This window comes from Citrus sinensis, chromosome 1, assembly GCF_022201045.2.
Source record: "Citrus sinensis cultivar Valencia sweet orange chromosome 1, DVS_A1.0, whole genome shotgun sequence".
NCBI classification, from domain to species: Eukaryota; Viridiplantae; Streptophyta; class Magnoliopsida; order Sapindales; family Rutaceae; genus Citrus; species Citrus sinensis.
The window spans coordinates 1,402,495-1,470,654 of record NC_068556.1 but is presented as its reverse complement, the minus strand read 5'-3'; the positions used below and the strand labels follow the sequence as shown (position 1 = coordinate 1,470,654).

General features: G+C 34.2%; 8 protein-coding genes and 1 long non-coding RNA gene across 19 annotated transcripts in view; 4 read left to right on the top strand and 5 right to left on the bottom strand.

The window, feature by feature from the left end:
* The first annotated feature begins 4,598 nt into the window (after positions 1-4,598).
* Positions 4,599-6,964, top strand: LOC102612990 (uncharacterized). The gene is made up of 3 exons (XM_006483359.4): positions 4,599-5,159; positions 6,275-6,333; positions 6,426-6,964. Exons 1-3 carry the CDS (start codon positions 5,025-5,027, stop codon positions 6,766-6,768), a joined length of 537 nt encoding a protein of 178 aa, XP_006483422.1. The 5' UTR covers positions 4,599-5,024; the 3' UTR covers positions 6,769-6,964.
* A 2,892-nt stretch (positions 6,965-9,856) lies between these two features.
* On the top strand, positions 9,857-23,583 carry LOC102613578 (uncharacterized). Of its 6 annotated transcripts, none has more exons than XM_006483362.4 (19): positions 9,861-10,241; positions 10,715-11,399; positions 11,498-11,586; positions 11,724-11,822; positions 12,813-13,452; positions 13,583-14,680; positions 14,793-14,913; positions 15,140-16,956; positions 17,593-17,731; positions 17,886-18,006; positions 18,784-18,867; positions 19,435-19,902; positions 20,667-20,762; positions 21,457-21,621; positions 21,743-21,922; positions 22,507-22,620; positions 22,701-22,883; positions 22,998-23,042; positions 23,171-23,583. In XM_006483362.4, exons 1-19 carry the CDS (start codon positions 10,161-10,163, stop codon positions 23,303-23,305), a joined length of 6,360 nt encoding a protein of 2,119 aa, XP_006483425.1. In that variant the 5' UTR covers positions 9,861-10,160; the 3' UTR covers positions 23,306-23,583. The 6 variants fall into 6 exon arrangements, with proteins under 6 accessions (XP_052295489.1, XP_006483425.1, XP_006483424.1 ...); XM_006483361.4 differs by having other exon boundaries at positions 13,580-14,680; XM_052439527.1 differs by having other exon boundaries at positions 10,631-11,399; positions 13,580-14,680.
* Positions 23,584-23,684: 101 nt separating this feature from the next.
* On the bottom strand, positions 23,685-26,868 carry LOC102613291 (hypothetical protein). Its single transcript, XM_006483360.4, has 8 exons — positions 26,218-26,868; positions 25,681-25,748; positions 25,391-25,592; positions 25,183-25,280; positions 25,014-25,083; positions 24,696-24,767; positions 24,402-24,515; positions 23,685-24,155 (listed from the first exon to the last, which is right to left on the bottom strand). Exons 1-8 carry the CDS (start codon positions 26,620-26,622, stop codon positions 24,096-24,098), a joined length of 1,089 nt encoding a protein of 362 aa, XP_006483423.1. The 5' UTR covers positions 26,623-26,868; the 3' UTR covers positions 23,685-24,095.
* Positions 26,869-27,511: 643 nt separating this feature from the next.
* Positions 27,512-34,131, bottom strand: LOC102614071 (uncharacterized). Of its 3 annotated transcripts, XM_006483363.4 has the most exons (18): positions 33,903-34,131; positions 33,620-33,827; positions 33,363-33,525; positions 33,134-33,270; positions 32,863-32,966; positions 32,689-32,784; positions 32,092-32,185; positions 31,186-31,306; positions 30,898-31,097; positions 30,508-30,599; positions 30,351-30,406; positions 29,643-29,732; positions 29,437-29,536; positions 29,012-29,116; positions 28,871-28,943; positions 28,340-28,503; positions 28,105-28,159; positions 27,512-27,928 (listed from the first exon to the last, which is right to left on the bottom strand). In XM_006483363.4, the coding sequence occupies exons 1-18, from the start codon at positions 33,903-33,905 to the stop codon at positions 27,873-27,875; spliced, it is 1,917 nt and encodes a 638-aa protein (XP_006483426.1). In that variant the 5' UTR covers positions 33,906-34,131; the 3' UTR covers positions 27,512-27,872. The 3 variants fall into 3 exon arrangements, with proteins under 3 accessions (XP_006483426.1, XP_024956813.1, XP_015387321.1); XM_025101045.2 differs by lacking the exon at positions 28,340-28,503; XM_015531835.3 differs by lacking the exons at positions 27,512-27,928; positions 28,105-28,159 and having other exon boundaries at positions 28,360-28,522.
* Positions 34,132-39,370: 5,239 nt separating this feature from the next.
* LOC102614356 (hypothetical protein) lies at positions 39,371-39,730 on the top strand. Its single transcript, XM_006483364.2, has one exon. It carries the CDS (start codon positions 39,371-39,373, stop codon positions 39,728-39,730), a length of 360 nt encoding a protein of 119 aa, XP_006483427.1.
* A 5,356-nt stretch (positions 39,731-45,086) lies between these two features.
* LOC127900997 (uncharacterized) lies at positions 45,087-45,854 on the bottom strand. Its single transcript, XR_008052977.1, has 3 exons — positions 45,475-45,854; positions 45,309-45,382; positions 45,087-45,212 (listed from the first exon to the last, which is right to left on the bottom strand). It is a non-coding gene; the product is annotated as an uncharacterized LOC127900997 (long non-coding RNA).
* Positions 45,855-46,175: 321 nt separating this feature from the next.
* Positions 46,176-47,098, top strand: LOC102614648 (hypothetical protein). The gene has a single exon (XM_006483365.3). The coding sequence runs from the start codon at positions 46,287-46,289 to the stop codon at positions 46,728-46,730; it is 444 nt and encodes a 147-aa protein (XP_006483428.1). The 5' UTR covers positions 46,176-46,286; the 3' UTR covers positions 46,731-47,098.
* Positions 47,099-47,110: 12 nt separating this feature from the next.
* LOC102614949 (homeobox protein knotted-1-like 3) lies at positions 47,111-51,561 on the bottom strand. Of its 3 annotated transcripts, none has more exons than XM_006483366.3 (6): positions 50,416-51,561; positions 49,175-49,295; positions 48,259-48,452; positions 48,044-48,175; positions 47,690-47,826; positions 47,111-47,618 (listed from the first exon to the last, which is right to left on the bottom strand). In XM_006483366.3, exons 1-6 carry the CDS (start codon positions 51,142-51,144, stop codon positions 47,579-47,581), a joined length of 1,353 nt encoding a protein of 450 aa, XP_006483429.1. In that variant the 5' UTR covers positions 51,145-51,561; the 3' UTR covers positions 47,111-47,578. The 3 variants fall into 3 exon arrangements, with proteins under 3 accessions (XP_006483429.1, XP_006483430.1, XP_006483431.1); XM_006483367.3 differs by having other exon boundaries at positions 47,111-47,615; XM_006483368.3 differs by having other exon boundaries at positions 47,111-47,607; positions 50,416-51,559.
* Positions 51,562-65,382: 13,821 nt separating this feature from the next.
* The window catches only part of LOC102615624 (trafficking protein particle complex II-specific subunit 120 homolog), a 6,752-nt gene continuing 3,974 nt past the window's right edge, over positions 65,383-68,160 (bottom strand). For both annotated transcript variants that reach the window (XM_006483369.4, XM_025100853.2), the window contains 3 exons: positions 67,316-68,160; positions 66,251-67,180; positions 65,383-65,958 (listed from right to left, as the gene is read on the bottom strand). The exon at positions 67,316-68,160 is cut by the window's right edge and continues 33 nt beyond it. In XM_006483369.4, the coding sequence (XP_006483432.1) occupies positions 65,738-65,958; positions 66,251-67,180; positions 67,316-68,160 (1,996 nt within the window). In that variant the 3' untranslated portion in view covers positions 65,383-65,737. The remainder of the gene's footprint in view (positions 65,959-66,250; positions 67,181-67,315) is intronic.

Sequence of the window (68,160 nt, the reverse complement as noted above, 5' to 3'; positions counted from 1 at the left end):
TTCGGTTCGGTTCGGTTTGATTTTATCCTATATATTCATTATTCAATAAAAAAATATAATATAATAATACACTATTAATACAACAATAATCTTGAGTCTATAAATTAGCAAACAATAAACAACATAATAAAATTTAACAATAGTAAATTAACATAATAAATTCCAAAAACAATCTAGAAATCCATAAATAATAACCAATATAATTAAATCTAACAATAATAAATTAAAATAATAAAGTTCAATAATAAAATAAAGTGTATGTTATGATATATATAATATCATGTATTAATTAACAAACAAAAATAAAAAAGATAAATTATGAACTATTTTTTAATTTTAATTTTTTCTTGAACCATTTGGTTCGGTTTTGAACCAAACCAAATAAAAAACCAAATGGTTCATAATTTTTGAACCATTTGGTTTTTTACTCCAAGCCAAATTGTCATAATATGGTTCGGTTCGGTTCGGTTCGGACTGAACCGAACCAAATGCCCACCCCTAAATTATTTAAATGAAAAATTTTAATTTCAAATCTCAAAAATACCGTTAAAAATTCATGTATTTCTAAGATTATCTATAAACCTAATATTTTTGTATTATTCTTATTTTTTTTAATTGCTTTAAATTTTTATTCACATGATAACATTAACTAAACTGAAATATTGAACAAATCAAATTATGTCCATTGTGATTAATAAAAAATAAAACAATAGTATTGACTTTATAATAAAATTTGATGTTATAATTACATCTTTTATTACAAAATTAAATTAAGATCAACAATGATAATATTTTTTATTTAATGCTACTAAACTAATCAACCTATAAAAATTATAAATTGTGAAAAATAAATATATGCACCACTTAAAAGATTATTTATGTCAAACTTCTAATTTTTAAGTTTTTTCTCTTCAGACGTAAAAAAAGAGAAAATAAATATGTTATTTAGATATTTTCATTCAAATTTATTTAAATTTCAGTAAAATTCAAATCTATTCAAATTTCAAATAAAAAAAAAATAAACGCAACCTTAGTTTTTGAATCATAATGGTTAATTAGTGATAGTTACTTCATACGTGATCCCAACCTCAACGAGGAGTGAGCCACACTCTTCTTTTGGAGCGTGTGGGAAAACTTTTCCACCAACAGGTGATTTGACGACAACGACCACCATCACGGGTAATGTACGAAAGCAAAAACATGTGGGGCCCACTACTGAAGGATCTCCATGGACGCGCCTTTGTGTTACGTTGCTTATAAGTTTTTTTTTTATTACATGAGATTATTACTCAAACTACAACTCATATTACATGATATTATAATTGATATTTACAAATCAGACTATTACTGGGACCAACTCACATCAATGCTAATGGAGCTCTGCCCAGATTTTAACCATATTCGAGGGATGTCTACTCCTCACTCTTGGATAAGGAAGAAGACTACTCACATTAATGCTAATGGAGCTCTGCCCAGATTTTAACCATATTCAAGGGATGTCTACTCCTCACTTTTGGATAAGGAAGAAGACTACTCACATTAATGCTAATGGAGCTCTGCCCAGATTTTAACCATATTCGAGGGATGTCTACTCCTCACTCTTAGATAAGAAAGAAGACTACATTCACTCAATTTTAATTGAGGAAGGAAATACCCCCACAATGCATTTGTGGGGATTCGAACTGCTGCCCTCCAAATTGGAGGGCAGCAGGCCTGACCACTCGGCCAAAGGCCGAGTGGCTACGTTGCTTAGAAGTTAGAAGATCTAAAAAGGGTTTGAATGCTTCACAAAATTACGACTGTGCCACGGAATTTCCAAGTGGAAACATTAGATTTTGTCCAGACAACATTCACCCGCGAGGGGTAGACGTGACTTTAATGTTGGAGTTACGCTCGGCGGTGGCACACTATATTATATTTTATTGGCCATATTACATTATTATATATCACATTAAAATGTATTAAACTTTAATACATTATCATGTTTAGAGTAATATGTATTATAGCATATGTAATAATATTTAATATCATTATTTATATTATTATTAATTATTATAATATAATTAAATAATGTAATATTATATTATATTTTAATTTTTATTTAGACGTTTATTATTAGTTATCTTAAATTGTCAAATAATAATCAATTTTTATAGATTAATTATTATAATATAATTAAATAATACATTATTCAGTTATACTTTTAATATAATTAAAATAATATACTATAATATTGTTGAGTAAGAAATTATAAATTTACTAATTTATATTAATAATTATAATGTGAACATAAAAATAAAAATAAATAATAATATTATATTAAACTAAAAATCTGTTTTTGTTTATTATTATAATAAACAAGTAAATTAAATAATTAAAAAAATTATTATGGTAAATTGTTGCCAGTTGGGTTTAACTAATGCAACAATTGCTTCAAGCAAAGATGGGGAATGCAGCCTCATGTTACGAGGGGTGCGGAAACTAACTAAAATTTTAATTAGTTACAATCTAATTTGGACTAACAAATGGCTTAATTATCGAGTTTTTCAAAATCTGGAATAATTAATTGATTAACTTTGAGTTGGATTTCCTTTTAATTATCTTTAGTTATAACTGGGTGTGAAAATTAATTTAAAAAATATTTCATTTGAACAGCCAATTTCATTTGAAATTATATCTTAGAGTTGATCAGAAACTTAGGGATAATACCAATTAAAAGTGAATTTTAAAAATATTGGTAACATTTATATTCTATAAAAACATTCCATTTTGAATCTAATAGTTAGTTTAGCTCGTTATAATTTCATTATTTTTTGGGTAATAAAAAGTAATTACTTAAATGTGCATTTAGGATTGAGGTTGAATTGCTGTAACTTAAAAGTTATAGCACTAAAGTGTTTGGTAAACACTAGTTGTTGTAGCTTTGAAACTATGTTGATGTGGTTTTTTTACTTGTATCATAGAAAATTTATTATATCTTTAATAATTTTATCAAAATTATTATTTAAAATTTATATTTACTACATATTACTAACTTTTGTTTCATAATTACAACTTTTTTTCCGCAGCAGCTGTATCTTAAAAGTTACAGCACCTCAATCTCAAATGCACCCTAAGTAAGATTCACATTTATAATTTGTATCGCAAACTTTTAAATTGAGTAACAGACTAACAGTTAAGCACATACATATTTAGTTTTTAAAAATGTAGTAAAACAACATTAATTTTTAGTAATTCATAATTTATTCATTGATATTTAGTTAGATACCTTGTATCTTGTTTGTAGTTCAGTATTTGAATGGGCACAAAAGAATTGGTGAAATTATGTAATAAAATTTTTGTTAAAAAGTGTTGCAGAAGAATTAAGATAATAAATAAAATGCCAAAAAAAAAAAAAGAGAAGTCAAGATGTGCTCAACACTGTCCTTAAAGACTATTTTTACCCCTCAAAATAATTTTTTGGTGCAAATAGGTTGTTAACAGATAGTCTCGTGAATACAATGACTGTAATTGTTGTAAGAGTGCACACTCAAATACAACAATTTAGAACAACAATAAATAAATATATAATATGATGATTTATGTGGTAGTGTTTGGAATGTGAAAAAAGTATATTTGAAGAAGTTAAGAAATAAGTTAATATCTTGTAGTAATCTATCGATTACTATTTATAGATTAATGGTGTCTATTTAAAATACATTTTCGAATAGCTACCATTTAATTTAAGTCTCTTTCAACTACCTCAACTTCCTTCAACATTAATTTCATAACTACCATAACTTCCTCATTAACATTTAAATTTGAACTCTTATAAGTTGATTCAAATTTACAGTGCACGATCCGGTATTTTGAAATAGCCTCACATTCACACAACAAAAGGTATAGGTGGGAATGAGAAACATTTCACTTAACAACAATTTGTATCTTATATTATTAGTCGAGCTTAGTAATTGTGAACGCCAAATGCATTTATGACCACCCGACCTGTTTTTAGAGAGCAAAAAAATATATGTATCCTTCTTTTTTATGAGGGAAAACATATTTCGTTAATAACTCAATTGATTAATTAAAAAATGTACTCAATTCACTTGTTTTAAAATTTTACTTAATTGATTATATATTGACTTGAAATCTTATAGGCTACGTTGATTTAACTCGCTCCATGCATTTGGGAGATCATTGACTTTAGGTGGCAATTACGTGCTGATAACGTGTTGTGTAATCTTACGTAAATGGAGTGTAATTATAAATAGAAATAAGTAAATTAAAAGGAAGGAATAAGAGAACCAATAAGTTATTTTATATTCCTCTTCATAATTCAAGCGTTCGATTACAATGCATGCATGCGTGACTATTTTATACAAGAATTTTCACCAGCTACATACAAACGGTGTGTGCACAAGGTTTCTATCGAGTCTTGGGTCAATTTTTTAATAAACCAAAACATCATGCATGTGATCTCGGAGATTTGAGTGGTTTTATGGATGGCCACAGCACCGTTTCACAATTGATATATATATATATATATATATTTGTCATTTTCATTTGATCTATGAACATCTCAATGGAGATAGATACTGTAGCAATTTCTTTGAATTACCCAATCCATCTAAAAATCAGTAATGTTTCTCTAAATTTTATTTAGGCTCATTAACTTTATTTAGCCCAATCAAATGAATTTAGTACCAAATTTAGATTTGGAAACAATTCATGTCCATATTGAGACACATCATGATCGGCATTGAACGACCCAGATCTTGCCTGTCACACTGATACCAATCACCAGTCGGTGACCCTCTATCTAATTTCGTACTCTTTCTAGATCCAGTGTGGTCGCCAACGTTGATAGCAAGTGTGTATATTTATGTATATCTTCAAAACCCTAACTAAAACCCCCAAATTCAAAACCCTAATTCCCATTCTCTCTCACTGTTACGTTGTAGCAATCAATTTTCCTTTCAATTGTTTCTCCCAATTAGGGTTTCTATCCTCTTTTTAAACTGCTTCGCTCTCTCAATTGGTCAATGTTAAGTATGGAAATACAGAGCCTCTGCTCAAGCGCCGTCGCTTTGGGGACGGCTCTTCGCTCTGCGATCGAAGCTGTGGTTGCTGAGACAGCCATTGTGGCCGCAAAGTCTATTTCCTTGTCCCTCTTGGTGGTAATATAATATTTCTCGTTATCTCTACTCTAATTACTCATTTATCTATTTTCTAGAAATTTTTTCCCATTACAATTAGGGTTGATTTTTCAGATATTGATTTTTCAGAAATTATGCTAATTCATTCGAAAACTGTGCTTTTTATTCACGTGGTTGTGTTTTTTGGTCCTGTTTATAGAGAGGAATGGATAAAATTAGAGAACTTTGCTGTGAATGGTAGTACATGTGAACTATAAATTAGGGTTTTGGATGAGCTGGGTTTTTGTTTAATTGTTAGATTGTTTAAAATCTAGTCAGCTACTTAAAGAAGAAGTTTGGTAAAGCAAGACATGACACTGCCCTTTTGTAGAAGATTTCAATGTCATAGTAATTCGCTGTTCTTTTTGGCATGTCTGCTTAGATTTAATGTCTTAATGGGGCGTTTTGGTTGTTCTAGGAGAAAGTTCATTGAAATAATATAAAGTTGTTTGTTTATAATCTGCTCCCTCTTGAATCAAGAGCCAATAGTGAGCATGCTTAGAGGAGAAACTTGAGAATTGAATGGAACGTTAGAGCGTTTGTCTTTCATTGAAGAATTTATATAGTGTGGCATTTTGTCATGTATGTTTCTCTTAATTTTCACCCATGGACTGACAGCTTCTGAAGAAAAGCTGATAGCTTAATTATGGGCATATAACAGTGAGTGAGAAGGGGGGAAAAAGCAGAGAGAGTGTTTTTTAGAATTTATATAAACTAGTGGTTAACACCCATCACTTATAGGCTAATACTAATGCTGGTTATCGTCATATCTCATCGTACTCCATGGTTATGGCTTAAAAGTTGGTTGGAATTAGGTTTGTATAGACCTGACATTCATGTATTTCTGAAAAAGGAAAAAGAATAGAGGAAGCTTTTTCCAAGTATGAACTTCTATTATAGCATGCTAGCTACCATCTAGGTGAGTGTAGAGCGAAGTGGGATGTTATGAGCTCGCGTGTCATTATTAATTGTGCTTTAATTTGTAGGATCTTTATAGTCTTCTGGAAGTACTCCTTGTATAATTGTGCCCTTTTCACAAATTACATACTTGTGAGAAAACATTCTTGTCTTAGCATTGGTTTGATTTTGTTTTCCAGATAGGGACCATGCCTCATGGAACAGATCTCCTTTGTAAAGAACCTAGCGCATTTGGAAGGTTTGTGAATTTTGACACGGTTTCTTTTGCCCTGTTTTAATTTCTGTCATGTTGTTCCAGAGGGGAGGATTCAAATAAGTTTTTACATGCAGGTTTCCATTTGGTGAGCTTTATGCAGTGAAAAAGCCTGGTCCTGAGAACAAGGATGGTAGTGACACTGAGGATGATGAAGAGGATGATGATGATGATGCTGCAGAGGATCCAGATGATGAAGAAGGTGAGGAGGAGGATGGTTCTGGTGAAGAAGGTGAGGATAATGGGGATCCAGAGGATGAGCCTGAGGCCAATGGTGATGGTGCAAGTGGAGATGATGACGATGAAGAAGAGGATGACGACGATGATGATGGGGAAGAAGAGGATGACGACGATGACGAAGAAGACGAAGATGAAGACGAGGACGAAATTCCTCAGCCACCGACTAAGAAGAGAAAATGAAACTAGAATAATTCCTATCTCCTGTTGTGTTTTTCACTTTTTGGCTTTTGGGGTTAGAAAGTCTGGATAGGTGCCTAAAGTGGGTGAGTTGAGGGTTTGCCTGTCAACATTTTAGAGTAGAAAAGATTGTGATGCTTTTGTGGATTAAAACTTTGTTTTAATCTTTCTAATATTACATCTCTATTGTCTTTATGAATTTGCCATTTTTGATCTTTCAATTGTTTCGGTATTTCAATTACAATTACAGTGTCTCGGAGGATTGAAAACTTGAATGGATCAATTGCTTCGCCTTGATCATGTAATAATGATTAAGCTCATGGACGGTCTTGAATCCCTAGCCGTTTAATCTCACATTCTATTGTGAACTGCGTATTTCCTTAGAGCTTAAGCAGAGAAACTCAAAACGCTCAAAAGCCATACTCAATCAAATGTTAGAGGATTGAGGATGAATAGGAAACTGAGAACCCAAAGCAAATTTAAAACTAATCTCAGTAATTGGAACCACAACAATTTTGCCATTTTTTGTACCAGTCGTGAGTCCCCATTATACTTCAATCATCCATATTACGCCCTTTTGAGAGTATTTGGCTACTTGCTTAATGGAGGGATACCTTTTTGCTTATTGTTTCTTGAGATTTAACGGAGGAATAATTGTTTTTCTATTGTGATTTTTCCAGCTTCCCTTGTGGCACAAAAAAATAGAAATTAGATTGATGATCACACAACTTTTTCTGAAAACCCACAATAAATACTGAGTAGAGCAGCCGCAATTTTGTCCAGAATCTTTGATTGCTCTTTTTCTTAAAATAATAATGTCTTCAACTTCCCCCGACTCAAGAGTCAGAGAGAGGATAGCAAAACTTGGATTTGGCATTTACTTGCCGGTGGTCGAAGACTCCCAAGTCCAAGATATGCATGTATCGAAGATCATGGCTCTAAAAGTTTATTCAAGCCAGATACACTCGGTCATCTCTTTTGTGAAAATGACACATAGTTTGCAAACAGTTACGTTCGAGTTTGATTTGGATTTTGTTCCATGTCTAAACTCTCCAACTCATTAGTCTTTTGAAGCTCATGCTCGTGCTGATGGTGCCCTACAAGATAGCTTAGCTTCTTAATTATCGTTGATTGACTGTAAGACACTTGTCAAATGGATGAGATAACAACAGATTTAATCCAACTTACAAGTTTTCAAGCACTAAGGGGTAGTGATTAAGGATTAAGAAAACCTACATGGCCACGAGTTTCGGCAGTGCATCATTTTTAACTTGAGCGCTGGTTGATTGTAGTTTTTGTCACTTAAAACCCCCGAGTATTCTTGTTAAAATGAAAAGAAGCACATGCACATCTATTCATTTGGTTTCCTCATGGTAGGAGATGTGTACAAAAAATGGTTTGTTATGTATGTCTAGATCCAAAAAGAAAAATCAAACATGCATAATTTATGTGTTTGTTTGTAAGCATTAACTTTTCTACTCTACACTGGTGACGTGCACCTTCAATTCGCTCGGTGATTAGGCCGATGCGGAATATAGAGACAGATTCAGCACCTTTCATAAACAGCCCAATCGGCCCAGCCCAATGAGTTTGAGAAATCAACTCAGCCGGTTGACAAAATAATTGCTCCATTAGTCCATTTCGAGATTTTTACAAATCAATTTTTGTTTTTAAAGTGACTTGTTTCACAATCATTTTAGAATTGAACTGAGAGCTCGCTGATTATTAAGTATATTTACAGTGAGATTGGGATTTCGGCATATTCATTTCTATGTTGAAATAATTATCGAAACCATCATTTGTTTAAATTTCAAAAGGTTAATAAAACTTAATTTGAGCTATGGTTGATATTGCAACCTCATAATTTTTTGTGAAATGGTTTAATGTTATGCACATTCTTATTTAGTTTCACTTGCCCCTTTTTCTTTTTGAGGGAAATGTTATAAGTTGGAACTCTTTAATTTAGTATGTTTCAAATTTAAATGGCTGTAAGTTCTTGTAAGATTATTTTACTGATAACCCAACACATTTTATTCCATTTTATTATCATGTCACCCATTTAGTAAATTTTCAATTTTTATTATAAAAAATATATTTTTAATATGTTTTTATTGCACTTTTCTAGAAAAGTTGTAGTGCTATCTTCTTAAAATCAAATTATTTTATATTGTGTTCGTGTGGATTTAATGAGTTGTGTCAAATATGTATAAGCATTGGCATCTTTATAGAAAATTGCATTAACAAAGAAGACTTAATTATGTTGTCTAAATCCACATGTTCGGACAATTGTGTACATGTCGGTGTCTTAAAATTTGTGCGTGCAAGATTATTTTTATATTTCTTCAACAAACTAGTTGTCCCAGACAAAAGGCAAAAAGATGCGAGTAATTAACCCTGTGGCAAATAGTTTTGCCCTATTTATGTATATACCTTTAATTATATGTCAATTAATTGCATTACGAAATCAAATATTTTTGTCCTATTTTTATATGAAGTCATCATTTTGACCAGTATTTTATTTTGATAATATTTTAATTAATTGCATTGCGAATAGGAGTTCATCTAAATTATAATACGGAATTAAACATATAATTTAAAATCACCCCGTGATTCAGATAAAAAAAAAAAATATATATATATATACTTTTCTTTAAAAACAGATGTAAGTTGAGCTAAGCTAGTAAGAGGGCTAGGATTTGCCTTGCTCCCAAGTGTGGGTGAAATGAGCATTTTTGTACTTGGCACGAGAATATGCTTCCTATCATCCAAGCACAGCCATTAAGCGGACCCCACTAGAAATTTCCCCACCTCTGCAACTCCCGCCAATGCCCTTATAACACGTCTCAGTAACCTCACCCTTTCGCGGGCGTGACCTAATTGTTTTGTTTTTTTTTCCTGGAACGGTACAGTGTCTATTCACTTTATTTTGCCTTGCGGAATAAATACCAGCTGTATTCACAATCAACGGCCCACACTCTTCCACCAATTTATGCCATCGCCAGAATCCCAGATCCAACCGTTCACATTTACTCAACACATTACACGCGTCAACTTGTCAGCGTCTAGTCAAATCCTGCCTCGAGGTGCTTCAATTTTGCAGATTCTTTAATCACACTCTCGCTCTCTCTGTAAAGTCTCTTTCATTTTTTCCTCAGTTTCTGCAACTCCTCTCTACCACTCCTTACAACTTTTATCGCTCTCTCACTTTTTTTGGCTGCAAAATTTAGGGTTTATTCGTTGCTTAACTTCAACAGTGTGTCAATTTGAAACTCTGGCCGGGCATTTTGGCTTGGCCTCTGATTTTAGTGATAATATTTTTGTTTTTTTTGAGATTTATTTTATTTTGTGTTTTTTATGGAGAAAGGTTAGGATTAGGGTTTTGAGAGTAGCGAGGGATGGAAAATTCATGGCAGATAAAATGTGGTTCATCGACGCAACCAATGGCCTCATCAACATCACTGGAAACCCGAAATCAGGTTTGACGATAATGCGCTGTCGTTTCATTGTTACTTACCTGTTGTTACTGTTATTGTTTAGGCAAGTTGGCCAATAGTGAGAACTTCTCTTCATGGACAAGAGTTTACATGAAACTATTTTTTTTTTTTTTTTTGTTTTACGATATTGTCACATATATGGCACTGAAATGTCTTACAGAAAGTAAAGTAGGAGAAACATAATTCACTGTAATAGAACGAAAGAAAGAAATTGGAGGAGTGTTTCGTTTTGTTTGTAATGTTCAAGTATTTGTGTCCTTTCCTTAAAATTTGTATTATTAGAAGTTATGATTTGTTTGAACTTTGTGTTATTCAATCAAATAGTAGTTTTTATTGACGGTAATGAACTGATTTCTCAGTGCGTGGAACAGTGCAGATATGTATGGATTGTTTCTGTTTACTACTTGGTTTGGCATCTCCTTGGACTTATGAATTTATTTTTCATTTCAATATAGAGGGAGATGGATTCTGGCTACTGCTCTTATCCTCATGGTACGCATGGTTTAAGATCTTCTGGGCGTGGAAAGGTGCAAGATTCCTCAGTTCCCAACATCCGGATTGGATCTTCCTGCAGGCAGGGCAATGCTGAACTGGGAAATTCATTTTTGGCTCTTCTTTCTGCACCCCCATCATTGTTGCAGTGTGATTTTAAGGAACAGTCAAATCTGAAATCTTTCAATGCCTCTTCTAGCAAACTCCCTTTTGATGGTGGAGTTGTAATCAGTACTTCTGTTGGAAGTGGTGTTCCACCAATTGCTAATGGGTTACTATCTGAATGCCAGAGTAACCAAAATGTCCAAAATGGGGCAAGCCCCATCTTCTCATCCAGAGTTGTGGCGAATTCCAATTGTAGTACCAAATATGGCTTGCATGATGGTCTTGAAACTGTGAACGTAAGTCTTCAGAGTTCAGACCTTGCTAAGGCAATTATTCATCAGTTGGTTTCTAGTAATGAGAGAGCAAAGGATTTTTCTTCCATAAAAGGAAAATGGCATAATACAAGTCTGGGACATGCAGCAAAGATTCCTAGCTCATGTATTCCAATATCACATAAAGAGCCCCTACAATCAAATTCTTCTTTGCCTTGTCTTCCATCTGCTTGTACCAGCGAATGCCCTCGTGTAATTTGCTTGGGCGCAAGTAAGTGCTTTAGTTCCTCTCATCAAATAAGTGACACTGTTGTAGATGATATATACTGACATTTTTTGTTCTTTTTTATTGAAAATCGATTCGAGAAGGCGGGAATCTGCTTCTTAGCAATACAGGACTCCTTGGTATTGTTTGCTCATGCCATCATTTTCACACATCTGTTGCCAAATTTTGTGAGGTAGATTTTGCTTCGTTTTGACTTGATTTTTGTGTTCTTTAAATTATGTACAGTCTTCATGTTTTTGGAAACAATTTGCATTGCATTTGGCACTGGTGTTGTGCTTGAAGATTTGTTGTAACTTCTTTATTTTGCAGCATTTAGGATTATATGATGTTAACCCTGGGGATGCTGTTCGTATGGAAAGTGGAGAGACCATTGCTCAGTGGCGAAAGCTCTACTTCCGGAAATTTGGGGTAAGGTTTATATGCTTTTAGCTGCATTTTTTTGCATAAATACTTGAGAGTGTGTCTATGTTATCTTGTAAATACATGCACATAAGTATGAAGGAAAGTTTGGGTATTAACTAAGAAGTATGTGGATAGATAATGTGAAGTGTGATAGTCTAGTTATGAACTAGTTTTTGTTTTAGGAGCCACCTCTCTCCCCCCCCCCCCCCCCCCCTTAGTGAGTTTTCTTATGCTTGAAACTTGCTCTTATCGTCAGCCACCTTTTTTTCCCCCTTCCTCCTTGAGTGAGTTTTCTTCCATTTTCTTATGCTTGAAACTTGCTCTTACTTTCAATGGTCCAACTTAGAGCTTTTACCATATTCCTTGAGGTAGAGACAACATGGCATTCTAACTAGCAATGAATTGGTGAATCTTCAATGCTTATGCATGTATGAAATTAAGCATTGTATTTAGTTGAAATTTTTTCCCCAAGTATTGCGTGAATGGAAATCAGATCCCCTTTCCACCCATGTGAGCAAGGTTTGAACTCTAGACCTATTGCACCACCTGCAAGATTTTACCAATTGGCTTTAGTATGATCTTATATCATTTATGCTCTTGGGTTTACTTTGTAAAAAATTTCTAACAACGGGTATTAATAGTTGTTTTCTAAAGCCAATCAATTAAGAATTTTCTAAGTTTTATGACTACTCATTGAGTTATTGTGTCTGTCTAGCTGATAGCATGCAAGGTGTCTTTGTTTATTTAACAAGAGAGTCGGCCTTATGACATAGAGTGGTGGTATTGGTTGTATTTATAGTTACATTCCATAGGCATGCTCACATATGTTATGTTATACTCATGTACAACAACTATTGAAAGTGAGTATTTCTTGGGACCTTATAGTTCTTTAGCTTCTCATTTTTCTTTATCTTTGGAATTGAGAGTTGTATTTCTTATTGGCATGTGTTTGAAGCAACGAGAACACTGGGTGGTGATGTTTTTATGATGCTTTAGATCAGGGTTCCAGATGATCAGACTGGATGGGATTGGCCTGAAGCGTTATCAGCACCGGCTGGTTTGGTGAAATCTAGCATGGCTGCATCCAACATGCCCAACTATTCTGACTTAGCTAAACTGGTCAGTTCATCTGGGGGTTTAATAAAGCGAGGACAGCCCTGGGACAGCATTGTTTATCCAAAGAACCCTTATACTGACAAGAATTCAGTGATTGATGCTTTTCGTGATAAAGATCACAGTAATAGTCGGGAAAGTACTAACCTAGTGATGGAGTGCCAAACGTCTAGGTGTTCAACATCTTCGAAGTTTGTGGATAGCGGACCAGATGGTGGCTTACAGTCCATACATGCTTACATTGATTCTTTTCTCAAGTCCAGAGACCCGTGCATCACCAACCCTGCACAAAATTCAAGAACTTATAATGAAAATTATGATGTCAGCAAAATAAAAAATGCATGTGATCCAGTTATTGCAGAGAGGGTTGCTACTTCATCGAACATAGAGTTGAGGCTTGGGCAACCATATCAACAAAGTCAATCTTCAGGAAATTCAGTTCCATTAGTCACCGAACCAAAGTTATTAGACACAGTTGTTGCTCAACCCAGGTCACTTTTCCTGGAGCAGATGACTAATAATGGTGCGTCATAAAACATTTTTACTTAGCATATTATTTATGGTATGTATCTTCTTTCAATATTAGCATGTTCATATGAATTGCTTTATGGATGAAAATTTGTTGAAGGATTAGTTTTTTAATTATGCAGCAGCTTATTGTGGGGAAAGAGTGGCACTCAGGCAAAAGTTCCAGTGCTCTGCCGGCCCTGCAAATTTATCTGCAAGAAATGTAAGCAATTTGAACATTGGTCGCCATGTATTTGGAATATCTAATGTCACAGATACCACCAAACTGGATAAATTTGATGGCAATGTAACCAAAACTTCTATGGTTCCATCATTAGCACATGTGAGTACAGCACCCGAGATGAATGCAAACTCTAAAGCTAATAATCACATGGTCAGTAGTGATCATATCATACCTAAGTCAGTTCATTGTGAGCCTTATTCTGCCAAGTCTAACCCAGTTCGTGTTCCCTGGACTGTTGTTGATGGTTCAGAAAGGCAATTGAATGTTTCTGAGTTGGGTTTCTTCAGAATTGAGGACAAGGGTAAGGGGGTAGGATGTACTGCAGATGGCTCTTATGCCAAAATAGATTCAGTTTCTAATATCGAAAAGCAGCAGGAGAGCCGGTGCACTTGCCCAGTAGCTATGGGTGGCAGCAAGGATCCTTGTTCTTCTGTTGTGCATGACAAGATCTATTATTCACATCAGTCATCTGGTGTGCCACCAGATGCATTTGATGCTCGAAACCTTTTTAACTATCCCGAGAAGGTACCTTCTCTTGGGAGCAGTAGACATACTGATCATCTTTTTCTCACATCGAAGGGTTCACCATGGGGTTCATCACAACTTCTGCAATCACAAGCAGTCTCGATGGCCTCTCCCCTTGCTACTTCAGCCTCTATGCAGGGGATGGCACCAGCTATCCCAACAGTAGAGGGAACTGGTGTAAGCCCTTATTTGCTTGATGATAATATGAGATTCCTTGCATTGAGGCAGATACTGGAGCTCTCCAAGCAGCAGCAAGCAATATCTTCCCTTGGGATGGACCAAGAGACTGGGAGAACAAGTAACTTTTCTAATGTCAACATACGCCCATTGGTTGGGCCATCAGCATTTGGAGAACAGACACCTGGACCTAATATTACCAGTCAACGAGATAGTTCTGCAGTTGCCATGCTATCACCCACATCTAGTGCTTATACTAAGCTGGGTGTAAATATTGAGAAATCAAGCCCTATAGCAGGCAAGAACTTTTACATTCTCTTCTTTGTTGTAAAATTTGAGTTATTACCTTCTTATGATCCATTTATTCCAGTTGTAGTATGAAGTTGTATGATAATTTTGTGGTTGTCCAGATTTGAACAACTCTTGTGAATTCTCAACTTGGATCTGTGGGAATCCATTGCTTTCTAGAGAAATTGACCTGCAGTGCCAATTTCCTCATGATCCTCCTTCGAATAAACAGCTTCCATTGAGGTTAGTTTGGAACTATCATATTCTTTTAGATCTTGAACCCATAATCACTGTCCATATTATTTCTTCGGGATGTAAGATTCATATGTATAACCTTTTTGATTCCCTTTGTTTTTTTGGATTTGTCAAGCTTATGACCTAGATTTATTTGTATTTTCAATACCGTGTCAGGCTATCCTCTTTAACCCTTTTAACATCAATTTTCAATATAATTTTTCAAACTTGGCAGAAGTGAACACATCAGTTCATCAATTGAAAATGCAAAATGCTATCCAGGAGTATCCTGTGCATATTTTCAGGGCCACTGTAGCTGTACAGCTTATAGTAAGTGTTTGGGTGGCAATTGTGAGTCAAGAATTGGAAATGCTCCAAATACCTTCAAGGACCAGGTGGGAAATGTCAATGGCGTAACCCCTACGTTAGTTGCTTCAGAGTTTGTGAAAGATGGCACTGATCTGAGGGAAAAAATAATTTCCTCAGATCAAAGGGCAAAAGTGACAGGGCAAGTACGTAAGAGTAATGTCTGTCATGCTTCTCAGTGGAAAGATGTGCCAAGCAAGTATAAAGGGGTTTCTACTGTGGCATGTTTAGACCTGTCAGCAGAAGATTTGTTAGATGGGAGAGGAAACATAGATGGACAGCTTGGAGATGCCACTTCTAAATGCTCTTATGGAACCATGAAGATACGTGACTCCTTGAAAGAGCAAGAAATGTCTAATATTTCGTCAGGATGTTCTGCTGCTGCTGTTACCCACACATCAGTTCAGGGCAACAATTTAGATTCTACTACTCCAGATGTTGGGAATGCCAGATATATAAACAAACATATAGTCGATGAAGGATCCGGAATTGACAAATGCTGGTCATCAGATGATGCACTTGAAAGTGAGAGAAGTGCTGAGTTCCTTGGCTCCAATTGTAAGACTAACTTGAGTAAGGAAGGATCTTCCAAAAATATTAACAATCTATCATCTCGTAGTCTTCTTGATGAGCTTAAGCTCCTAAATTCATTGACATGGAAAAAGAACAGGAAGCAAACCCATACCAGGCTTGCTGTTCATGGTAAGATCAATTTCAAAAAAATTGAGAGAGGCGTCAAAACTGGGAAGAAAAAGAGAGCAAGGAAAATCAAGATGCTGGTGCCACAGTGTCCAACTGGAGGCCCTTCTACTGTACCTTACAAATATCCTAAAGGTACGGACTCTTTGCCTTTCTCATCTGAAGATGTGGAAATGCATAACCCATCTTTTCAGGAAACATGTATATCTGGTGCTTGTTCACCTCAACCTATTTCTAAATGTGGAAGGTCATTGTCTTCATCCAAAGAACTTTTTCGTAAAAGAGATCTCCATATGATTTATGATGATAGAGATGGAAATGATTATCAGATAGAAGCTAATCCTTGCAAAATCCACGAGTTTTCTGGTATTAAGGAGTTTGGAAGGGCGTGGACTTCAGATTGTACTAGGAAGTCTCAGATGGCAGAACCAACGCATGTGCACACCAAAGATGGTGTGAGATGCAGGTCATTTGGTTGTATGAAGGCATTGTCTAGTGGTGAGGTAAATATTTGTTCAAGGAAGGTAAGGCCTGTTGTATGTGGTAAATATGGTGAAATATGTAATGAACTGATTGGAGATGTATCGCGGCCTGCGAAAATAGTTCCTCTAAGTAGGATTCTTAAAACTTCTAGAAGAGATACACTCCCAAATACTTGTGACTCTAAACAAACTTTCCCTGATGAGTTGAAGAAGGCTATCTTTTGCGGAAGTGATGCTGGTTACAATGGATTCTCTAACTTGAAAGAAGAAAAAAGTGCGATCCATCATTCTTCTATTTGTAATGAAATGAACGTTGACCTTTCTTTAGAAGAAGATGAGAAGATGTTCACCAATGGTGTTGATGAGGAGAACTCAATGTTGGAGAAAAAACTTGATCATAAAAGCAAGAAAAACTGCAGTAAGTTGAACAGAAAGGTTTTTACTAAATCAAAGCCCAAGAGCAAGGAAATACGGAAGCGCAGTCTTTGTGAGCTAACAGATAATGGTAGTTATACCAATATCATTTTTATGTTTTTTCTTTTGAGTATTGTTGATGCCATTAGTAAAAATTAGAATTCAAGTTGACTGATTCATTGCCAAGAGATTATGTAAATAAGTAAGACCTAACTATTATCACTAAATACTGCTTTATCTACAATAGTGAACATTTACAGTATAATTGCCTACCTAGGCAGTTCAAACAGTCACCTGCACATTCGATTGACTGAAGCTGCTAGTGCTTTTGATTACTACAGTCAGTTCAATGTGTTGATCTATGACCTTTGACCCATGTGGTCAGAAGGTTGATTGACAATTGGTATTTCTGCATGCATGTCATTAAACCTTTTTATTTTATTTATATTGCTAGCCTTAAGGGGATATCCTGCAGCCATCCTGACTTTCTGGTGACTGAACTTGCTAGTGCTTTTCAGAGTTCCAGTCTATTCCAGATGTTGATTTTTGCCCTTTAGTGCTTTCATGGAGTCAGTTAAGAAGAGTGGGTTTAGCTCATTTCACAAGTCAATATAACCTCGTGTCAATTGGTCTTATGTGACCAAACTTGTTTATTTTGCTACTTGGTTCATCCCATGGTTCCTTATTTAACACTTCATTTTACAGTACTAATACTTTTAATTACCAGGAAAAAAATCCACTTCCGAAAGCTTTTCCCTTGTGAAGATCTCAAAATGCATGCCTAAAATGGAAGCGGGGAAAGTTTCGAAAAATGCTGTGGGTAGCAAGCAAAACATTCGTGCATCGAGCGAAGTTAATTCTGAAAAGTAAGGAAGTTGATACTCAAAGATGTCTGATTAGATTATTTATACTGACAGAATTCCTATGAAATATAGTAATTGATATTCGTATGTAATTATGTATATCTATCATAGCTAGTTTAAGTATACTGATGGTTATTTTGATCTTATGGTAATACAGATTGAATCCAGAGCACAGATCTCTTTATGTTATGGATTCAGATGCATTCTGCTGTGTGTGTGGAGGCTCAAACAAAGATGAAATCAATTGCTTAATAGAATGCAGTCGATGTTTTATCAAAGTAAGTGGCAGTTCAGCACTATTTCAATTCTATTTCTTCTGAATCTCTCACTATTATTCCATTAGTAAAACCTTGATATATGAATGTTGGATAACTTAATAACCTTGATTAAATATTAAAATCTTCTGGTCTCTACTTGGGCCAATGTACTAAATTAATAATCTCACTAAATGCATGAGATAATTTTTTTTTTTTTCAAATCCTTTAGGGTCCAATGAAAATATAAATTAATAATTAGTCAAATACAAAAATACTAATAATAATTAACATATAAAATTCATAATATTAAAGGGCTTTTTTCTTGACAACTCTAATTTTCTCACTTCAACTCTTTTAAAAAATTCTAATGATTTGAGAGTAAACATAAAACTAGTGACCAATATATTTGTAGAGTTCATGTTCTATGTACTTTAAGCATCTATTCTAAAACACTTTATCTTCTAGGGTATTAAATTTGAGAAGTACGTACAACAATTTTATGTCTATGTACCATGTATTTACGTTAATTTTTGGGCTTCTATGTACATGTTCATAACATTTATTAATATATATATTTTTTATATACATGATAGCTTTTGAAATTCGTACATGAATCTAGGTCAAAGGAATAATACACATACCAAGATGACACAAGTAATTAAAATATAAAACTCTTAAATTAATAATTATTCATTTATCGATAAATAAAAAAACCCTGCTAAGATGATATTTTTTCTTAGTCCCAACAATATTATTTTATAGAGGTTTTATTGTACTAATTAGGGTCATGATATGTAGGTGCATCAGGCTTGCTACGGTGTTTCCAAAGTTCCTAAAGGCCACTGGTATTGCAGACCATGCAGAACCAATTCTAGAGATATAGTAAGACCTGGCTTTTACTTTAAATAATAAATGTTTTTTCATGCAGTTTTAGGCATTCTGTAATGAACTGCATTTCCTGTGCTGTGTCTTATACGGTGTTGTTGTATAATCTCTTGGTAAGATGCACATAACCCTGCTACCAATGTTTCCAACTAGAGTGTTTTGAGAGTAGTAGGGGTTATGTTTCTCACATCCATATAATGGATCACAACTTCATAGTTATGTAACTTTGGGTCCAAATTTGTTTCCTAGTTTTGAAATTACCATCTGATGTTTTTGAATTTGTTTGAAATTGAGGTGGGGAGAAAAGGGATAGATAGCTGCATTAAGTCCTCAGAGCATATTTGTTTAAGTGTGGGAACATTTTATGATTGATAACCTAATATTTATAATAAAATGTATAGATTTTGCTCGTTTACAAGATTATTCAATGTTTGTCAAACTGCTTTTGATCTGGTAATTTTGGTTTCTTTAGGGATGAGTTTGGCACATTTGAAGTCGCTAGATGCATATTTGATCTCATTTTGTTGCCTACTTACACTGAGTTTCTTTAATACTTCTCACTAGGTTTGTGTTCTTTGTGGTTATGGTGGTGGGGCAATGACTTGTGCGTTGCGAAGTCGCACAATTGTGAAAGGCCTTTTGAAAGCTTGGAATATTGAAACTGACAGTAGGCACAAGAATGCTGTCTCTTCAGCTCAAATCATGGAAGACGATCTCAATATGTTGCATTCCTCTGGGCCTATGCTTGAAAGCAGTATGCTTCCTGTTTCTAGACCTGTAAATACTGAGCCACTAAGTACTGCTGCTTGGAAAATGGATTTTCCAAATCAATTGGATGTTCTTCAGAAATCCTCGGGCAATGCTAATAACGTGAAGGTACATAACAGCATTACTGCTGGGGCATTTGATTCAACTGTTAAGCAGTGGGTTCATATGGTCTGTGGTCTCTGGACGCCTGGAACACGATGCCCAAATGTTGACACCATGAGTGCTTTTGATGTATCTGGAGCTTCCCATCCCAAAGCAAATGTGGTAAGTGTTGAACTTAATGAACTTTTTTGGTGGTAAGCTTTGAATTTAATAAACTCTAGGTGAATAGCATAAATTTGGCCTTAACTTTTAAACCATGGCTGAATTTAATTGTATGTGTAATCACACAGGCAGCTGTCATGGTAGTAAAACACGTTAGATATCTTCATCTTTAGAATAGTTTTTTTTTTTTTTTCACTTGTGCATTATCTGTATCTTCTGCCACATGATCGATGCATTTTTGCAAGTAAATGATAATATTCACTAATGTGCATTTGTCGTGACCTGACAAAAAGCCCATATTTTAGGTATATTGCTTCCTTTTTGTCATATGTAGTGAATTTTTGCTTAAGTTTTTTCAATCAAAGTTCCTGAAAGTCTCATAGGCTTTCTTTGCCATCTCAATAGCGCACAGAATGTCAAAATTTTCCCTCTATTCTTATATATTTTGCTTTTCTGTGAACATCTCTAGAGGCTTTGGATGAATAACCCCTGTAGGCCTAAGTTCAAAATTTTGGAATTTGAATAACATATTTGATTGGAAGCAGAATATTTAATGGATGTGAAGGAATAGCAAATAGGGCAGCCAGCTGCTTTATTTATGCAAAATTGCAAGCCATTCTGTCAAAAGTTTTGAGACTACAAGTGTAAAATAGGTTGTAAACACAGCCTTCAAATTGAGAATTTCTGAACTTCAAAATTTTGATAGTTGCTTGTCTCTCTTGTTCCTGTAATGAATTTCTAAATATGGTAACCTTCTTCCCCAGGTTTGCTCTATCTGTAATCGACCAGGCGGCTCATGCATCCAGTGCAGGGTGGTTAATTGTTCTGTGAAGTTTCATCCTTGGTGTGCTCACCAAAAGGTTTGGCTGATTATAATTCTTCTTGTACTCTGTGAAACTTTTGTCTGATTAATAATTATATTATAATCATGTCATTACTTCATTGTGGAGGTAAAGATTGGTACTTGGTATGCACGTATTTTCCTTTTTCATTGTTTTGCATAAATGCAATTATTCTTTCCAGTTTGAGGGTATTTTCTAGCAAGTTCTGTGTACCTGAATTTTTTTTCCCCTTTTTTTGAAGTCCAAACATAATCTGTATAGCCGTGTTTAGTTTGTTTTTGAGTCACGTATAGCTAATAACTTCATAGTTCCTTTCATACATACACGGTAGGGATTGTCTTTCCCTAGTCCTTAAAACTTGCTTTAGAAGGAAAATGTTGTGACATTTATGATAAATGAATGCTCCAGAAAAATAGCAAGATGTGATCTTTCTTGCTCTTTTTGAATCAAGATATCAGTTGTGGATCATGTATTCTGAATAGCACGAAGAGTAGAGCTGTACGCTTTCTCTGCCTGGAAACTATTACTAATGTTTTTAAAATTGTTCTGATGGTGTTATTCTTTCACTGTTGGCATTTCCAGTTATTTTTGTTTATCTTCTTTTTTACCTCTTTTCTAAAGCTGTTATGATTATAAAGTATAATAATCTTTTGAATGGTCATTTTTTTTCTTTGGCATGTGATTTTCAGTTTCTCTGTTGCACTGATTGCAGGGTCTTTTGCAAAGTGAGGTTGAAGGGGCTGAGAATGAAAGCGTTGGATTTTATGGAAGATGTGTGCTCCATGCCACTCACCCCTTGTGTGAGTCTGGTAGTGATCCCTTTGACATTGAGGTGGTTTGTTCAATAGAAAAGGAATTTACCTGTGCTCGTACTGAGGTATTAGTCCAGTGTTTGATTTTGTGGTTCCCACTCTATTCTAGGGTTTGGGGAGGAGACTAATATCTGACTGCCTGACTTATTATGACATCTTGTACTGATACTTTTGCTCTATGTGAAGGGTTACAAGGGTCGGAAGCGTGATGGATTTTGGCATAACCTTCATGGTCAATCAAGAGGAAAGAGTGCATGCCTTGTTCCCCAGGAGCAGTTAAATGCTTGGATTCACATTAATGGGCAGAAGTCATCCACGAATGGGCTTCCAAAGCTTACGGTGTCAGATGTCGAGTACGATTGTCGGGTATGTTGAAGTTCCTTTATACTGGATAATGGTTGCTTACTCATTTTTTTAACAACAATTGAATTGCATTATAGTTGAGTAAGCACCATTAATAATCGAAAATTCTGTCCTCATAAACGTTCTTTTCATGATGCAAGTGTAATGGTTACTTGAGACTTTTATGTGGTTGATGGAAACACTGACCAATATGGAAAACACGTGATCTTAACTTTATGGTTACATAAGGTGGATGAGATATTGTGGTCTTCAATTGTAATTACACAGCTCAAATTTTAATTTTTTACATTATATTATTTTGATATGATCCTTTTGAACTATAATCCTGTAGTTCTTACAATTAAAAGAATTTGCGGATTTGACCTTTGTTTCAGTACTTATAATGGCATCTTGAACTTTTTTATGATATTTTGTCTGCCAGAATAGTTAAAGGTACTGTCTGTTTTGCTTCCCCCAAAAATACCTATTTCAATTTTTGTTGCAACAGCTAATATTTGTTGCAGCATTTTTCTGTATTAAATTTTAGCAGATATGGTTCCATGATAAATATCCATGTTTGAAATTTTTGTCTTTCTAATTATTTGCAGAAGGAATATGCTCGCTACAAGCAAATGAAGGGTTGGAAACATTTGGTAGTTTACAAGTCTGGTATTCACGCCCTTGGTCTTTACACATCTCGGTTCATTTCCCGTGGTGAAATGGTTTGACCTGCTTGTCTCATGAAATGTAAAAAGTCGTTTTTTCCCTCTGGCTTGAAAGCATAATGCGCTGTTCCTTGTAGGTGGTTGAGTACGTTGGCGAGATTGTGGGGCTACGGGTGGCAGATAAAAGAGAAATTGAGTATCAGTCGGGTAGAAAACTTCAGTACAAGAGTGCCTGCTACTTCTTCAGGATTGATAAAGAGCACATTATTGATGCAACCTGCAAGGGGGGAATTGCTAGATTTGTCAACCATTCATGCCTGGTAATAAACCATTTTACCATTGTCCAAGTAGGTTATGAAACAAATTAACATTGGCCTATGAACTTCAAGTGTTTTAGTTTTCTGATTTAAATCTGATTTCTTTGTTTTGACCAGCCAAATTGTGTTGCCAAAGTGATTTCTGTGAGGAATGAAAAGAAGGTAATTCAGAACTCATATATTACTGTTAGTTGGTCATTGGTTTATTTATACAAATCTGTGAGTGATTCGAGGGCCGGTTTGATTGTATGGTTTGTCTGGATGCTTAAATACTGATATCTTGGTTGCAGGTCGTATTCTTTGCAGAACGAGACATTTATCCAGGCGAAGAGATAACTTATGATTACCATTTTAACCACGAAGATGAAGGTAAGAAGATCCCTTGTTTTTGCAATTCAAAAAATTGCAGGCGATATTTGAACTGATGAGATATCCAACCTTCCATGTAAATAGTCGTCCTTCATTTTTTGTATCACCGTCAATCCAAATGGGTTGTTGATTTTTGGCTTCTGCCTAAGGTAAAAGTATTATCCGAAGTACAAACATTCTGGTAATTTTGTTGATAAAAAAGGTGTACATATAGAAGAGCAGAAGCTACCAACTTTGGAAGAATTCTAATGTATATTGCCCTGCCAAGAAGAGTTCATTTTTATTTTTAAAATAATTGCCTCCGGAAGTGCATAAATGCTTCCGGTATCGACCATCTAAAGTTCGCTGAAAGTTGGAAGCAAACGCTAATTTCCCGTTGCGATGCGTTCGTTCTCCAGAGATACCATGGAATGGAAACAAAACTGGAACTAATAGTGAAGGCACAAAATGGCGAAATTTTAACAAAAAAATGGTTTGACTTTAAACAATCGTAACACTCTTGCTTGAGGAAAAATTGTTTATCGATGCTTGCTTCGGTTGCTGAGGCAATAAGGAAATAGATTACACTTGTTGACTACCATAATATAGCTACAAACTTTTTCACCTTTCCAGCATCAAGAGGGCACACGGCAACTAAATACATCGTTTATTCGTTTTCAAGGATTTCCCCAACTTACGCCCATCTGTGTGCTTAGTCAAACTAACAAGATAGACATGATATTAAAGATTTTTTCTCCCCCCTAATTACCTTTTTAACATTTGACATCCATGTGAATATGGAGTGCTTGCTTCTTCAACTGAAACTGCTTTGTTTCTACGCCACTTCCGAACATCAGTATTTCCACTTTATGAACCCCAGTTTGGAATGTTTGCTGTGGCTTCATTCACCATTTTCACCAAAGTCACCTGCCATTATATAAAACAAACAATACACACGACTCAGGTCACTTATATTCTCGTACCATCACTCTGAGCAAATAAACTCATCTAAAATATCAGTTGCATAAAGTAAAACCACTTCATTTAAAATTATGTATGGACATGTTTGAAATTTCAGTAATCCAAGGAAACAATAGCTCTCTTTTCTATATGCTCCTGTTACGGTACCGATTTAGGTAGGAAACTTAGATTAGACAACGAGATTAAACATACCACACTTTCAGGAACACCAGGTGGAGGAAGGGGAAGGTTTCTTGGGGGCGGAACACTATCATAAGATCTTTTGTCGAACCTCCATTCTCCAATCTTCCCATAAGTCAGATGACCCTGAAAATCAAAGCAGAAAACTCGACACTGTGAGTGGAACAACAGATATCCTTTTCTTGTATATCACAATGAGAACTCCCAACATATCAAAATGTTGGAGCAAATACAATACAAAATCATTTTCTATGGTAAGAAACAGAACAAAGAGAATACATGAGAGATCAGTCACAAACAAAATACCTTCATATCATAGTCACATCCATAAGTATAATGGATTATAAACTTGTTGCTAACTTCTGTATCCCAGGGAGGCTGATATATGTAACAGAAAAGAGGTTAAAGGTGCTTGGAGTGTATTGGAATCAGGAAAAAAATTCACCACAAAGAAGTTATTAGATGAGAAAGTTCAGCAAGATTTTCGAGAAACAAAGATCGTGCCGAGGACAAGCAGTTTTAGTTTTCATTTTTATTTATTTGTTTATGAGAGCGAAATGCATGTTCTAGAGGGAAAGTGGAGCATAAATTGCCATTTAGACAGTGAGTAGCGTCTCATCCAACCTGAATCATGAAGTCTTTGTATAAGATGTTGCCAACACCATTCAGAGCAGAGGCAACAGCATAGGCATACCTATATTCACAAAACAAAATGGGGAAAAAAAGTCAAGAAATTAATGCAGCATTGCAACATAAAAATAACACATTATTTACTTAACTGGTAAAGCCTCACATTTCAAGCACCCAGCCAAAAGCTTTATCTGTCTCAGGATCCTTCTTCATTGCCAGGGAAACATTCATCCAAACGGGAGCAATTTTCTTAAGAGAATCCTAAAAATATTCACGAAAACCATAAACTAATTTTAAAAATTAAACGAAGGAGAGTCCAAAAACCAAAAGAGAACTCTGTCATAATAACCATAACGATTTGCAAAACACACCCTCCCAACTACGACAGGGGAGTTCCCAATTGGGTCAATATTGGTTATTGGTCCCATATCCTTGGGAAAGTACTTCCGCAGGACTGACTCATACTTTTTTGGTTCAATATAAAAGAAAGGAAATGCAGCTCCAAGCCCATCTTTAGATAAGTTTGGTATTGGCTTGACAATGATATGATCTGGTTCTGCCATCAGGATGTACCTACATTTATTTTTAAAACAGCATTAGTAAGTCGAATGCACTAACCAATTAACTCATCACTGAAGATATGGAGCCACAGATTTCATACTCTTCTTTTATGTCAGCTTTTTCGAGCCATTGTACAAATGCCCAAGGTCTGTTCAGGACTATATAACCCTGTGATTACAACATGCATCAGACACAATCAAAAGAAGCTAAAATTCATTTAAGACCAGCAAAAACACAGAAACAAAAATGAAGAAAATCTTAAACTTCAAGCTCACATACTAGAAGAATTTTGACATTCAATCAGTACTCCTCTAAATCTTAAGCAGTACATTCTAAATACTAATCAGTTAGCTAAGTATCTGCAAAATAAGCTCCAACTGAATTACTCGAAAAGCCAAAGCATGATATTTTCTTCATAATAATTTTCTTCAATTGGTTGCAATGACAAGAGGAAATCTTGAACCCCATAAACATTTGAACTATAGCATATGAACCAACCGCCGCCTACAGAACCCAACAAACATTTGATGATAAAAAATTAAATTGCCTCGAAATTAATCAACCAGAGCACAAACTCAGCTAATTCTACACACCCCATTTAATTTTTTTCTTGAAAAAAAAAAAGATGAACGAATACCTGATCCATGCCAGCGGGCAGAGGCTGAGCAATGAAAGTAGGGATCTCATCCATGTACTTATCAGGCTTCCCAGAGTGCAGGATTCGAGTAAAACCACCCATCTCAGAATTGGGTCCATTCTGAAACTTCTTGAACCAGTAATACATCACTCTACACTGCCACGTGTTATAAACGGAATCCGACGCCGTCATGGCCGTGTGAAAGAGCCGTTTGTTTGCAGCAGCACCATGTCTTCTGGATCTCTCCAGTGGCATCTCGATGACGGGATCCACCGAAATTGACGATGATGACGGGTTTGGGAAATCTTGCTTGAGAGGAGCATTTGCTGAGATGATTATGTTGTACGTTATCAGAGCTACTGAAAAAGTTACCAGTGTGCTGTAGAACAAATGTCCACAGCCCATCTTTTGTCGCGTCTTTTCTCTAATTCTTTCCTTCTTTCTTTCTTTACACTCGTTGCTTCTTCTCTTCTTATTTGTGTTATTTATTCGTGCCTTGCTTTACATAAGATAATCAAAGTCAATGTGTTTGTAATGTTTATTGCGTGAAGAATATGTAGAGTGAGAGACAGATAGCATGATGATGACAAAGATGATGGCTTTCAGAAAGTCGTCGAATAGTTGGTGAACAGGTGATGCCACGAGGTGGCCAGCAGTTTCAGGGAACAATTACTGATAAAATGGCACGGAGAACTAATTCTTTTGAAAGCTGACACAAAATGCAAACTGATAAAAGTACCGGAATGCCCTCATGCGAATTGCATAGCTGTGTATTGATGCATAATTGCATATTTATACCTTTGAATAATCCATTAATTGAAAAGAGGAACTATTATTTCCAACTCGACAACTACGAGACAGGTTGTTTGTTAGTTGTTACTGCGAATTGTTTTGGGATGGGACACCAACTCAGTCCAATGCAAATGTTTGGAAAACATTTACAATTTCTAGTCTCATCGTCTGTTCTAGGGAATTCAAATAGAAAAATTTTAAGAAAACAGGAGCAAAGAATTTTTTTTTAAAAAAAATTTAGAAAATACCAGTTGACAATTAGAGCCATGAAATTCGGATCGGATATAATTGCGAGTACTTGTAATTTAATATACGTTGGGTCCAGGCTGTTAGGCCTAAGAATCTTTATAAAATCAGTGTGATTACCAATCACCAACCTTCACCAGTAAAGATGGAACGCGAAATGCCAATATAATCCTATAATACTAACACAATTACGAGTGACGAGAAAAATTGTAAAAAAAAAAAAAAAAAGGTGAAAAAATTTACAAATTCTAACCGATAACCAAGAGTTATGAAGTTCGGATTTGCTGTAGTTGCAAAGTAATTGTAATCACTGTCACTCTATACGTATAAAATTATGGGATCTGATCCCACATCACAAGTCCCCCAATAAAAGCTTAACCGCGCACACCTGATCACGTTCGATAAAATTATATGAATTCTGTCTTTTTCCTCTTAATAAATATATATTTACTACATTAAAGTATTATATACACACGAGAAAGAAGCAGCTGTTGCTGCTATTACAAGGTTTCAGGAAAGAACCAAAACTCCCTGCGTGATAGTGGCCTCCAAGAGTTTCCGAAGAATGAGAAAACCGTACAACACAGGAGCTTCTATGAAATGCATGGTAATCACGTTTATCTCTCAACTGCCTCCTTTATGTGAGGAAACCTATGAGCCCACCGTGAATATCCTGGACAACATTTTGAACTCAGTATCTCGATATGACATGCCACTTCCGAGAAATTTCTCAAGAATTGGATAAATAATAATAAGAAATTCCAAAAAATATTAATTAAAATGGCAATAAGTCATTTGGCTCCAAGTTAAATGATGATAGCAATGTATTGAAGCAGAAAAAAGACAAACCAGCAGTAACTATCTCAAGAAGATCCATATCCTCTTTCTTGCCGTATGGTGCACCCTGCAACAGTTCAAGATAGAACTTGTAAGCTGACAATTAAAGCAATACCACAAGAAGCATATCAATGAAAGCCATAGAATTTTAGCTGCCATTGATTAAAGTAAAACCGAAAATATCCATGGCCCCTTGACCTCACACCAAGCATGTCCATCATATATGTACACACCCAAACGTATTTACCTGCCCCCATGAAGCCAAACTTCTAGCAAAAAGCCGAGACAGACTATTAACTGAGTTACTGTCGAAGTAGGTGTTATTTACAAGAGCCTCCTCTGACGTTGAATCAAATAAGAGTGCACAAATGCATGAAGCCATCATAATTATAGTCGGGTCATTACTGTCCTCTGAAAACAGAATTTAATTCTAAAAAAATGTCAGGAACTTTTAATTGTTAAGCATAAAACTCTCTTCATGGTTACAGAATTTGCATGTATCAACCGCAAAGGAAAATTTCATTTTCAGATGAAGTTTAAAAGATATTATCCAGGCTGTTAGGTATAGCAGATCAAAAGCTATTAATGTTTAGAGACCCATCAAATAGCTACATGCTGCACAGAGAAACTAAAATCATGACTTTGACAGACTTTTACTGAATCAAATTTCTCTGGAAAGTTAAGCTTGGACTACCTAAACATACAAAAGCATGGGAACAATGTTATCCTATTTTATTTTTCCCAAATGATAATGAAAAAGCAATTAATGAAATGGCACCTGTCCAATACGCCAGTGCTTTCAAAAGGTGAATGGAAGTTGATTCATCCATTGGAAATCGCACTTGCTCTTTCTGTCAATAAAAAGAGGGAGGTGTTAGTATATTGCATGTTATATGTAATACGATAATGACAATACTACCTTCAAAAGAAGATTCAAGATCGTATCACATGCCAGGAAGATACAACCATCATCCTCGACCGTAACACGACCAGGCCCAATCAACTTGATTAGGCATTCGGCCACCTGCAAATTGAATGGAAGCAATGAAAAAGTGTAGTGACGATAAAAGAAAAATGTTAAGGTAGATCAAGACAATGGATCAAGCCATGCAAAAAAAAAAAAAAAAAAATTAATTGAATGCATAATGATCCCTTCGACATTTTCAAAATCAGTGTCTACTAAATATTCCAAATGCAGCTATAATACATAATAACCAAGTCAACAATACTGAAGCTGATGAAAATTTAATGTCGTAATATCGTAATCAATTAGTGGTAAAGATAAGGCATTAGGGATAAAGATCTAATGTAAGAGAATAGATTAATCAATAATTCAAAACTTACAGCTTTATACATTCCAGAGGACACTAAATCTTTACATCCTTCAATCTCCATTGTAGTTTGGCAAAGCATTGGAAGCAAAAAGAAAACGGAATAGAAAGGGCTGTCATTTTGGAATATATTGGACAATGTCATTATAGATACACAGTCAGCCAACAAGTCAATTGCTTATTGATCCATTCAGAAACAAGACTGAAAAATTTTCAAACCTTGGCTCATCTTCACCTTCAATCGAAAGCATATGCTGCAAAAGTTCTCTCACCTTCTCTTTGCAAGCATGGGGCGTTTCTGCAAGATAGCTGAGGCAACCAAAGGATCATGCCAGGCGCATAATAAAGTTTCATAAGTAATTTAGTATAAAACCCAACAGATATACACACTTTGTACAACTGACTTTAGCTTTTCATGGTAGCAGCCATTTTTATGGAAAAGAACTTTACTGTTGTTTATAAATCTAGCTTTATCTATAGAAATTTATTAAAAAAAAAATCACAGCAATTATAGAAACCCCAACTAATTTACTCAAGAAGGCCTACAAGAGAGTATTGTGAACTGTCCCATCAAGCAGCATGCACGTCATACAAAGTTCAACACCAGTCGGCAGTCAAGTATCATGTTTCCCAAATAAAAACTTCAATTAACATGTAACAAATCATGGAACAAATAAGCAGGTTTAATATATCTATAAAACTGAATCGGTGATATTGAATTAAAAAGTTTAAAATAAAATGTTAGGAATGTAGAATATTACAATACACCGCCTTGCACAGAAAAGAAGGCACAGATGATGAATTATTGATCATAGAGTTAGAACTTCATCAATCCAAAATGTAAGCAACATTTAATTTGTAATGGTATTCATTTTAATTCACTGAGAAACCACAAAGAAGAATCAGCAGAAGAAGAAATTAGCACACCTCCCAACAAGCCGCACTGAAGCAAGGAGGTCATTTCCTTTCTTCCGTTCATGTTCCTGTAGAATAAAACTATTAGAACAAGACAAGGACTGTTTTTTTTCTTTTTTTTTGGTTTGAGGGAAAGGACAGTGATATTTCAATGATATCAAATCATTACCTTTGCATCTTGCAGATACTCTAGAACTACACCAATTGTCTCGTTAAGCCCATTCATCACCTTCATGAAAGTATTATCATCAATAAGGCCTCCTGTGAACAATTCCCCATGAAAATAAATTCATTAAAGCAAAAGAGAGAAGGTAGGAAGCCTTGAGAAAATGGGTTCCATTCAAACAAATTTGGTGAGTGGTGATACGTCATTGAGTAATTACTTATTAATATACACATCAAATGCTGTGAAATTATGACAATACGGTATGCATGCAAAGTTAAAATTCTTCAACTAAACATAAATGATCGATTTCTGAACATTACTTTATATCCTTAAGCAGAAGGAGAGCATTCGTTATTATCTCAACTCAGTAATCTCTCTGAAAAGCACATATACCTTCGCTTTCAGCAATATTTGATATCAATCTGATGATCTTCTCCACTAACGAAAAGGCAATAGCCACATTACGCTGCTTTGAGAAAAAACTTTCAGCAGTTGATGAAGTATTCTTTGACGCTTCATATTTCAAATATGCCAGCTCATTCAGCAGAACAGCAATCTCAACCCTTGATGACTCTAGAACCAGCAATAGGCACCTGCAAAAAAGAATTGGCCTGAAACTGAAACCATTGACCAGCGAGTAATTGTTTTTGTTGAACAAACATATAAAAATGCAAAACTTACCTATCTGAAGGAATAGAATCTTGTATATCAGGTAAGTCAATCTTACCAATCAGCCACTCTTCACCCTTGATAGAAACAATAGATTCAGCCAAAATAAGGGCCTGAAGCTTTTCTGCAGGAGCTGTTTATTGGAATTTTTTTTTTTTTTTAGGGGGTAGGGGGGGGCCAAAAAAACATGAAAGAGGTTAACATGAAATTGAAAATTTGAGCTCCAAAAAATTGTGTAAGAAGACAAATAAAATTAAATGGCAATTTCATTTTGCTCGAAAATGATCAAATCTATTGAAGCAAAAAGAAAATGGGACTCTTCATCCACCTAATACATACAATATACTAGACAGAGTGCTCTCCCACCTTCACAAGCATTCATCCAAATTGCATTTGGACATTCTCAAATGTGCATCAATTGCAATAATTCAATACACAAGACATTAAGCATCAACGAAGCACTTTTTAAATGCCATATCACACCTTACATGTCCATTCTCAACAACAATTATGATAAACACAACAAACTGAATGGATGCAACCCTAAAGGAAAGGAAATCAGGACAAAACATATAGCTGGCAGCCCCGTAGATAATTAACAAACAACTAAGACAATCGACTTCAAACATGTGTCCTGACCAGGAAAGAGCTAACTAATAGCAGATGATACAACAGCCATTTCATGACACAAAACCTACGGGCTCAAGACTCTATATATATATATAGAGTAGTTTTCTGGTCATGGATTTTAAAGTACGGGAAAGTCCGGGAAAGCTTTAAAACCATGCGGTTTTAAAGGTTTCCCGCACTTTCCCGAACATTTCTCTATATATATATATGTGTGTGTGTGTGTGTGTGTGTGTATTTCACACAAAGAGAGAGAGAGTGCATGATATTAGATAAATTACATCAACATACCAACGCGGTTCTGTAAAATGGCCACAACACCAACACGCATATACATTGACCATTTGCTATCTGGCATTACTCGAAGAGCTTCATGAAGCAGTGCCTGAAAATAGACATGACCCCAACGAGTTCAAACAATGAAACAAGCAGTAAAAGGGAAAAATAAGAATATGCAGAAAAGTTTAAGAAACTTTTTGATCTCTTCATTAAAAAAAGAAGAAGCAAACCTATCACAGCATACAAAACTATCTTATAGAAAACATTAACTTTGAAGTAAGATCGGTCATAAAGATAGGAAATTCTCAGTTTAAGTCGCATATCCCTAAACTTAACAAAGTCATATCCGTGCTTTTTGGTATTTTAGTGACATACTCAATTTAGCAAAGTGAGTATGTATGTAGGTATGTATGTTTCACTTGTTACATGATCAACATATAATTTGTCGTATATTTTCAAAATTGGAACTGAAAAGGTTTCAATATTTTACCCTGTGAACTATAAAACAGACTGTTGAAAATTTGAGCAAGTTGAGCAAGCGGAGCTCTTAAATGAGTTTCTAACCCAAAAAATAAAAATAAAAGAGAGATAAGACAAATGAGAGCATACCGAGTAATTCGAAGAAAGAACAGCAGTGAGTAAATGAAGTGATTCAAACTTTAGCGCATTGTGCAACACAGCAAATTCCCTAGCTACTACAGTCACCTGAAACGAAAAAGAATGCTTTGAAATGTCCGATCACCACCAGAAATAATATACAGGTTACAGAAGAGATGTACTTACTATTGTTGAAAGCTCTGATAAATAGTCATTTGTGATGATTTCTAGAGACAGCTTACTTAACATCAATTGCAGAAGCCTAATAGCAAGTTCCATTAAACGAGAACCTATTTAACATGATACCGTGTTAATTCTCTTTTACCTTAGAAGAATGAAGAACTCCATAAAATTTATGTTGATATAAATTTTATAATATGGGATGCTGTAGAGGTGAAAATTAACGGAATCCTCATAAAAATGCAGTCAAAGTTTAGTAAACAGTAAAACAAATCACCATCTGCAAAAGTAGACATTTGGAAAGCCAGCACTTTCATGCCTCCAGACTCATACAATGTTGTGACTCCATCGCCAGTAGCATTGGTTACTAAATACAGAAATTCGTAGCATTCTTCAAGAATGGATGTGCCTGACCTGCATTTCAAGAAAGCAAATTATAGAGTTAAGGTAACCAACAAACAGTCTGAAATTCAAAAATCAATAGCTACAAAGTATGTGAAGCTTACTCCTTTAGCATTAATTCGAGTATCGGCGGAACCTTTGAAACCATGTCTTCTGAAGAAGCAATCTCAGGAACGCGGCAAAATGCAGCAAGAACTGTAACTGATAGCTGTAAATATGCATCGCGATTCTCGCTCGAATTGCCACTATTGATTCCTTTCCCCAATCCTGAAATAAAAATTACCATATTGCACTTTGAAGTGCAAATTAACGAATGATTCGGTTAAAACGGATAAGGAATAATAATAAGAGAGAAGATTACCGGTCCGCAAGAGCCGGTCGAGGAACCGCGGGCCGACGGCGTCATAGATTTTACGCAGCGAAACAGCGTCGTCGCCTTTGCAGAATTTGGTAACGACGAGCAGACCAGCAAGGCGCTGCTCATCTCTCTCGCCTTTCAATAGCTTCAAGCAATCGTCTAACGACGGAGAGGGAGCTGATTCTTCCGGCTGTGAGTGTGACCGATAGTCCTGCAAACAAATACAGAGAGAGAAAATTAAGAGATGAGATATTGGAGAAAGCTTGATGAGTGGCTCAGTGCTAACCATTGTTGATTAAAGCGAAGCTTGGTAAGTGGAGACGAGTAGCCGTCTATTGCAGGAAATTGTTTTGGAGAGTATTTTGATTCAGTTTTGTTTATGGAATTTGAATTTCATTGTAGAGGGTTCGAGAGGCGGCTGGCGGTTTGTTTTGTTTTGTTTTGTCTCCACTCCATAGTCTTGCCGGTGAACGATTCGAGTACAGTTACTCTGCCTATGGGTACTCAGGTTGGCCAATCAATTGATGCCAATTCTCGCTGCTTTTTCAACTTTCGGTTTGTGTCAAATGGGTTACGCCATCAAATCCTATGATGGGCCTGCCTCGTTTTCCGTCAAGTCCAGTCCATAAGTTGTCTTGACTACTTTTAATTTTGTGTTGAGGCTAGCAAATTTTGACTAGCAGCATTTTTCATTTTTAAAACTAAGAAAATTATCACTTGTATCTTTACTTTTTTATTAAATATATTACAACACTTTAAATGTTTATCACTTATCCACCTTAAGTAAGCTGAAGTATTTACCGACCATTAATCTGTTAGTTGTCGTTTAGTGATGACGTCATAAGAGTAATATGATATTATGATCTTTTAAGAGCATCTCCAAAAAACTCTTCAAATAAGATTCTACTTCTTATTTGAAGAGCTATATTAATATTAAACACTCCAAAAGACACGTTAATTTAGATTCTTCAAATAATATTTGTTTCTCACGCTTCAATATTGCCGAGTGAGTTTCTCCCTCTTCTATTAATATTTTATTATTATTTATTAAAAAGATAAGACTGCAATAATTATTATTTATGTTTCTTTTAAAAAATATAATAACAATTCAATTTAATAGTGGGAAATATTTGATTTATTCTTATTTGGTGAGTCTTTTGGAGGGAATTATATTTTTTTTATACACTTATTTGCCACATCAGTAAGCAAATTGAAATTTAAAGAGTAAAATTTAAAGACTCGTTTGGAGATGCTCTAAGGTAGAAGAAGTTTTGATTAAAAAAAAATGATTGCTTGGTAAAAAAAAAAAAAAAGACACATTGTCCAATTTACCTAATAAAAAATGACTTATCATCCCATTTACAGGACGACGACATCCAGTGAAAATAGAATAAGTTGATAAAGAAAAACATGTCGTACTGTTTACCTCATAAGAAAGGATATGTCGTCCCATTTATCGAATCATGACACCATCGATGTGAAATGGCATTATTTAACTGAAACTTTAAAAAAAAAAAAAAATTGCTCCTTTGCGACCAAATTTGTTCCTTCAAGCTTTAACCCGAATTTTTTAGGATTTGCTCCTCCAAGCTCCAACTTGAATTATTTACAGCATAATATGTATAATTATTAATAATATGTACCGTTAATAATTTTTATGATATAACATAGATAATTTCTTAAGGTATAATTGTTAATAATATGTATTATGATTAATGAAATAAAAAAAAATTGTGCATTGAAAATTTACCTTAATTTTGAAGACAATTCTGTCTTTTTACCTTAATTTAAGTCTCGGGGGCAAAATTATCAATTTGCTATAATTTTGTTAATATACAAACAATGACTAACGGTTTTGTGAACGGTAGACACGTTTTGACAACTTAGGATGTACGACTGATACACATTAAAAGTGTTATAATATGTTTGATAAAGGTGTTTTTCAAAATCTAATTTTGAGAATCGGTTCTATTATAAAAATGCATAACTATCTTTATTAATTAGAGAGTAAAATCATTAACTTTAAAAATATTATCATTATTACCAATTATATTGAGATAACAAAATAAAAAATAAAATTAATAGTATAAAATATTTATTTTAGTTATTAATTATTATTTATACACAATAAAAAAATTATATACATGTTTAATAATGTGTTAGTAAATTTTTTTCACGCTATATTCAATTCATTCATTTATATTCTTACAGCAATTTAACAATAAAATTTACTAAACATATACGACTGCTTCAAAAACCTGCAATACTTTTAAAAATAAATTGTGCCAAATATTTAATCGATTCTCTTAACAGTTGGTATTTCTACAGCACATCTAACAACGATTATTCTAAAAATTACAACATTACCAAATTAGCCCTTAATGAATTTGGAATATTGATCATATTGTCACATTCGCTATTGTGTGCGACATGCCACGTATCACTTAATTATTGGTTGGCATTCCGTCGCTCGACCAATGATCAAATGGTACGTGATTCTAATATGCACCAAGGCACGCACTTGATTGAATTTCATAAATCTATCAAGGAATTACAATGTACTGATGCCTAAGTTAGGTATTTTTCTTTGGAGCACATTAATGCAAGGTTAAGAATTAAAAACAATCATATTTTAATATATTTACCACCAATCAAGTTAATGTAATTTATTTTGAAGAAGTTAAAATCACGAGAGAATTTCAATCCATTAGTGCTATATTTTCACTTATTTAGTATTTGTCTTAGTATTTATCATAAGTATTTTAAATGTAATGAGTGAGTTTCTTATTTGAACACCATGAAAAAAGTTATATATGCCATGATTATTCTTTTAAGGAAAATGTCAAATTACTTGAGTTTAAGTTACCATAAAAGATAATGGTTAATGTTGAGTAAGTGAGATTTATATTCTCTCATTTAAACTTCTAAAAAGAAGAAAAAAAAAAGAAACTTTATTATTAAGGGCATTATGTGGTATGTTAGTTCATTAATATAAATACACACTTGAAATGAGTATCTCATTTTGATTAAGTGAGATGCAGAATAAAGTACCAATTGCCATGTCATTTTAATACGCATACAACCAATTTGGTCACGTATTCATTTTTTTAAAAAAATTAATAAATCATAATAGCGGATCCAATTGGGTTGTCTAATCAACATCCCTTGCTAATTCAAGAGATTAAACAAAGAAATCCAAAATCTTAGGATAAAATGCACCGAGCAAATAGAGCATCGATCGAATTTTTAACGTTACTATAACCATTAACAAAAATATAAATATCTAAGAGCCGAGCCGACGTTGGGAGGCAGGCATTGGTTAGCTGCTCGCATACGCTGCATCTCCCACGCTAACTTCAAAACACATGCCACGCGTCCCTTTTTAATCACTCGTTTTAGGAGACAAGGCACTATCAGCCAATTCGTATGCTTTTCGGCCGCGTTTGGACTTGCGTGTTGGTACTTAATTAGCTTTTACTTAACCGGCGGGATTAGAGAAATATAGTTACTACTACTCCACGTTGGACTTTGGACTCTTTTCAAAATAAGTAGAAAACCAGTCTCCTGTTTCCTAAACCAGAGCAGCAACCAAAGGCCTGAAAAGGCCCGCACTGCTGACTAGGTACTGACGAAGATTCTTTGTGGGCACAAGAGTAATATCGTAAGCAATACTTATCCGCAATATTAAGGTTTTTGGTTTTTATCATTTACGTCCTTATTGTTTGAGAAAAATAACTTAAAGACCCAAAGTTTTAAAAATATGACTTAAATCGCCTCTAATTGCATTTTGTGTCTGCTAGTATTTGAACAAACTTGACCTTTTGATTGAGTTCATGACTGTGAGAGTATTTCAGTTAAATGAAGATGGTAAGTTGTTTTAACCGATTGAAGATGATATCAGGGTATAAAAAACAGTAGTGATTTTCTTAAAACTTAAAATAAGAAAAAAAATTAATTTATTAATATGATGATTCCTTGAAAAATGACTCCCATACAGTGTCATGGACTGAAACAGCATTAATGGTGGTGACATCATTTACTTTTATATCCAATTTAATAACTTTTTGTAGATTTGATTTGGTTCAATTCTAATAACTACTTATATGGCTATATTTACTCATTTATTGATTTTTATAACTAATTTTAGCTTTACTGGGTGATAGTGGTGGTGGTGATGGTAGTAATAATAATAATATGATAATGAAGAACCTAAATAGTTTTTTTTTTTTTTGGGGGGGGGGGGGGGGGGGGGGGGGGGGCCAACATGAACTGGCTCTATTTACTGAGCAGACCTCTAATTTCTTCACCTACCAATCATAGAAAATGGTAGGACATGCTAGAGGGGATTCTGATGAAAACCCAGCGATACTTAAGTTAGCTATTTGATGTAGGAGAAAGATAAAATAAATTGACAAAACTAGATTTAAATTAAAGTTCTTCAATAGAGATTTGTGGTGCATCGTTGAATCGCGTGTGGAAAGGCGATTTAGTATAGTTTTTTGTAAAATCCAGTTGAACTGAATTAATTTACCTAAAAATTAAAATCAATTTGGACCGAATTGTGTTTCAATTCAATTTTTTAATCTTTTCCATTAAATCCTCCGTATTTTCCCCTCTTTTGGTTCTTGATTTTTTTTAGATTAAACCGATTGATTTGTTTAAATTTTAAAAACTAAATCGAAATTGTTAGTTTGGTTTGATTCTCATGTATTTTGTCCACCCTTGTAAAGAAGTAGAATGGTTTTTTCTCCTGTAAATTTTTTTTTTGGTTGATTTTACTAACCCTTTCTCTGATGCATTGTTTGGTTAAATACGTCTCTCTTAGTAGACAATTATCTCATGGGATTTAGGCCACCTTGACATTCAATCGTCAATTGTTTATGCATTTTATGGGTAATAATTATGTAGGATCATAGTTCATGTCTTAAGTACCTAAAAAAATAAGACACGTTTTGCACACATTTATCTTAGTGACTTGGACAAGTTGACCTTCAAGTCGAACAAGTAGATTCTCGAGTCATAAGAATTATAAGTCGGTTTATTTTGTTAATACAGTAGATTTTAAACGAGCTTGGCTCAACTATTTTCTTTGGTGACAAAAGAGAAATCCGTCAAAAACATTATGCATAAATGTTATTTTCAGGCTATTGTTAACTGGATCATGAGATATACCTATCAATCATGCTTGGTGAATTGTGATTGCCAAAAAAAAAAAAAAAAGAAGAATTTTAAGTAAATATTTTTAAAATCTCTAGTCTTTGAGTCTCTTTTGACAAGCAATAAGGACTCAAGTGATAAATATCTGATATTTTTTTCTTAAATAACATCGAAATTTAACTTTCACCGTCCAAAAAACGGCTCATATTCTCTGGATGCCGACTAAATTTTGACTTTCCAGCTACTTTACTAAAAAAACAAAAAAGAAAGATAATATTAGCCGTGAAATTGCATAATGAAATCCAAGAAAATTCTTTGCCGAAACTACCCTCGAGAAAGCAAAAAGGGCACGCGGATTTAACAGAAAACCACCATCCATCCACGCAAGCCCCACGGTTTCCATTTTGTCCACATTCATCGCCAATACTCGCTCGCGTCGCTATCCGTTACCGACCGTTAACTCCACCAAACTATTTATATCCCACGTGCCCACTCACCTCCCTTCCCGTCACCATTTTCACAGAACAAACAAACTCACACACACCAAGTTATTTATTTCCGATTTTCGATTCATTTTTCCTTGAAAAATTTGAGACAATGTACAGCGAATGTGTGTCTCCATCGTTTAAACACAGGATCAAATCATCCATTTGCTGTTTCGGTCGATCGCCTCACAGTAAGCTGAGGGCTCTCGACAGCGAAGACGACGACGTACTAAAGCAGCATCAGCCGAGGTCGCCGCGCTGGGGTATTTTCTCAATGATCGGTTCCAAGAATCGGAGGCGTCCGAATTCGGCCGATTTTAGGTACGACCCGTTGAGTTACTCGCTGAATTTCGAAGACGAGATGAGGAGAGACGACGCCGATGAGTTGCGTGTCAACTTCTCGTCGCGGCTGCCGGCATCGCCGTCGCAAGTGGCGCCAATTGTCTCTGGGGAGATTTTGGCTTGCTTGTAGTTGAAGAAGAGATTGTAAGTACATATATATCTGGAATTTGGAGTTGTGCAGATATAAATATAATAAATTATTATATTAATTAATGACGACTCTTCAAACTTCAATGATTGGATATTAATTGATGGGAGTCCCTATGTTACAATTAATGTAACATACACACTCAACAACAAACACATAAATGATGGACCCATACAATTTGTGTGGTTGTTATTGAGTGTGTATGTTACATTAATTGTAACATAGCATTTGCCTTAATTGATTATTATGGCGTTATGTGAGTTGTGTGCGATGATTAATCAGTCTTTTCACCGGTAAAATTTTTGTATAAGAACAAAAATAATCTTGCGAGTTGTAGCATAAGTCTAATAGAAAAGACCCAGGTATTTTTCTTGTAATGTGCCTTTTACTATGTGATGTGAGCCGATCTGAAATTAAAGAGTAAAGAATAAACAGTAAATACCTTCTTGGTTTCTTGCAGAAGTTATGAAAGTCAGGATTTGTTTTTCTGGGAATTTTGTGAGAGTTTGGTATTGAGGTGTTGGATCGATCAAGCTACAAATAATATTAAATATATATATATATATATATATATATATATATATATATATATATATAATTATGAAATAAAAATTAATGGTAGTATATGTTAAATATAATTTTTAAATAATAATTTTGATAAAAATATTATAATTTTTTTATCATAAAAGTAGTTAATTAAATCAATTTAACTTTCAAGTTACTACAGTTAATATTTATTAAATATTTTAATGTTATCTCAATACCAAACGGAGCGATAGAACAATGAGGTTTTTTGTTATATTTTCTAAGAACATTCATTGTTGATTTCACTATATGTGTTCAAATAACGAAAATCTAAACAGGATGACGAGATTTAATGTCGATATTTCCAAGAGGTGTTAAAATATGCCTTATACAAACACTATTAATATATACATTTATTATTATTATTATTACCACTACTACTACTAGTAATAGTACTATTTAGAGAGAATGCATGTTTGATTACATGTTTCATCCCTCCCTTAGGACTCCTAAGGGAGATAACATGTAAAGTTGATATTTTTGTTCATTTATTATTCTACTCTTTGGTAGAGGATTTTATGATATTTTTAAGTAGTTTGATGCCAAAATTCAAGAAAAGAAAAAAAAAAGATTAATTCTATGTAATAACGAAAAGAGCGCTTTCATTTTTTCATTTTCTTCTAATCTCAATAACCAAGTCAAATCTTAATTTAAATTGTAAAATATCACTTATTGAATGATTGTTTTATCCTTATGTTTACAATTAATTCTGCTATCTCTAAATAGGAGTGGTGAAACAAGTAATTAAAAATCTAGTAGGGATAGAAGTGATAAATATTATTTCTATCAAGGATGAAAAATGCATTCTCATCACTTTTCACCATGTGATGAGAATTTAAGACGAATGTTATAAGACCTGTGAGATTAAATGGTGAAAAGTTATTATTTCTACAATAATGTTAGAGATTCTAATATTTAGATCATGTGCCACTCATTTATTTAACGATGGATTTTATAACTTATAGAATTATTTAAACACCATTCAATGAATGAATATCACATAAATTGGGACTCAAATTAACACTTCAATGTTGAAACACTTAGCATTATATTTTCTTTCTACATCGATGTTATGGGAAGCGTTTCACCCCCCAACTGGTCTACTCATTTGTTAAAGACACTCAGATTTTCAATCTCTGTGTTCTCGATATCCACCGAGCTGTCATTTATGACCAAATTACTATAGAATTTGGGGTGTTTGTACCGAAAAGTTATTTGGGGTATGACAAAAAACTTCGAAGATTAAAAATAGGAAAGTTGAAAACTTATTAAGGTTTGTTAACAATGGTATGGATTTCTACAGCTACGTGTTTTAGGCTGCCGGTCTCTTTCACAACTAACGTGGAATAACTTTAACATTACGGCATAATTAATGAACTAAAAAAAAAAAAGATTTATGAGCAATGAGAATATAACGAGTAGATGACGATGAGAAAATGTTAAAACCTAAAAATGTGACGATAAAAGCGTAAAAAAGGACATGACACACATTAATTAGAAGTGGGTGAATGTGACAGAGAAATATCAAATGTTAATGAATATGTGTAAAGATTGTATCGTACAAAGTCATAAATTTCATAAACGATGTCTTGAAATAATCGATCCCACATGATGTATATCATCTGTTCGTTTTCTGTTTTTTGTCACTTTTTTTTAATATCCATTGTCAGCAGTAACCTGCTCAATGTTTATGCATTGAGTTGAAGCAAAACTGAGGTAGTAACACATAGTTTATGCATACATGTAGTTGTTCATTTAAGGCTAGTGCGTGGATTGAAGATCTAAGTTTCAAAATCCATACAAAAATTAAAAGAAGTTAATTAATTTGCTTGCTCACCCCCTAAGAAATCACATCATGAATTGAAGCCAACATCTAGTAGTTCCTTAAGAAAGAAGAACAATAATCATGATTCATCAATTATGCAAAAGGAAAATTTCGGTCTACCCTCTCGTGAAGTGACAGTTTTCAAATCATCCATTTGCTATTGAAAATATCAAGTTACCCTCCAAAACTTGTTATCTCTCTGTTGTTTTTAACGGTTAAAAGGATAAAATAGTATTTGCACATTTTCATAACAGTTAATTAACAAAAAAATGTCAAACCTAGGTAGATTAGTTTTCATGGATCTAAATCTTTCTAAATTTTTTAAAACACACATAAATATTTCAAATATTTATAGTGTACTCCCTAATACTTTAAAATATTTTTATTTTGGGCCTATATGACTAGTTTTTTTTGAACGAATTAAATTTAACCTTTTCCGTATTTAAAAAAATTATTTTAAAAAATAAATATAGAAATTAATTAAAAGCCACAAATGGAAAAAGAATAATATTTTACCTTTTTTCATATTTTTTATTATTATCATTATTATTCTTTTTTCATTTTGTAAAGGTACTTCAATAAAATATAGATATAAAAAAAAGAAAGGAAAATCAAAGAACAAAAGAAAAATGCTACTGGAGCTATATACATGAAAGAAAAGAAAAAATGAAGGAAAAAAATGAAAAAGGAGTAAGGATGAGAAAAATGAAATGAAAGAAAAAAAAATGTCACTGGAGTCGTGTACATGAAAGAAAAAGAAAAAAATGTAGAAAAAGACGAAGGAGTAAAGATGAGGCAAAAATAAATGAAAGGAAAAGATGAAGGAGTAAGGATGAGAAAAAAAAAAGATGAAGACAAATAAAAATGAAAAAAAAGACGAGATGGTGTGGTTTTTAATTTGAAAATTTGATCTTGATGACATTATCGTAATTTACGTATGATGGCATGTCTTGTAATTTGTTGAACTAACATGTCTAATTTTAGAAAACTATCAATTAATTTAGGTCCATTAAGTCATTTCAACACTTTATTTTTAATTTATTTTTCAATGACTAGTAATACATTAACTACTTTTTTTCATTTTCCAATGATTAGTTATACATTAACCATTTCTTTTTAACCTCACAATGTCGTTATAGGAATATTCTGTTAAGGTAGGGGTACTTTCGTACTTTTATGAGTCAACGACGGTCAATGATTAAAAATAATGAGTTTTAAGGATAACTTGATATTTTTAATAGTAAATGGGGCGATTTAAAGATTGTCACTTCACGAGAAGGGTAGACCGAAATTTTTCCTTATATAAGTTTGTCTCTGCTTTTTCTTTCCAAGTCTCCCTCTATTAGCTAGAATTAATCATCTTAACCAAGAATGGAAATTGATATCCTTAAGTTCCATTAGCTAGAATAATCTTAGTATCTTACCCAACAACACGAATTGATGTCCTCAAGTTGGGCCAATCTTGAAAATGTATAATAAAGCCACAAATGTTATGAGCAGACATGACAGATTTAGAGAAAACTCGCCAGATTGGTTCTCCTTGTCAGTGGCGGATCTAAAAAAATAATTTACCGGGGCTAAATTAGATAATAATAAAATATAAAAAATTAAAATTTTGAATATATAAAATATTTATAATTAGTCTCTACGCATTTTTATATTTTAAAAATGTTATGCAATAGACTCATTATCAATATTATTAAATTTATTGTTTCTTATATAGACAACCAAACTATCACTTATCCCATCCGATTCCAAAGATGATCCTTCATGAGTTTTATTACTGAAAATATTTGTTCTACTATTATTATATAAACTGGAAGAATTAACCATATTTTTTAGAATATAAAATATTTTGAATAGTGAGCTATCATTATTTTTAATTAAAATATATGTTTTTATATTTTTTAAAAGTCAAAGTTTAAATTTTATGGGTTTTACATTTTATAGTGACTATTTTAATAAATTCAATAGGGTAATTAAAAAATTAAAATATTTTTTCTTTTATTTTTAAAATTTTTTTTTGGCCAGTGGGGGCTCGAGCCCCCACTAGTCATGTGCTGCATCCGCCTCTGCTCCCTGTGCTGATGAGCACATGCCAATTGGCTTTTGTCTTTTTGGTTAAGCGCTTTAATTAATCTGATTAATTCTAAGTTTTGGTTTAAGTTGGCATTAAGCAACCCACCAGTGCAGCTGTACAATTGAAGTCCACTTTGTTACAATTAGCAATTACTTGCATCCACGAAGCAGAATGTGTCTCTTGGCTTCGTGGCTCGTGCCAGCTTCTTTCATTTTGTCTTTTTAAACATGAAACCTAATCTTTTTCTTTCGTAAATTATACATTCTATAACCCTTTTTTTCAATGGCAACCACGTTCTTATCTTGTGCAAATTAACATCTGAGCGTCTCCATTTGAACCAAATTGTCAGGTTAGAAATTAGAACCGATTCGGTTAAAATGCATGTCCCTTTGACTTTGCCGTAAATCTCTTCAAATTATTATGAATTGAACTTACTAGCATCACCCCACAAAATTCGGATAATGTTAAAACGTTAAAAGGAACCCTTTCATCCGATTATTTATGTTAGCTTCATAACTAACTTGAATATGCAAAAGCTGAAGACAAATCTAAAACAGGCTGTTCGGATCCTTTAACTGCCAATGAAGAGGCGCCACGTAAGCCACAGCTACTCTAAATTAGGGATGGCAATGGGGAGGGGAGGGGAGGGGAGGAGACCAATCTCCCCATACCCATCCCCGATATTTTGCATATGTCCCCGTCCCCTCTCCGTCTCCGTCAGAATTACTTGAGAAAATCTCCATTCCCTCCCCGAATAATAACAGAGGATCCCCAAGGGTCCCCGGTCCCCGAATAACTAATAGTCTAATATATTTTTTATTTTAAATTTTAAATTAATCATATTAAAATAAAAAATTCAAATAAAAATAAAGTTCAAAATATGTCTTACATTAATATTGATCCATTACAAAGTCACATTCAAAATATAAATTATTAAAATAATTATCTTTGTCAATGACTCAATCTTCATAATCCTACAATAAAAAGAAAAAAAAATATTTTTATATCGGCAATAAAATAAATGAAATAAATGTAGATACTTAATTAATATTTTTAATAAAACTATTTACCTCCTGCTCGTCCTGCTCCTCCTGTTCTTCCTCGAGAAATGTGGCAAATTGAGAGATAGCCTCAGATTTCAAACCTAAAATAATGAAAATGATATAAGTAAAGTAACTTATAAGTACAAATATTAATAACTATATAATATAATCACAATGTAAAATAAACTCATACTGTTATTGTAAGCTCGTAACCAACTTTGACAGCACATTAAGGCCTCCAATGTGCTTGGACGAAGTTTGTTACGGTGTGGGCTCACAACTCTACCACCGGTGCTAAAAGCTGATTCAGAAGCAACTGTTGTAATTGGAATTGCCAAAATATCTCTAGCAATTCGAGCTAATATAGGATACCTATTAGCATTTAATGATATAAATATTTTGATATTTATTGTTTTTAACAATTTTATAATTTTGTTATTTATTTATTAGTAATTTTAAAAATAAAAATAAAATTAAAAATTAAAATAGGGAAATTGGTAGGGGATGGGGATTCCACCTCATCCTCGTCCCCTCCCCGAATAAAAATTTGAGTAAAAAATTTTTCTTGTCCCCTTCCCGAATAAAAAATTAGATATAAAATTATTCCCGTACTCTCTCCGAATGAGAAAAATCTCCGATGATACCTGTCTCTGTGAGAATTTTTGCCATCCCTACTCTAAATTGCCTGGCAAATGCAGTCTTCGATTCCAAAGAGGTAGCCAACCAACTGACACCCACCTCGCCGCAATTTCCCATTCCAATCCAAAACCAACCCAATAAAAAAGGTCCCGCACATTTAAAAATCCACGTGTCATATAATGATTCGATCGTTGCTTCCGTTGCATAACTTTGCATGTCACCCTTCACAGGGTACACTGTTAGGTCCCGCTTCCTCTTGGGTTTCAGTAACATGTCATGTATATATATATACACACATATATAAAACCCTACATAATTCTTCGACATTAATAAGAATTAAAACCCAAAAACTCTAATAAGTTGGCAATGACAAACCCAGGAGAGAGAGCGGCGTCGGTGTCTGTTAGCGAAACGTCACCGTTAAACGATGAAATAGACCTTATCGAAGAATATGGAGACGGGGGCTGCTCCTGTTTCGGGGGACTTTGCTTAGATCGGCGGGGACAGGGGAGATATTTGTTGCAACAACAGGAAGATGAGGAGGTAATAAGAGAAATATGGTCAAGGGAAAGAGCGAAGAAAATTAAGGAGTTTTCGGAAGTGGTGGCAGAGCCAAAGTGGAAGAGTATTATTAAAAGGTTAAGTCTTAATAACAAGAAAATATCAGCATCAAAGATGCAGTTTCATTATGATCCTCAAAGTTATAAGCTTAATTTTGATGATGGGATTAATGGGGAGTTTGATGATGGGCATGTTGGCTTCTCGGCTAGATATGCTGGTCCTGTTGTGATCAATAACAATAATAATTAAGGATAACTGGGGATGTGATATTGAGTCTTTGTTTGTTCTCCTTTTGTTGTGTATTTCATTCATTATACATTCTACGTATATGTCGTTCAATTAGAGTCGGTGAGTGTAAACCCCCAAAATCAAAAGAGTTATTAAGGATTTCATTCCTTTTTCCTGTGAACAGGAATTATTCAGTCAACGCAGTTGTTATCTTTCTGCCCTCAATTTGCACAAGCGTTTTAACTCCATTATACACAGTGTTTTATTGTTTTTTTTTTTTCACTTCCCCACCTTTTTCTTAATATACTTCGAAGCAAATAGGAATCTCACTAATCATCAAGCAGTGAAATAACTAATCACTAAACAATACAATCGGCAAAAATTGAAAAACGGGCCGAGCATCAACTACTAACTATTGAACTTCTTATACCATAAATAATGTTTGCATATTTAATCTGCATTACAGTACCAAAAAGGCTATAAGGAACTAAACAAAAGATTATTGCACTGTACAACCTTGACCCTTCACTGTGCTTATTCACAGATATGATAAGCAAAAACAAAAATTATAAATCCACCACCAATATGCGACAATGGATTAACTCAGTTACAGTCATATAATTTCCCAAGTATTCATGTAGCTAATCATATGGCGTAGAATACGTGGCACCGTTTTACTTGCCTTTTAAGCATAACTGCAAAATGGTGTCAATTGCGTTCATAACAACCTCATCAGCCTCCTTGTTTGCCAGTTTTGTTTTTCCTAGTTTCCAAAGCCGTTTCTGAAGCCCTATCTGTCACAGTTTCTATGTAATATGAGTATGTTGAATTTTATCACCCTGGCATTGAAGCATTGGATAGTCTTGCATTTACATGTAACGATCACTGCTGTTTTCACCTGCATTACTTCTTTTTGAATAATGGTTGGTTCAAGGCTCAACAGAATTTATGGAGACAAGAAATAGGTTTATTTGGAATACCTCTTGCGTTTGCTTTTCAAGACTGTTGAAGTTGAAGGATTACTGTGCCAGTTCCTCTTCCGCTGATTGATGAACCAATTATTGATCTGTTTTAATTGCAAACCGGTTTCCTGAACCAATCTTGCCTTATCTTCCTCCTGAAATGTTGTTTGATGAGTAGAAAATAGAGATATGTGCTTTTGACTTGACTAAATTTAAACTAGAAAGCAGCTTTTCCACTGATTAATAAAACTATGGTCTTCCATTTCTGTTTCATTCTTCAATTTCTTCGGCTTAAACGTGGATAAGCATCATGGAATGTCTTAACGGCAAGGACTTGAATAAGAATCTCAGGAGCAATGTGACAGGACTTACAGTAGGGTATGGCCACTTGGAATGTGATTGCCACCAAGATTTGAGAACAGAGGTTGTGTCACCAGGAAGTTTTCCGGCCCTTCTCTTGCGCAGAATTTCCTCTCTTATGTCTACAATTTTCTCCTTGTAACCCTATAAGCAAGAGAAAATGAGTGATACATTGTAGATACAAGATAATTTCACAGCCATATTTGGTATTTCATTCAGTTCATTACCTGTTTCAGTTCATGTTTCAACTCTTGCCTCACGCGCTCCATCAAGGACCTCTCACTCTCTGTTGGGATAAGAGGACCGAATCCCATGGTGTCTGGCCCCTCCAAACTTCCATCAAACAAGTTGGCATCGCTGTCCACTTGGTCCTCATCATCATCAGACATTGTTGCGCCTGTACCTTCTCCGGGAGAAACTCCTGTATCATGATACAGTATGCATAATTATTGATCCCATGTTTTGCAGCTCAAATGATCATGGATACCATGAGGTAATCAGAACAAGGCTAGATTTTGACACATGCATGTCCTTTTCCCATGAAACAAAATAAATATAGTTCAACGATCTTGAAAATCTAATAGATAGTTATTTACAAACAATTTACCAACAATTATCCATTTGCGGTGCACCAAAACATTAACTGGGAGCATGGTGCCTAGTTCTTTTGATATCTACTATCATCTACTAGGTTAGTAGCCAGGCCAAGACTTTTCTACTGCCAAAAAATAAGTTCTTTGATATGAAGGCAAACCTAATTTGTTACATCAGATGTGAAAATAATTTGCTTCTCATTTCAGTTATCAGTCCTAAACAAATCAAATCGTGCCAGAAAATCAGTAATATATTCTGAAAAACTTTTAATAGCAGTAATTTCTCTCCAATTATTTGATACGATCTCACCGGTTTCAAGAATGCAAGGAAATAAAAGTAACAAATAGATTAAGAGAAACATCTGAGTGTTAATAGTCATGCCATGAATCCATGAATGATGAATTGTATGACCGCTAGTTGCCAACTGTGAAAATTCCAGCAAAGTGTGGAAGAAGATTCATGCTCCCATGAAAACATGATTCATATGCACATGAAATATTAGCTGGAACTTGAAATATTGAAATAGTAATAATGTATATCAGGGGTTACCTGTCAAGCTTTGCAAAGATTGCTCAATCTCCCAGCAAGCCATCACTGCTTCCATCGCATGGACCCGAACATGTTGCTGCAGTTGTTCTTTAAATGAACAAAGAAGCAGAACATAGTGTGTCTACAATGTCAAGAACAGGAAAAATTAGAATTTTGATTATATCATTGAACAAGCATCATTTTTTAAGATGATATTCAGGTTTATCTGTCAATTCTAAACTAGCAAATAAGACATTTAGTGAAATATACGAATACGGGAGCTGTTCTATCCAAAGGTATTTGTTTTTTGGTAATTTTTTAATATTACAAATCATATGATCCATATATAATCATGATTGACTAGATTGAAACTATACGAGAACAAACAAAATTATCATGCATGAATCATCAACTTCTGCGCTTCCTTTCCGTTTATATAAATCATATTCCTACCATGATCATTTTTCCCTCTTAACAATTTCATCCAGACATGTTGTTTCTTGTTCAAGTTCTTCCCTGAGTTAAGCATTTCTAGTATACAAAATTCGTAAGAAACTACGGTCATGGAGTTTCCAAAGGCACATAGAAGATATTAGCCCAAAATATATGGAAACTTGACTCAAACACAAAGAAAGAAAAATGGTTGATAATAAGTCTCCTGCTACTTCCTCTGTTTAATTTAATTTCTTGCTGTTGCCAACCATCACTAATTCAGCTTGCAAAGCAGTTGGTATCCAAAGCTGCCACCATCAGCACTTGAAGACACCATAGACCAAATCAACTTTCAATCAAGTATCTTATCATTTGCAATAAAAGGAAATGCTCTCTGACTTTGTAGCTTCCACCAAATTCTTTATATTTCCACTAGAATTACAACTTCTCACGTCTCAAAATCCTACCGTCCATTTCAAAATTTTGCCATCTCCAAACAAAACCCTTGCTCATTCTGCTTCAAATTTACAATTTAACTTGTACTCAAAGATTCAAAACTTATCATTGTAACCAATCATCTCGTCCTCAAGTAATCAACCATACCAGTAATACCCAAAAATCACCCAAATTGAGGGGGAAAAAACATTTTTTTTTTTTTCGGATATGTATAATGCCTCGAATTAGTCAATAGCAAGCGCAATAAATTCCTCTGTGAATTTAAAATTCAAGTTTCTAATAAGACAAGAAAGCAAGGCAAGTAAACAAAATGGAAAAGAAATTAAATTTAAAATCGATAACAACTTAATGGAAGTAGAATACACAGCACATACCATGAACTGATCGAGCTCTTTGTCATCAGTAACCAAGCCTTGACCGGCACCTAAAGCGGAGTACTTAGAGACGACGTGCTGCGACTGAGCAAGCTGAGCGTCAATCCTCGGCAGCTGATCCACCGGCGTGGCGATCCTCAAGCAAGCCACGTGTGCCGAGAGCAGCTGCTCGTACAGCGGATGCGACAATATCTCCGCCTTGTACCTCGCATTCTGCCAGTTGACAACTCCGTCGGCGCCGCTCTCGACCACCACCCCTTCGCTCTTGTTATTAGTACTGGCGTTGTTCATGTTCTCGCTGTTGGCGTTCTTCAAATCGGCGGATTCGACGGCCGCGATGATGGAGTCGTTGGCAGGCGTGACGTCGTCGATGACGTCACTGTGGTTGCGGTGGAGGAGAGAGGAGGACGTGCGGGAGAGCCATTGGTTCGGCGTCTGCGAAGCGTCGGAATCGGAGGCAGTGTTGTTGTTGTTGCTGTTGTTGTTGTTTGCTGTGGTGCGTAGGTTAAGGAAATTGGTGTCGGAGAAGTGAGCCGCCTGTTGCTGCGCCTGTTGTGAGCGAAGAAGCGCAGAGTTAAGCCAATTAGGCGCTGTCGTTTCGATGCTTTGTTGGTGTTGGTGGTGTTGTTGCTGTGGAGGTGACGGTGGTTGTTGTTGTTGCTGTTGTTGTTGGTCGGTGAAGTGATGAAGAGGAAGGTCTTGCGAGAGGTGATTGTGGTGAAACGCCATGTGCGTGCTGTTGCTGTTGACTTGCTGTCCTCGTTGCTGTTGCTGATGTGTGTGTGTGTATTTCTGTCTATCTATCTATCTATCTGTCTATAGCCGTCTATATCTGTCTAAGTATCTATAGGTGTCTATGCGTTGCCGTTTTGCAGGAGAGAGAGAGAGAGAGAGCTGGGGAGGTTGGGAAATTACGACGAGTTCGTACTGAAACAAGATTTATTTGCGAGGAAGAAGCGAGGAGGGCCACAGAGAGCTTGGTTTTGTTTTACACTGAAATGAAAAGAGAGAGAGAGAGAGAGAGAGAGAGTGTGTGTCCGGCTATCCGCAGAGAGATACAAGAGAGAGTGAGAGATAATATGGGTTACTATAAACGTACAGGAAGGGTAGGGAGAGAGGGTGGGGGGACCAAGAGGGGGAAGGTTTTCTCACAAGGAAACTAACTAGCTGTGCTGTATATATTATCAGAAGGCAGCTCAAAGTATTATAAATACGTTATATCCAATTAAACCAAAGTACTATATATATTACATTATGACTAATAAATAAATATCTGAGTGATTTTTAAACCAAATTTATTTAACCGCCCAGTTGGGGCTCGTGCCTTGAAAAGTAGGGACTAAAAAAATTAATTTGAATATTAGACTATAGATGTGGTAATTTTCTTTTTTGATATTATGGTTACTGAGTGATAATTTACTTCTATAGTAATGGTAACTTTCTTTTCTTGATATTACGGTTACTAATATGCAAAAAGTTGTTTGGATTTATGGCCAGTTCAGTAATTTTATAAATAATTGTTGTTGGTTGTATTGTAAAAATAATCAGCTATTAAGAAATCAGTCCAACGATTAGCAAAATTTTTTTTTTAAAGTATTATAAGTTTTAAAAATAATTGTGTGTGTTTAAAAATATTGATGTTAGACTATTGTAACAATATAAATGATTGAATTAAATATGTGTTGAATAAAATTTATTTATAAATTTATAAACATATATATATATATATATAATATTTTTAATTGCGTACATATAATAACTTAGAACTAAAATAAATATTTCATATTATTAATTTTGTATTTTTATTTTGTTATCTAAATATAATTAGTAGTACTAGTAATAATAATCTTTTTAAAGTTAATATTTTTATTTCCTAATTAATAAGGATAAATTTGAACTTTATAATATATATGAAATTATATTAAGTTTAAAAATAATTTTCAGAATTGAATTTTAAAAAGTTACCCATTCCTTACTTTTTAAAATTTATTATAAAATGTGGTAATTTTGATAAAAAGTAATTTTTAAAATTTTTTATCAAATATTAAAATTAATTTTTAATTTTTTTTAAAATTACTTTTGAATCTTTTAAAAGTAATTTCAATCAGACACTTAGAATGGAACGATACAGTTACTCAAGTCGATCAAAGTTACTTTTTAACTTTCACCAATGCTCACGGTAATTATAACCTCTGCCAATAAAAGTGAACATCAATTGATTTGGATAGCTGGTAAATGACTTTGCTCATCTTATTACGCACACAGAGATACACAATCGATGTAATAATATAACATCTTGCGAATGGAAATGATAAGACAACTACATGAGCACTTGAGCAGCAGTGTTCTTTTACTAAATTAAATTATTTGTTTTACTTTATAATGTTTAAAATAATATTTTTTTAATTAATTAATTGATTATGTGGGAGCCGAAAGTTTTGTCAACTGGCGTCGACCGTTGATGGGCCTTCGGTTGATGCTAAGTTGATTGAGGATGATCGGACGGCCGAGGATTGTAATCGTGGCAAATACTGTTGGCTTAATGTTGAGATATAGTTGGAGGAGATGGAAACGACTACTCTTGAGGTTATAATTGGACCAAGCGTACGTATACGTAAGGTGCCGTACTATTAAAGCATCAGTTATCCCACCTATATTTTGTGCGTGGATTTATTGATTTTCTGAATTTATTTTATTTTTTTAAAAAAAAAAAACACGTCTCCATTAGTCCCATTTTTTTCGATAATATTATTGTTTTAAAAAAAATTATTTTAAGCGTCGATCAGGAGTTTTAAAATATATATTTACGAATCTAGCAATTTGCCTTTAGCCTTTTACCGATTACAATCGCCTAATAATTTCTGGTTAAATGATATCATACGAGTTAGATTAGTTGAGTTTCTGACTTTGGTGTTAAGCAATTCCTGCCAAGCAAAGGGACGTGTAACTGTGAAGATCGATCAAGACTCAAAAGTTAATAAACTGTGATGCAAAAAGATCATTATAGGGTAAAGGGGAGCATCTAATTGAAGGAAATTCCGTACAATGCATGTTACATGTAAGCACTTTTGCGGAGAAAAAAGTACACAAATCACAATTATACTGTAAGTCTGTATAAATCTATTAACGTAGTATAGTACCTGGTAGTATAGTAGTAGTCCTCGAAGCTTGGAGCGTGCTTTCCACGTCATAAAACATAGCGTGGCAATTTGACAGTTTAAAAAAGTCCAACATCAAGACAAACGATCTCGATTGATCGATCAGATGGGAGGGGCAAAAAAGAGACCGGATACCGGCTACAACCGGTAGACACAGCGATAAAGAGAGAGGAGAAGGGGTAGGGGACCATAAATTACGTCGTTTCTCTCTCTCCGCTTCTCGCGGGAAAACGACCCCTTGACACGCGTCGAAGCATCCTCGCTTGGACCACAACTGGACCCAAAACGTAAGCATGCGCCCGAGAGGATACCATCAGAGCCGTCCACGTGGACTAGTAGAGCGGATGTAGGACCCGCTCAGAATTTTGACTTCTCTGACAGCCGCCGGCTTAATCAATGCAAACTGTAGCTGGTCCCCTAGGCCGAATGGAGCCCAAACTTGAGAAATTGAAAAACTAAAAAAATAATAATAATAATAAAATAAATAAATTGGTGGGCCCACTTTGAGAGAGTGTACTGTCTGGTGTTTATTGCGAGCTTGCATCTCCTTATTGGCCTAAATGGTCCCCTACCTACTTTGTTTTTTTTTTAAAAAAAAAATTTAAGTTTATTTTTTATATTAATTTGCATTATTTTTATTATTTCTCAAATTATGTGAGCTGCCGTCAGGATAACGGCAGAGGGGAAATATCAGATTCGGTGTCGTTTTTACACGGTCTTTTTGCGGTGGGGTTTATGTACTCCTTAATTTAAACTTCACTAATTTGGCTAGCCCGGTTGTATTTATTTGTACCCCTGTTTCTTAATATGCAAATATTTGACTTTTCTTTGCGATTTAACTAATTAGGTCTTTGTTTGACTTTAAATTACAAAAAATCGAACCCTATGTCAAGATCATTGTTTTGAATGGTACCTACTTAAATCAATTGTTATTTTTTTCATCATCTGAAAGTGAATTTCGTGTGACTTATCAATTTATTGAGAGACTTAAGTAGAAATTTGACAAACATATCCTATTAATCAGTCAAGATAAGAATTAAGATAAATAAAATACAAAAATTAGACGGTGACAGATATTGAACAAATTGTACATTCACAATAAATCTCGAGTATTGTTGAAAATTCTATACAATCATCTTTATTCTTAACAAATTGGACTTGTCGTAATTTATGTCCTAGAACATGTAATTTGTGTACTGAACTTTCATTAGTTGCTTCGGTTTTGAAATGGGAGATATCATCTTTAGTTCATGCAAAACATCTATATCATGGAGATTGAGTGCATAAAATCCGTACATAGAATTTAAATCAAATTTTTAGTTACTATCTCCCTCAAGAGTCGAATTCAGGTGGTTAAAAAAAAACTGTTTGAAAACTACTCGTTTAAGTTCTAAAGACAAGTTTAAAGCATCTTATAATATTCTCAAATCGAGAAAAAAAAAATTTAGTACATTTCATGTCGCATTCTTCTATTATCTAGATAATGACAGTACAGATATGAAGCAATATAACCTCTCCAAATTATCCCACCATTTACACACGTCATTATCGAAAACTAAACTCACCAAGATCATCCTTTACAAACATAATTATTTAGTGGGCAAACACTTTTTGGAGATTATAGCAAATAATCTTACCAAATTTTAGTATCCCTAATTTGTCTCATCTCGTTAATGTTCTCGGTGCGAGTTTAAAAAGAAATGTGAGCTTATGAATGGAAATAATAATATCATGCTTACAATGTTGAAAAATGGAAGTTTATATCATAATTGATGGAGCACTCACATTCACATACAATTTACCGTATGCGAGGTAAATTGTCAGTATGACAAGTTATGATAACGTCACACCGAAAGGCATGTGTAAATGTTAAATAATGTTTGACGACGTGCGGGTTAGAAATTTTTAATGCGTATTAATAATTTGGAGCACTAGATTGTCGCCGAATTTCTTAATTTCGGTCGGCACGGATTGAAGAGCTGGCAAAGTTTGACACCTAACCCAAGTGTCTGGTCCCGCAAAGCGTGAATGAACAGAACGAGCTGGACATTTTCGATTCATCGGGATTGGAAGTTAAACGTCTCTTGTCATCACTCAAATTTGTCAACCGCCCTTTCGCCATGCGTTTTTTTTTTTCCCACCAATTTCCAGGTTTTTTTTATTTAATTTAATTTTCAAAATTTGCTGTAACTTTTTTTTAATCAGTTCGTCCTTTCTAAAAAGAAATGCCAATCACGTGCCGCTTCGCAAGACAGGACGTGACCGATGCTTTGGCCTTATTATGCAAAGCCGATGATGCCATGCAAGAGCATTTGTAGGGATCACGCTGGGGATCACGCTACGGTGTAATTATGGTACTGTATTATAATTATATCTAATCGTTAGATGTAGTTAGATTAGTAGAGTCTATTGATATTCAATAGCTAGATGTAACTGTGGCACGGTGCCACAGTTGCACCTAAAGTTTGCCCCATTTGTAGATATATAATATATTTTTGATTACGATATTAACAACAAAAAGAGAAATTGGAAATATAATAAAAAAACAAACAAAAAGAGAAATTGGAGGTATAATAAAAAACTAGAGACTTTTAACGAAAGATTAGTAGGTTATATTCAATAGCGATGAATTGTAGAAATACTCTTATAAAAGATTACACAGTTCACACGCACACACAAACAAAGATAGCTACATTATTGAGGATAGTTTATCTAGTATCAAAATAATTTAAAAAATAATAATAACGTAAAACATGTGGTGTTCGTGAGGTTAGGCATTAGATGAGTGTTAAAGATAAATTATTTTGTAGAATTCCTCTGTGAGAATTATATTACAAACTTGTAGAATTAAGATTCCATTGAAACCAATCATGGTAAGTGGAGTGGCATGAAAAAAGAACTACTTCGCAATCCCTTTTCTTTTCTTTTTCTTTTTTATAATTTATGTGCTAATTTTCGTACTTTTTTCCCACTACAAATTTAATTCATTATTCCCTAATCAATTTTTAGTTCCTACCTCTTGTAGGATTTGCCTAAAAATCACTTGAGTATGTCTCTATTCTTTTTATTTAATTGATTTTTACAAAAGGTAGAGGAGTGGACAAAAGTCCAAATTAATTTTGTAACCCCTACCTCCCTAAAATATGTTGTTTAAGATCTCTTAAACAACTTCCTCGTGATCTTTATTTTAACCATTTATAACAAATTTACCATGCTTCTTTTATTTAAAAAAAAAAATATGGGGTGTCAATTGTTTAAAACACATCGGATTCTTCATAACAATTGCTTTTTTAGGTCCTGTTTGGTGTTGAGTTACTATAATTTTTAAATTATGGTTGTTGTGAAAAAAATATTTATAAAATAAAAGTTAATAATATGGTAATAAATATGATCTTTTAAATAATAATTTAAAAAAAGTAAAGATATTATAAAATTATCATTAAATTAATGATAAATTAAATCAATTTTAACTTATAAGCTACAATATTTAGTATTTACTAAATATTTTAGTATTGTTCTTATTAAGTTACAATTAGGTTATGTTTGGAAGTTAGGATTAAGTGTGGGATTAGATTAGCTTTGGGATTACATATTCTATCCTATGTTTGGCAACTTTGCTTGGATTGGATTACGGCGGACTAAATTTAAATTTAGTTCTTAAATCATGAGATTAACAATCCTAATTTATAAGTGCGTTTAGGTTGAATTAGAATAAGAGAAACAATTTATTCATTTGCAATATTCCTTTCATATAAAAAACTATTTTTTATTTATCACTTAAAATTTAATTAATTAATTATTTTATTCATGATTTAGTTGAAATTTATTTTTTATTTTGCTTCTATAGTCTAATTAAATTGGTACTTTTACTCCAATAAAATTAACTATTTAATAATTTATTACAATAATTGATTGTATTAAATTTAATATTACTAATGTACTATTAAACATAATCATGAAAATTAATAATACAAGTAATTAATTGATTTTATATATATTATTTGCTAATTTTTTTATTAAAAAATCTAAAATATCTGATAAAAATTAATTAAATAACTAAATAGCTTTATTAATGTATATTATTTTATTATAATTATGACTATCCAATAATTAATTTACTATATATTTAATGTTCTAATTAATTACCTTTAAATTAATTTTATTATCACTCTTAAACATTTATAAATATTTTTTATATTTAAATATGATTTAATATTGTTCAATCCGATATTGTACTAAACATAACATAATATTATATAAATATCATCTATTTGAGAGAGTGTAATTCAAGCGATTCGAAGAAGATAATAGGAGCGTGAACTCCGAAAGAACAATCTAAGAGAACAGTTAGTAGTATATGGTTAACTAATGGACACGTGGCCAACCAAAAACCTGAGAAATCGGTGAGACCGGGTCTAGTTTACGTAGGGCATCCGCCATCTATTTATCCGAAACGTGCAATACGCGGAGGTGTCCCCATCGCCCAATGAGGTCGCGCCATTCAATCACTTTCGGACAAAAGCCGAGTGGGGCCAACGCGTTTTACACGAAGCAGCAATACGAACCGCAATGGTGTCCTAATCGATAACCCACCAATTTATAATAAAATATAAATTAAGTTTTGATTAGTTTTGTCTTAAGTTGGGTAGTAGGTTGATTAAAATCATTATAATAATAAAAAAATGATATTTGTGGTGGGTTGGGATTAATTGCTTATTAATGCAAGTCGGACCCACATCATAATAATATGCAAATACAAAGCGATATGGAAAAGGTCATGGGTGAGGTTTTGTTTTGTCTGTGTCTTTGTCTTTAGCTTTAGGTAGCAAGCTGATAATGTAATTTAACATATAATATTAAAGAAATTATTATATTATGTTACATTTTTCACCTTTGGATTGTGAGTGACATTTGCTTCACAAAAGTTGTTTGTTCTCCTTTGTTGAAGCATTCACTAATGCGCCCATCTGTGACCATCTTTTCCTTTCAAGAAAATTATGTGCCAGCTTATGTTTCTGCATACCTGGTACTAAAAATCTCTTGTACCCATAAATAAAGAATTAAGAAAAACAAATTTTGGGGGGGAGAGAGAAAGAGAAAGAGTGCTCATGCAATAAACAATGACCTTTATAAGCTTGATAAGGAAGCTTGTTTGGTGTAATCTCACCTTTTTTTTTAGCTGAATTTTTCAATAGTCCCCACTAGTACTGAGTCACTGTCAAGAACTTTCTACCCATGGTTGTTTTTTTTTTTTTTGGGTCTTTTTGTTTAGTTAAAAAAAACAAAAAAAAAATCTTTTTAAATTGAAGAAATTCAATATTCAGAAATGATGTGTTGAGTAATTATGCACGTAACGCGATATTAGATATTGTCGCTCACACGGTACGAATTAGGCAGTCCTCTGAATAATCATAAATTTCTCATGCTTTTCTCTCAATAATTAAGCTAACATATTCAAACACACAAGGGGAGAGAAAAGAAGCATGGGTCCACACTCACACGTTATAAATGTTGGTAAGTATAAAAATTTTCTACCATATAAAAGGTACATTTGGAATCTTGATCCTTGAAAAAGCAAACACTGAGTATCACAATTTAATTATAGTATACTGTATCAAGCACTAGTTTTAAATAGTGTGATAAAGAGTTGTTAAAATGAGTCAACGGGTCGTATTTGTATTTATATTTGTGTTGTGTTAATTTCATATCGTGTTAAATTTAAATCGATCCAAACATTATTTAAAGTTTAAATTTTTTATATATATATATATATATATATATATATATATCTATATCGATATCATCAATATACATGTGTATCAATATTTTACACATATATACTATTAAAGTTTTAAATTTATTTAAAATTATATAAATAAAATATTGTGCATATGTCCGTCTTCCCAAAAAAATAAAAAAAGTAATTATGTCTAATATTTGTATTTTAATAATAAGAATCTAAAAAAATAATTTAAAATAGAAAATATAATTATTGTGCCATGTTCGGGTAAATGGATTAAGAACTTTAATCATAACCTAACACGAAAAAAAAATCGTGTCAACCCGAATCCAATTCATTTAATAATCGTGTCAAATTTGACTATCCATATCTATTTATTTGTGTAGTGTTCGTGTCGCGTAATCAGATCGTGTTAAATTTTATCAGGTCTAGTGTAATAGTGGGCGTCCATCTAATTAAAATAATAAAATTTTTCATGTTGAAAATAAAAGATTTAAGATTTAAAATCTGCTCAAATCAATCGAAAAGGGGTTAAATGTGTGACAGAACTTTTAATAACGTGAACAATACGATCACATGCAGCCTAAATCGTGAAGAATGAATAGAGTACTATCCATCCAAGACAAGATTTGATGGACGGTGAATTTCTCTGTGGCTATATTTCTCAATATGACAACATAATCTATTATAGATTAGAGATCTTTTCAACTCTTGCATCTGTTGCAATGGGGGCGTGGGGCAGGCAGCATTGCCTGTTTTGTTTGCGAGTGAGTGCTGTCTAAAAGGCTTAAGGTAGCAATTAGGATAAGTTGGATAGTTATACGGTGGAGCATCGATGATGACCGTTAGATCATATCAGTAAATGCAGATTTAATATTTATTTCTATAATTGTAGCTGGTGTGCCGTAGCTTAAAACTATCATAGAAAAATATTTGCCAGCACTGGGGTTAAAACTGTTCAGAAAGTCTCATATTTATACTTAGCTGCCAGTGATGTCGATTTTTAAGGTCGAAAAATGATTACAACACTATGCTCTCATCCTTAGTTGTATTGAAAAATCACAAGCTTTTAAAGTTGAGAAAGGGCTACTATACCGGCGAAGAGCGTCACATTGTCGACACCCCCTAAAGAAAGTGTCATACCAATTGGCGCGACTGCGTTGCTGCGGATACACCCTCGAAGAAAAAGGATGGATTAAAAGCAACGACAGATAGATAGATACACGCACCAATCGATTATTACATTGTTTGTGGAGTTTTGACTGCTGAAAATGAAAGTGGCATTCTATTGGGTTTAACTAAATGCAAACCAACCCAATTGACCAAAATTTTCCTAAAACTCCTCTGAACCACAATTGTAGCGTGGAATTGACACAAGCGACTCTTATTTTCAAAATTATTGTCTTTGAAAATTTAAGCCTTAGCCTCAAGAATCAAACTCGTTGAGAGAAATGTGGTACTTTTTAGGCTCATTCTAAAGCTTGACTAGTCTATGGCTCTAGATCTCAAAATTTTCCAAGCCATGGGGCCTAAGATAAAACGAGGCAGCAAAGGCAAATGGCCTTTTCACAACTTTATTAGGCAAAAGAGTGTTGCGTGTGTGACACTGATCAGTCGACAAACTGTACAAATCACAAGCTTTTGTTAGGCCAAATAAATTTTACTCGGAATTGGAACTTTCAGCTGTCAAAGAACTCGGACTGTGCGTGCATACGCGTGAAGGAAAAAAAAAAAAAAAAAAAAAAAAGAGACTGAAAACATGACTCAGACCCACAACGCGACGATGGTGGTGATGATGTGATTCTTCTTATCCAGTAACGATGAAACGTTTATGTATCTTATTGAAGACCTTTACTTTGTACTGGTTCCATATTCATATCGCATTGCTGCTTTTTTCATGGCGCTTGTCGTTTGGTTAAAATGCTTGTGGCTAAGAAAGCGAAAATGGGTATCAATTTCGGACAATCATAGAGGGAATTTTGGTTAAAAGTTTGTTCCACAGAATGCTGTAGAGTATAATCAAGGGAGGATATGCAGCCTGTTTTGATCATATGCTTCTAGGGGGAAAATTCATGGAGATAGCCAATTTTTAGGAGCTGTTTGTAACATTAGCAAAGTTTTCGGCAGCCAAAAATAATAATACCACTAGTGAACAAAAACGCCATTAAATTTTATGCGCATTATTACAAATATCAAGTGCTTTTTAATCTCATTATTCTTCTTTTTGTTCATATTCGTTGTTAAAATATCACTTTACTGACTTGATTAAGAGTTGGGATGAGGCAAAGATGTTAAGAGATTAAGGAAGTTGGCTAAAATTATAAATGACCCCTAGAATCTGACTATAATTGTAAACTTACCCCAACTGTTGTGGGGTTGCATCAAAATTATATGAGGGGATTGATAAGATCAACCGAGCATCATATGATTTTGATTAGATATGAACGTACTGAAAAAGAAAACAACATTATTTCCATCTTCATGGACCACAAAAGCACTTTGAAGCAAATAAGCAAACACATTTGCCATGGACCACATTGCCACTTGCCACTTGCTATTTTTTCCCAAAAAAAGAAAACCCATTATCTATATTAGTGATATTATTGCTGTAGACAAAGACTCTGCATAGTAACTTTTCCCCATCATCATTATTATTATTATTATTATTATTACCTTTTTTTTTTTTTTTTTCCCTTGTTAGTTGTGAGAAAAACACTTTGCAGGAAAGGGGATATGCCCACAGGCTATAAGAAGAAAAAGGGTATCAAAAGTTGTAAATTTTTTAACATGATTTGATTATGTTTTGTTCTTATATGATGTCACACTCACCCCATTTGCTTGCTTGAGTAAAACTGAAAACTTGAACTGACATATGTTGGCATACACTTGACTAGAGAGCATGCATTTGCAGGCTTTTGCTAATTATTTGCTATTAAATGGATGTTGATGGATCAAAAGTATGGAAAGAGAGGAGAGATTTTTCTTCTCTTTCAATTGATATCATATAACATTGTACGAACAATTCCAAATTCGAATAACATAATGCAGAAGTCTGCCAAGCAAAATGCTCACGCGATATTGAGGTCTTCTTTATGGTTAAAAAATTAGTAAATTTGAACTGATGATTTTCTCCATGACAGAAGGAAGAGTTTTCACTACTCTGCCAATGGCTAAGTGGTGAAGAGAGATGTATGTTATTTGTTATTTCAAGACAAATTTGTCTATCAAACTCAAGGAAAAATGACATTGTGTCCTGAAAAATTAAAAACTAGGGGCCCTCTGAGAAGATACAGACAAATTTGTTACCTGAGGATTGGGACATTTGAGAAGGTTTTAGACAATTTTGGGAAGAGGAGACAATGAAGGAATATTGGATCTCTTTTGCATGAAATTAAATGAAGTTTTGAGAGTAAAAAAACTGTATGCTAGAGAGGTGAAGGAATATTGAAATATTGATATAGGGTTAGGCCATGCAAAGAAAGTGAGGAATATTGCGAGAGAGGGAAAAAAAGAAAAAAACTTTTGTGTGAAAACATATTGAGAAAGATCATTGCTTTGGAAAGTTTTCAAGTGCAACTATTGATTAATAACCAGCAAAATATTGCAAGAAAAATAATGTATGATTGTGAAAGGACGATAGCATGTTTTAAGCAATAGAGGAGACATGTATTAATGAGACTATGAGAAGTACATACATAAACATTAAAGGAGAGTAAATGTGACACTGATTATTCCAAAAATTTTAGGTCATTTTTATGGTTTTCATTATCCAGACAAGCAGTCCAAGTTTTCATTTCCATGGTAACTTGTCTGTGAGCCCAATTCCAACTACCATAAGCCCCACCATCAAGGTGACACCTCTCCATTGTCTTTAAGCAACAATCCCAACCTCCAAAGAAAGACAAAATAAATCAAACAAAAGGAAAATTGAATGCATGTAGGTTTTCCCTTTCAATGTGGGGGCATTAGGGCAACACTTCCTGCTAAGTACCAAATCCTTTAGGCCCCTGCCTCTCTCTCTTTTTTTTTTTTTTTTTTTTTAAAATAATCAAAACGATACACAAGAAGTTCTGAAACAAATTACAATAACACTCTCTGGTCAGTGATTCAAATCTTATAAGTTGCTAAAGTTTAGGATTAATGGAGTAGCATCTTTGCTGAAAAGAGAGCTTGATTTTCACAATGACTTATATAATCCGTACAAAGGCACATTTTCTAGATTGTAGAAAAATTGAACCGCGTAGGGATGACAGGTGTCCTCTTAACAACGAATGCTTGGAAATTTACTCTTTAATCTCCCTAGCTGTTCCAGTTTACTCGTATTCTTTCCAAGTACCCCTCACTTAAAATGAAGCAACATTTGTAACCATCAAATATATATATGGGGATTCTTAAATTTTGCTTGCATGTAAAGAAGAAGAGCTAAAGTGACAAGATATTGAAAGGCGGTCCAATTCTAGTTGGTCATTTCCAAATGATGGTGTCTCTTTATTCTTTCACCAACGTTGCAATTAGATCACTACTTGTTTCGGTCTTTGGACCAAGATTTTTCTACAATGGTTTTGGGTTTGATAGAAATTGAGAGGATGGAATATTTCTAAATCACCTCATCGCCCAAAAAATTTGTTTCCATTAAAGCATACCATCTTTCAAGCTGAAATAATAATGATAATTCAATCCCTTGCAAATTTCTCAAACCACCAAATTTTTACTAAACGTAATCATCAGAAATTTTTACATTCATCCTCCAGCTGTTGGGTTTCTGGTTTTTACGCCCTTTTCATCTTTTGTCAATTCTCACAAAATTCGAAATGCTTTTTATTGGTTTACACCAGAAGAGATACTAATGCATGTTGAAAGAATGCAGCTTTTAACACTCCTCCAAGGTTCTTATAACGGCCCTTTTTTTTTAATACTCGCAATTGAATTGATAAAATATAAATATAAATTAACATCTTGCCGTAAAGCCTCACCCTAAAATAACATTTCTTCTAAGTTTTTGTTTATAAAATTCATATAAATCATAAGAACTTAAATTATTTTATTTTTATTAAATAATTTTTATCTCCATAACTTTGAACTTTTATAAATTTCTCAAAAAAAAAAAATCGAAATGACATTTAAAAAATAACTATAAATTTTGAAATGGGATGAGTTTAAAAATTTTGTTAAAAATTATCAAGTGTTAGATTGAATTTCCTTTGAAAATAAAGAATAAATTAATTTATCTTTAATTATCTAGGTAATTTCAATTAAATAAGAGTTGGATGAGAAATTTAAAGGGGCGTCAAAAGGCCCACTCATATTGAAAATCAAATGAGTCGGAAGCAGCCCAGTCTTTGGCTTAATGGACTAAAATCATTGAGTAGGTCATTTGACACCTCTCAAAGTTTCTAATTGAGATTATTGTCTAAAGAACCAAAGATAAATTAATTTATTTCTTATTTTAGATAGAATTTTAATTAAACGATTAAAATAAATTATTTTTAATAATTTGTTTACACCCGTCCCATTTCTAATTTATATTTATATTTAATTGAAAAATATTTTTTAAAGAAAATTATAAGAATTTAGATAAAGATTATATAATAAAAAGAAAATAATTGAAGAATTTACGATTTATATGTAGTTCATAAATAAAAATTGAATGAAATACTTTTTTATGATAAAATTTTATGAGAAGAGGATTATTTTAATATATGAGTTTGTATTTTATAAATTAAATTGGAGTATTTAGAAAACAAAGTTCGAAACGGTGTCAATAAGAATTTGATGCTGAGTTAAATTTTTAATGTGCACTAAATCAATTATTAGAATTATTTTAGATTTTTATTTTTTTTTTCATTTTCCTTACTTAAACCACCATTAATGCAGACGCAAAACAAGCAGAAAAAGCTAACTCGAGAACATTTTGAGTGCTGTCCTTTTCTAAAATGAAATTTTGTACGCTGGACAGGTGTCACTTTCTTAAGGCGTCAAATTGGTTTCAGAGCTCAAATATATCCATACTACGGTATCGACGATGCTCCATGGTGAATGATTAGATCGTTACAGCATTGAACGTAGAAATAAAACACAAAGTGGAAGCCTACTTCTGATGAGTAGGTATTTCACAGTAACACAAACATTGCAGAAAGAATCACAAATCTCCGATGAGTATCCATTTCACAACAATTGACACGCACTTAGGCACCCTAAATATGCAGCATGGCATGCTAATCCGCAAACAGAATGATTTGGATTTTGGGTAAGTACAACGATACAGAGGAGAAATCCATACTGTCGGCAATGCGAGTTTAAAGAAGAGAATTCCATAAGGTCGGCAATGCATGTTTAATTGATGCTACCACCAAAAACTCTGGTCAGCATCCGTCGTGATGTAATATATATAATCCATCCAGCTGGTAGAAAATTAAAAAAAAACTCATGCAGTGCCAGAAACACGTACATGAAATGGAGGCCCACGACAGAAGATCGGTTCATCAGGAGAATCAGTCCTTGCTCGAGCTCTAAGGATGTTATTAGCATCATCAATCACAGCAGCAGCTACTAGAGTATATTCACCAGGGACAAGGAAGTATAAAGAGAAACAATGCTTGGATTCTTGAAGCGGGGGAACCTCCATGGTTATTTCATTAAGAACACCTGAAAAATATTCACAAAAACTATTATATACGAGTATACGACCACTAGTACCGTTAACATTGTTTTATTCATATTGATACAAAAAAATTTCGAAATCAAACATAGAAATGTGGGACCTAGACTTAACTAATTACCCAATGATTTAAGTGTCCTATGTATTATATTAAAATCTAACAAAGAATTTTCTTTTTCCTTTTGCCAAATTGGTGGTGATTAAAAAACACCAGCGCATTCTTGTGCAGGTAATAAATGATATTACCAATCAACAATATTATACGAAAAAAATCCTTACCGGACCATAAGACTGTTGGCTTGGTACCCTCGATGCAATTCTCGCCAGCTACATCTCTACATGTAATACTAAGACTCATCTTGATCATTTCTTTAGTGTTATTGCGAACCAGAACTTCCATAGGAGTCATGTCATGTGCTAGGACAGAACCCTTAGGCCCAGAAGAATCATTAGGTAAATCAAGTTCTGCATCCTGTTCAGATCCCTTTTTAACTAGCCTGAAGCCAAATGTCAAAGGATCTGGCAGCAGTACATCCATAACAGATGACTGAAGTGCAGCCTGTACAGCATCCTTGATATTTAATTCTCCAGAGCTGTTGCGGCCAGATTGCCACCTGACCTTTATTCTTGAAATGAGGTTCCTGATGGAAGCATTCAACTCAGCCTTGGTATTCTTTTCTGAGAAACTGGAACTTCTGCTGCCACTAGTGCCATTAGACTGCATGTCTTTTACGAAAAATGAACCATCAAGAATAGGTAGCTTAAAATGCTCCAGTGGTATTAATACCCTTGCAGAGTAATCCCTGTCGATTCTTGTTTTAGGATATCCATATTCAGTAGCATCATGATCAGCAGAATGGCTATCCTCATTGCCAGAATTTTCCAGCTTGACAGTAACACTAATTTCAAACACAACATCGGTTGGATTAGACAATTCAAGCTCAAGAAAACGTAGACCCCAACTTCCTCTGAAAGGATCAATCTTCATCAATTTGTCCATCCGATTTCCGGAACCAACCAATCCTTTACAGGAGGTAGTCTCCACATGAACTGCTCTCGGAAGGTTTTCACTGACGTGTGCAGGAATCTCCATTGAAAGCAAACGAGCTTTTACAAAAGATAAACCTTGCAAAACACAGATTTGCAGGGGAAGAACCAGGCGTCTACCAGGGGGTGCAGCAGATTGATCTTCGGAATTTGCAAGCAGCCCTGAGAAACAAAAAGAAAGGAATAAGCATTAATCTTCCATGAAGAAAAAATCTATTAAAATCCCTAAAGTGAATAGTGTAATATAGAGAAGTGGAAGGAGTGAAAATCACAATACATTTACTTTCTGAAAGTTACCTGCATAATGGATCAACAATGAAGGGCTGCTTACATCCTTTACATGCCTCCCAATGCTTCCAGAGGCAATCTTACCGGCCACAGTTTCGGGATCCACTGGGCCATGCTGCCAGGCCTTCAAGGTCACAGGTATAATGACCTCAGCTCCAGGCTTCAAAGGAAGAGCAGATTTTAAGGTCTCAGATGCAATTGAGATAATAGAATCTTGGTTTTTTCCCGATAATGAAATATGTGCTTGCTCAACTGGAACTGTACCTGCATTAGCCAGACTAATCCATACATCACGTATTTCACCTTCATACAAAATGATGGCACCATCACCACCGACAACATTTGATACTAGCAGTGGCAGTGGTGGTACCACAGAAATATTTGGAACTGACACATTTTTCAACTTTGCAGACCCACAACATCGGAAAGGGTCAGAAAGCACAAGTCCTTGTGCTGCCCCTAGAAGAAGGTTATCTACATCCCTGAATATGTGTTCAGTTATCACACCAAAACAGTGAACAGTGCATCCCGGAATTGTCACAGGCCCCACTGAAGTTGGGATTCCTGATAAGGTGATCACTTTTGAAGAATTAGGTGGGAGCTCTACGCTAATTGGAAAAGCATCAAAATTTCCTGAATGCACAGAGAGATAGATACTGTCAACCCTTAAATCAAATCCACATGGATTTGCCAACTCCACCAAGACCTGCACTGGTTCTCCAACAACCCAAATAAGCTCCTGCTTACTACTATCATTTGGCTCTCCTTTGCTGAATGGAGTATAGATAAAAGGACCTGAAGGAGCAGATCCTGCCCACCAATCTTCCCTACCTGGATTGCGCTTCACAATGTCC

What these genes read in the sequence shown, in the direction of transcription:
- LOC102612990 (XM_006483359.4), top strand. Translation starts at nt 5,025, where the DNA reads ATGTTAAGTATGGAAATACAGAGCCTCTGCTCAAGCGCCGTCGCTTTG. An exon ending in TTTCCTTGTCCCTCTTGGTG is followed by an intron (nt 5,160 to 6,274) that starts GTAATATAATAT and finishes TTTGTTTTCCAG; the next exon opens with ATAGGGACCATGCCTCATGG. An exon ending in GAACCTAGCGCATTTGGAAG is followed by an intron (nt 6,334 to 6,425) that starts GTTTGTGAATTT and finishes TTTTACATGCAG; the next exon opens with GTTTCCATTTGGTGAGCTTT.
- LOC102613578 (XM_006483361.4), top strand. Translation starts at nt 10,161, where the DNA reads ATGGAAAATTCATGGCAGATAAAATGTGGTTCATCGACGCAACCAATG. An exon ending in CCCATCCCAAAGCAAATGTG is followed by an intron (nt 19,903 to 20,666) that starts GTAAGTGTTGAA and finishes CTTCTTCCCCAG; the next exon opens with GTTTGCTCTATCTGTAATCG. An exon ending in CTTGGTGTGCTCACCAAAAG is followed by an intron (nt 20,763 to 21,456) that starts GTTTGGCTGATT and finishes CACTGATTGCAG; the next exon opens with GGTCTTTTGCAAAGTGAGGT.
- LOC102613291 (XM_006483360.4), bottom strand. Translation starts at nt 26,622, where the DNA reads ATGGGCTGTGGACATTTGTTCTACAGCACACTGGTAACTTTTTCAGTA. An exon ending in ACAAAGACTTCATGATTCAG is followed by an intron (nt 24,768 to 25,013) that starts GTTGGATGAGAC and finishes TACATATATCAG; the next exon opens with CCTCCCTGGGATACAGAAGT. An exon ending in GATGTGACTATGATATGAAG is followed by an intron (nt 24,516 to 24,695) that starts GTATTTTGTTTG and finishes TTTGATTTTCAG; the next exon opens with GGTCATCTGACTTATGGGAA.
- LOC102614071 (XM_006483363.4), bottom strand. An exon ending in CATTTTACAGAACCGCGTTG is followed by an intron (nt 31,307 to 32,091) that starts GTATGTTGATGT and finishes TCCAATAAACAG; the next exon opens with CTCCTGCAGAAAAGCTTCAG. An exon ending in AGCACTGGCGTATTGGACAG is followed by an intron (nt 28,504 to 28,870) that starts GTGCCATTTCAT and finishes TTCTGTTTTCAG; the next exon opens with AGGACAGTAATGACCCGACT.
- LOC102614356 (XM_006483364.2), top strand. Translation starts at nt 39,371, where the DNA reads ATGTACAGCGAATGTGTGTCTCCATCGTTTAAACACAGGATCAAATCA.
- LOC102614648 (XM_006483365.3), top strand. Translation starts at nt 46,287, where the DNA reads ATGACAAACCCAGGAGAGAGAGCGGCGTCGGTGTCTGTTAGCGAAACG.
- LOC102614949 (XM_006483366.3), bottom strand. Translation starts at nt 51,144, where the DNA reads ATGGCGTTTCACCACAATCACCTCTCGCAAGACCTTCCTCTTCATCAC. An exon ending in TGAAACATGAACTGAAACAG is followed by an intron (nt 48,176 to 48,258) that starts GTAATGAACTGA and finishes TCTTGCTTATAG; the next exon opens with GGTTACAAGGAGAAAATTGT. An exon ending in CCAAGTGGCCATACCCTACT is followed by an intron (nt 47,827 to 48,043) that starts GTAAGTCCTGTC and finishes ACAACATTTCAG; the next exon opens with GAGGAAGATAAGGCAAGATT.